The sequence below is a fragment of the Bos taurus genome, chromosome 26 (genome assembly GCF_002263795.3).
Source record: "Bos taurus isolate L1 Dominette 01449 registration number 42190680 breed Hereford chromosome 26, ARS-UCD2.0, whole genome shotgun sequence".
Taxonomy (NCBI): domain Eukaryota; kingdom Metazoa; phylum Chordata; class Mammalia; order Artiodactyla; family Bovidae; genus Bos; species Bos taurus.
In genome coordinates, this window is record NC_037353.1 from 42,920,630 (window position 1) to 42,990,340 (window position 69,711).

At 47.5% G+C, this 69,711-nt stretch overlaps 3 protein-coding genes and 1 long non-coding RNA gene across 6 annotated transcripts; 3 read left to right on the forward strand and 1 right to left on the reverse strand.

Moving 5' to 3' along the window:
- Positions 1-8,973: 8,973 nt before the first annotated feature.
- On the forward strand, positions 8,974-13,428 carry HMX3 (H6 family homeobox 3). Its single transcript, XM_003587910.6, has 2 exons — positions 8,974-9,373; positions 10,040-13,428. Exons 1-2 carry the CDS (start codon positions 8,974-8,976, stop codon positions 10,717-10,719), a joined length of 1,080 nt encoding a protein of 359 aa, XP_003587958.1. The 3' UTR covers positions 10,720-13,428.
- Positions 13,429-15,047: 1,619 nt separating this feature from the next.
- On the forward strand, positions 15,048-23,547 carry HMX2 (H6 family homeobox 2). 2 transcript variants are annotated; one of them, XM_005225851.5, is made up of 3 exons: positions 15,048-15,201; positions 21,130-21,398; positions 22,340-23,547. In XM_005225851.5, the coding sequence occupies exons 2-3, from the start codon at positions 21,131-21,133 to the stop codon at positions 22,894-22,896; spliced, it is 825 nt and encodes a 274-aa protein (XP_005225908.1). In that variant the 5' UTR covers positions 15,048-15,201; position 21,130; the 3' UTR covers positions 22,897-23,547. The 2 variants fall into 2 exon arrangements, with proteins under 2 accessions (XP_005225908.1, NP_001179544.1); NM_001192615.1 differs by lacking the exon at positions 15,048-15,201 and having other exon boundaries at positions 21,131-21,398; positions 22,340-22,896.
- Positions 23,548-27,367: 3,820 nt separating this feature from the next.
- Positions 27,368-39,438, forward strand: BUB3 (BUB3 mitotic checkpoint protein). 2 transcript variants are annotated; one of them, XM_005225855.4, is made up of 8 exons: positions 27,368-27,445; positions 27,990-28,184; positions 29,416-29,485; positions 31,393-31,544; positions 34,060-34,218; positions 35,931-36,108; positions 36,479-36,695; positions 37,681-39,241. In XM_005225855.4, the coding sequence occupies exons 2-8, from the start codon at positions 27,990-27,992 to the stop codon at positions 37,694-37,696; spliced, it is 987 nt and encodes a 328-aa protein (XP_005225912.1). In that variant the 5' UTR covers positions 27,368-27,445; the 3' UTR covers positions 37,697-39,241. The 2 variants fall into 2 exon arrangements, with proteins under 2 accessions (XP_005225912.1, NP_001069645.1); NM_001076177.1 differs by having other exon boundaries at positions 27,398-27,445; positions 38,918-39,438.
- Positions 39,439-61,574: 22,136 nt separating this feature from the next.
- Positions 61,575-68,508, reverse strand: LOC112444493 (uncharacterized). The gene is made up of 2 exons (XR_003032793.2): positions 68,215-68,508; positions 61,575-61,874 (listed from the first exon to the last, which is right to left on the reverse strand). It is a non-coding gene; the product is annotated as an uncharacterized lncRNA (long non-coding RNA).
- Between the last annotated feature and the right edge of the window lie 1,203 nt (positions 68,509-69,711).

The following is a 69,711-nucleotide window of genomic DNA, read 5'->3' on the forward strand; positions in this document are numbered from 1 at the left end:
TCGCATCCTCAAATCAGGCTTTCCTCTTATGTTCTCTCAAGTGGTGTATTTCCCCTATCTAAGCTATATATGCTTTTGTATTTAAGATTTCTGAAATCAGGATATGAAGGACATTTAGCATGTACACTTTTTTTCCGGCTGTGCTGGGTCTTCATGGCAGTGCTTGAGCTTCCATAGTTCCAACTAAGCTCGGGCTTCGTTGCCCTGCAGCACGTGGGATCTTAGTTCCCTGACCAGGGATCGAACCTATGCCCCCTTCACTGGAAAGCAGATTCTTGACTGCTGGACCACCAGGGAAGTGTGTGTACTTTTTGGTTAGCTATTTCTTGCTTTTTCTTTTGCCCAAAAAGCTGTTATTAAATTGATGGTGCATTTCAAGACTGACACTGTCTTAGAATGGCGGAAATTCAGCAATTTATGATCAACTTCCTGGATATTGGAATCTCAAGTATGTTCAGCTCTTCCCTGTCCCTAACTCCAGTGCTGAATTGGTTACCAGGTCCTGTGGCTCTGGCTCCTCGGTGAATCTCAAGTCCAGCCCCTCTCTTCCCTCCCCATGGCCATGTTCCTGGACCTAATATCCTCTTCCCTCAACTACAGCCATAACCTTCTGCCTGGTCTCCCAGATGCTAGACTCTCCCTGCTCCCATCCACCCTCACTCAGAGGGTCGGTGTATCTCCGTGAATTCCAGCTCTGATCCAACAGTGCCTTTGCTCCAGCACTTTCTCTGGCTCCTGACTGCCACAGAATATCCCAACTCCCTAGCCTGGCATTTAGAGTCTCATGACTTGGACCCAACCTGGCTTTATAGCTAACTCTCACTCCCACTGCCCCCTGCCTCACACAGACTATGCCCTACTTACAGCAGGTGGGTCAGCCCCACCCTGCAGGTGCAAGTCTCTGGGTCCTGCACAAACTGTTCCCTCTACCAGGAATACCCTCTCCTCCCCTCCCATCCACAGTTGCCAAAAGCATCTCCATCTAAAAGTTGTTGTAGTTGTTTAGGCGCTCAGTTGTGTCTGATTCTTTTGGAGATCCCATGGACTCTAGCTTGCCAGGGTCCTCTGTCCATGGGATTTCCCAGGCAAGAATACTGGAGTGGGTTGCTATTCCCTTCTCTAGGGGATCTTCCTGACTCAGGGATCAAACCTGCATCTCCTGCATCAGCAGGTAGATCCTTTACCACTGAGCCACCAGAAAGCCCTGGGTCAGCCCACCCTGCAGGTGCAAGTCTCTGGGTCTCCACACAAGCTGTTCCCTCTAACTGGAATATCCTCTCCTCCCTTCCCATCCATGCTTGTTGAAATCCATCTCCATCTTAAAGACCTGGATTCAATGCCATCGGCCTCCCCTCCCAATAACCATGAGACTTTCCAAGACAGATGTTCCTTCCCCTCCTTCCCTGTGCTCTCTCTTCTGAACTCACCTCCACTTGCTCAGATCTCACCTGGTGCTTTCTCTCTATCTCTGTGCTAGCACTGATCCAGTTCCAACTTGACTTTACTCTTTTTGTGGTCCCTGTCTGCCTCCTGCCCTAGATGGTAAGGTCCCCGAGCCAGAGACCACATCTGTCAAGCTTGCACCCCTTTGGGGGGCGGGTGTTGACATAGAGCAGTTGCTTGATACATGTTTGCCAAACTAAATTCATTTTTCAGCATTCTAGTCGCCCCCATGTTGCAGAAAAAGCACACACAGGTAGTGTCAGCGTGCAGACCACACAGATCACAGGGGCCTGCACACTTCAGATGACCAGTTTACCTGATCAATCATTACAGCCCTTTCAGAGCTTTAGAAAATGCTCACATCTTTCAGAGAGGAAGCTTCAGAGCTTTTGTTGCTTTCGGACCTCCTATTTAGGAGAAAATTGGGGCAAACTCGTGTCCTGGGATGACTTCCTTCAGGTTGGCGTTCCAGAAAGAACCAGCCTCATGGAAGGTCAATTATGAACTGCACGTGCGAGAATGTGCCCCTCTTTCAATTCTATCTAATCTACAGGAGTTTTTCAGGGAAGTAAGAAAAGGACATGACAAAATCACAGCACTTTTGAGCTGGATCCATCTAGTGTAACCCTTCACTTTACAGATGAGGAAACAAAGACAATCGAGTTCTAGAGGGGTGACACGGCTCAGTTAAACCACTCAGGTGCCACTGACAACCAGGACTGACTCAAAGCCAGGCTTCAAGCCCTTCGCCTCAGTTGTCGAGTGAATGTTTGTGCCCCCTGGCCCCCCACACCCCTGCCCCCACCCACACCCTGAACTCATACGTCAAAGCCCTAACCTCAGCTGTGATGGATTGGGGGGTGGGGCCTCTGGGAGGTGATGAGGTCGTGAGGAAGGAGCCCTCTTGAATGGAAGCAGTGCAGAGAACGTCTCTCCTTATGCCATGTGATCATATGGGGAGAAGGTGGGCATCAGAAGGCAAGAGAAAGGTCTTACTAGAGCCCTGATCTCAGACTTCCAGCCTCCAGATGTGTGAGCTATTAGGGCAGCAGACAACAGTGTTTTCAAGGCAGTCTGAATCAAGACACTCTGTCACCTCCCTCCTGCCCTCTGTCCACCCACAACCTTTAATCAGCTACCACTTACTGAGCATGGACTAGGCAGACAGACCACGCTGACCACTGCTAATTCAGAACCTCATCTCAGCCTCACAACTGCCCTGAGAAGTGGGCAGGGTCATCACCGTAGCTCAGATGACGAGACCGAGACTTAGGGGTAAATAGCTTGCCAAAATGCACACAGCCCATGAGTCCCCGATTTGGGATCTAAAGCACAGTCTGTCCCATTCTAAACTACTTATTCAGCTGAATCCCTATTCCCCACTCAAGCCCATAATAACCGACAACAAGAGGAGAGAGCTTTCTTTCGTGACCTCTCAGGAGTTCTCTGAACCCCATGTGAAGACCTCGGTTCAGTCTGGCCTGACTCTGCCTTTGAGGGCCTTGTACTAACTTCTAACAGATGGATCTGAGCTGAGTTTTCAGGGAAGGGAAAGGCTGGGCAGATTGGATGAGAAAGAGGAATGCAAGTTGCTCTTTTTTTTTTTTCACCAATATTTTGGCTTTATTTTCTGAAAAGGAATAATAAATATGTCTGATCATAGAGTCATGAGGAAGGTGTGGGAGGTGAGATGGGAAAGGGGTTTTCAAAGTGCAGCACACATATATAAGATTTGGTTAGCAAGGGACATATGTATACCTGTGGCTGATTCATCTCAGTGTTTGGCAGAGGCCAACACAATATTGTAAAGCAATTATCCTCCAATAAAAAAAAAAGACTTGGCTGGGATGGTGGGTGGTTCTCGGTTCACAGGTTCTCCTGTGGGACACTCAGCTCTGACCCTACCCAGACCCTCCCTTTCTTACTGCTATGGACTGAACTGTGTCCCCCCTGATCCCAGCAAATTCATGTGTGGAAACCCAATCCCCATTACAATCATATTTGGAGATGGGGAGGGGAGTAGGTCATGAGACTGGAGCCCTCAAAAAGGGATTAGTACCCTTAGAAGATGAGACATGAAGGACTTCCCTGGTGGTCCAGTGGGTAAGACTCCGAGCTCCCAATACAGGGGGCCTGGGTTCCATCCCAGGTCAGGGAACTAGGAGTTTGCAAGATCTTACGTGCGGCAACTAAGACTCCACACAGCCAAATAGATAAACAAACAAATAAATATGAAACAAGATGAGACATGAGACCTCTCTATGACATGTGGATATATATGGCAAGGAGGCAGCTGTCGGCAAACCAGGAAGCTTGTTCTGATTAGACACCAAATCAGCCAGCGCCTTGATACTGGACTTCCCAGCTTTCTATCCTTCCTTCCTCTGACAAATCCTTCAACTCATTCAAGTGACCTTTCCAGAACTTAAACCTGATCAGATCCTCTTGCTTCCTGTTGAAGAGTCTTCCACTGATTTCCGATTGTTCTGTGCCACCTTCATGGGGCAGAAGAGAACTGATGGTTCCGGGAGAATGGGTCATTCCTCAGGCCCAGAAATAAGGAACACAGACTCCAAGGATGTCCGGGCTGGAAGGGAGGCAGCCAGGACAGCAGTCCTACGTGGACCATGGGGATGGTGAACCGGCTCAGTTCAGGTGACTCTGCTGAAGGCTGAGAGGGCAAGGCTCCCCCATCTTAGTGTGTGAAGAGAGTGTCTCACACACAGGAGACAGAGCCTAAAGTCCCTGTGTCCCTCGCTCCTTGCCCAGCCACCAGCAGAAACAGGAATTGAGTGGGAAGAAGTGAGGGAGCCCCAGGTGAGTCACAGGATCAGCTCCAAGGGACTCACAAGACAGGAGGTTTTGGAAAGTCTGTACCTGTGCCTGGTGGCTGGGAGGTGGACTTTTAAACAATAACTTGATTGGGATACCATTCATGTATCACATGATCCATTCATCTAAAGTATACAGTTCAAGAGGATTTTGTATAGTCAAAGAATTGGGCAACCATAGTCACATCAATTTTAGACCATTTTCATCATGCCCTACAGAAACCCTGTACTCATTAGCAGTCATTCCCCATTTGCCCTCAACCCCCCAGCCCTAGGCAACCACTTTTTCACTTATTGTCTCTATGAAATTGACAGCTGTGCCAACATTTCATATAAATGTAACCATACAATATGTGTTCTTTTTATGTCTGGCTTCTTTCCCTTAGCACAATGCTTTCAAAGGTTCATCCATATTGTAGCATACATCAATATTTCCTTTCATTGATGAATAATATTCCAATGTGTGCATATATCCCATTTTCTCTAATTGTTTCTGGAATGTGGATTTTTTAGGATACGAATCCTTTTGGAACTTGATGAATCCAACACTGATGGGATTTTCTTCTCAGGAAAGGGCTAGCCACTCCAAGGACATTGCATATCATTTTATACAATCAAGCACAGCATAGCTATGACCCATCTCTGAGGCCTGGGCATTTTCTCAGAGTCACAGTCATTGATCCTTTCTTTGGCTGAATTCCTGGCAGCACTGGAACACAAGGGAAAGAACTTTCCAGGAAAGAGGCCAGAGTACATGGAGCCTGGGGCAGTGTCCTCAGGCTAACTGCGGGCTTTTGTCTATTCTGCCTATAGGAACTGTAGGTCAGGAGAGTTGAAGTGTCCCCCTCAGGACCAATGCAAATCCTGGCTATGTTAACAGTGGGAGCCCCTGTGCCTGGGGGCTCTGAAATCTTGGCTAGAAGCCTTAAACAGTCCTTCCCATTCCACAGATAAGCAGGTGGACTATCCCAGGAAGTCGTGTCCGACTCTTTGCGACCCCATGGACTGTAGCCCGCTAGACTCTTCTTTCTCTGGAATTGTCTTGGCAAGAATTGTCTGGAGTGGGTAGCCACTCCCTTCTCCAGGGGATCTTCCTGACCCAGGGATCAAACCTGGGTCTCCTGCATGGCAGGCAGATTCTTTACTATCTTTACCATCTGAGCCACTAGGGAAACCCAGGTTTTGTAAGATGCATTATCCAAAGACTTCAGGTTCTCATTAAACCCTTAAAAAAAAAACCTGCTTTGGGGTACGAACAGACTGTCTGAAGGACCCTAATCAGCTAGGCAAATCGTCTGCAATGGAACCTGAATTCGTTCTTTCACTCAATCACTCAGGCATTAACAAGAGGTTACTGAGCATCACTGGTTGACCAGCTGTGTGCTGAGTCCTGGGAGGAGGAATGAGACAGCCCCACCGCCCTCCACACTTCCAGCAGTTCACATCTAGCCTGCAGACAGCGTGGGAACCTAAGGGGTTAGTTAAAAGCAGGAACATGAAATCTGCCCTAAAACAGGGTCAGGAAAGAAGGGAGGCAGGGGGAGAGACAGGAGAGAGCATTTGCATGGCAATGCTCTTTACCTGCATTGGCAGGTAAAGATCGGCAGAGATCCGCAAGTGTTTCACTCTCTGCTTGTCTCGGAATTCAGAAGAAAAACAAAAGTGCTTTTTTGTTCGCAAGCCAAGACCGGGAAGAGTAAGCCCGCGAGTGTTTTTAAACGCTGTGTGCCCGGACTGTGGTTTCTCACCGGGAGCCAGCAGGTTTGGTTTAGAGGATGTCCCATAGAGGGCGCCGTTTGCCTGACTTTGAATGGAGTTGCGGGCGCAAGTAAACACAGGCTCCACACCGCTCGCCAGAGGGCGAGTGGAGGTCTCTGTTCCCGTCTGGGACCCTATATCCACGAGCTTTCTGGAAGAGACAGGGCGGGGGGAGTGTGTTTTTTTTTTTTTTAAATCTGTGCTCCTGGCTGTTGAAATTCAGCATTCCTGAAATTTAGGGGATGGGCTGGGGGTGCTGACGCCCGAGCATCTCATCTTTCTGGTCAATACGCGCATACACCCGCCCGCGCACCTGCGCGCCCTTGGCAGGGAAGACACCGTGAGAACTTGGGACCAGACAGAGTGAGGTTTCGGCAGCGGCGCCGCAGGGTGCAGGGTCTACTGTTCCGGCGGACTCTTCTCCCGCCAGCCTGCACCCCTTCTCATCTGGGTCTAGTCCCCGACTGCAATTAGCCAAGAGTCCACTTCCACAGCCAGAACTTTTCGGCGAAGTCTGCGGAACTCTTCTTTCTTCTCGGGCGATGAGCAGCTTTCCTGCTCGTTTCAGCTTAAAGACCTCTCCTTCCGTCAGAACTTTGGCCAAGTTCTGCACGCTTCTTCCTGAGACTGGAGCGCTCCCGCAACGCGCGCGCGCGCGCAGAGACACGCAGGGGCCACTCCATCATAGTCTCTGCCTCGTGGCGGGTCGGTGTGGGCGGTGCCCACTGAACCGGTTTAGACATAGACGCCTCCAATTATTTCTGTAATTGGGGAGGAAATGACTTCTGGGTGTCCCGCACTGGTTGGGTGACCTTGGCCCGGTCTCCTCTCCAGGAGCATTTTTCTATCTATAAAACCTGAATATTCAAGTCTTAGAGCTGTAACTGGTTCCAAAGTCAGATTTTTGGATGGAATAGCGTTTTATATTCCAGCAAAGCCCTGTGCAAACTCGAGGAAGTGATGATAATGAGGATAATAATTGTTTATGGAAGCACCATTTACAATGATTCCTGGTTCCCAAAGCAAATCAATACAGGGTTCACTACTGCAGGTGAATATTTGCTGAAAGAAACATTAAATGCGCCCTTTGAGATTTGGTGGGGAAAGGTGGGAAGCCCCGGATCGGAAAATAAAACGTGCCTACTTCTCAACTGGGTGGCTAAAGCAGTCGCGCCAGCCAATGCAGGGCGGCCTTGAGTTAGGTGAGGGCTAGATCTAACGAAAAAAGAAAAAAAAGGACGATAGTAGAAGAAGGGGCCACCAAAAGACCTCGGGTGTATGGAAGCTCATGGAAGGGAGTGACAGTCACTTTCCCACCTTTCTCTGACCAGGGACCCCGAAAGCAATTCTGGTTTATTTGATGGTTCGAGTCTTAAATGCCTGCCTTCCAGCTTTCTTGTGCAATTTGGAGAGTTGATTTTAAAGTCCATGGAGCAGAGGTAACCTTCCGTGCAGCTCAGAAGTCCAGCAGGGTTCTCCAGGGACTTGACGGCAGTCGGGACGTGCTGCGGTGCCGTGCCAAGCCCGTCGCAGAGGAAGGTGCGCCGTTGTGCCTACAGATCGCACTGCCCCCACTGAAGCGTTAGGCGGCTCCAAACGCTGGCGGGAGAGGCTTCCTGGGAGAAAGTGCATTCTCGGGGCAACGGGCTCAGAGTTGATCGTCAAGGTTTGGGCCCCGGCGGCCAGACTAGAGGAACGCCCTGCAGAGCGTCGGTGCCCATCGCCCCGCCGAGTGACGCCCGGGCGTCAGCCGTTTTTCGCGCACACCCGGTGCGTAGAGACGCACAACCGCTCCTGCTCTCGAGGGAAGGCTCTCTCCTCGGTTTCCCAAAGCCAAAGGCCACGGCCACGCGGATTCCTGAGACCGCGGACGCGGTGCAAGGACTTTGAGTCCAGGTCCCTTCCTGTCGACGAGACGGTGGGTGGGGAACCCAAATCCCCGCTTCTTGGCTGCGCCTTTAGCTTGCTTTAGGGAAAATGCTGGACCCCCAAAGGGTAGGCAAGTGCTGAGTTCACCGCAGATCGGAGGTCGCGTCCAGCCTCCTGGGCTGGCGCTGCTTGGCTCTCCAGCTGCGTGGGGGCGGCGGGCCCCTGCCAAACCCCTGGGGGGCGGAGAAGAGGCAGCTGCCAGCGCGGATAACCCCGAGGTGACCCGGGCGGGCCCGGCCCGCCCCTTCCCCCTCCCGCAGGCCAGGCGGCTGGAAGCGGGTCCCCGAGCTGCAGGGGGGAGAGGGAGGCGCGGGCTCCGGGCGCCGCGGCTGTCAGTGCGCTCCGACCCTGGGCGCCGCCGGCTCCGCGTCCCTCGCTCGCCTCCTGCGCTCGCCCGAGCGCTCCGAGTGCCTTTTTAGCAGGAGCCAATATCCTTTTGTGCTAATAGGCTTGTCCTCATTTGCTGCCTAATTGGACTATATAAAGCCAATAACAGGCGGGCTCTTATAGCCCGAAGCCAAAGCGCCAAAATCTGAGGCAAGGCGAGGAGGGGGCGGTGGCGCAGGCGGCTGCAGGGCCCGGCTCGGGCTGCGCCTTCGCCTGCCTAATCCCATTTGCCATTGTACGCGCCCAATCGCCGTATACTCCCCGCATTTAACTTGGATGACATTTTGATTTCATCATTAGCATCCGGCGCCGGATTGACGCAGCCCCAAGCCGGGGACTGCTCTTGCCGCCTCCTCCCCGGGAGCCGCCGCCGCCGAGCCGCCTAGCTCCCTCGGTGCCGCGGCAGGGCCGCTCCCCGCCCCTCGGCACCCCTCCCCCATGCGAGCCCGCCCCGGCCGGGCCCTCACCCCGCCCTCCTGCCGCTGGATTTGCGCCCGGGGCGGCCCCCGACTTTGCGCCCCGTAGTTGAGTTCCGTTTATGGTCTGATTTCCGGCGCCCGTCCGCTCGCCCAGCCGCCCGCCTGTCCCGCTCCCTCCCTCCCGGGGACTCGGAGGAGAGGGGACCATGCCGGAGCCCGGGCCGGACGCCCCCGGCACTGCTAGCGCGCAGCCCCCACCGCCGCCGCCCCCGCCTCCCGCGCCCAAGGAGTCCCCGTTCTCCATCAAGAACCTACTCAACGGAGACCACCATCGGCCGCCCCCTAAGCCGCAGCCGCCCCCACGGACGCTCTTCGCTCCGGCCTCAGCAGCCGCCGCCGCCGCCGCCGCTGCGGCCGCTGCGGCCAAGGGAGCCCTGGAGGGAGCCGCGGGCTTCGCGCTCTCGCAGGTGGGCGACCTGGCTTTCCCCCGCTTTGAGATCCCGGCGCAGAGGTTTGCCCTGCCCGCGCACTACCTGGAGCGCTCCCCGGCCTGGTGGTACCCCTACACCCTGACCCCCGCCGGCAGCCACCTCCCGCGACCTGAAGGTACCGACCTCTCTTTGAACTTTCGTTGTCTTTCCCCACGAGCCTTTCCGCACTGCGTCCCATCGTAGCCCTGGGACCACCTCCTCAACCCCCGACCTGCATTGCAACCCACAAACGCGCTTGTTTGGCCAACTTCCTCCGTCCCCTAACTTGAACTCCTGCCCGCGCGCTCTGTTGCGCTGCCTGGGAATCCAATCCCACTTGGTGAGAAAAGAAGTGGAGTTGGAGCGCAGGCATGGCGCTCCCTAGGAAAAAGGGTCTCGGGCACGAATGGGGAGGAGGCTTCAGGTGGCTGGGACAAGGGGAACCTGGTCTGGATGAAGGGAGTGACCCGGGGGGTGCCTAAGCTGGAGGAGAATTTGTCCGCGGGCCCCGGGTGGGGGAACTGAGGGAAAGAAAGAAACCGGCCATGCCGCCGTCTCCGGGCGGCTCTAGCCTGTCCCCGGGAGAAGGTGGTCGGATGTCTGGCGCGGCGCCCCTCTTCTGGCCCAGCCGGGAAGGAGGCCCTCGGGAATGGTGAGGCCTCGAGGCCTGGGGCCCGGAGGCTGTCGCGGTGTGAGCCTGCGGTCCCCCCAGGCGCCAGGCCTCGCTGAAGGCTGTGTCCTTGTGCGTGCGTGCGTGTGTGTGTGTGTGTGTCTGTGCGTCCGTCTGTCTGTCTCTCTCCAGCCTCGGAGAAGGCCCTGCTGCGAGACTCCTCCCCCGCCTCGGGCACCGACCGCGACTCCCCCGAGCCGTTGCTGAAGGCCGACCCAGACCACAAGGAGCTGGACTCCAAGAGCCCGGACGAGATCATTCTGGAGGAGAGCGATTCGGAGGAAGGCAAGAAGGAGGGCGAGGCGGCGCCGGGCGCGGCCGGGGCCAGCGTGGGGGCGGCGGCGGCGGCAGCGACGCCGGGCACCGAGGACTGGAAGAAGGGCGCCGAGAGCCCGGAGAAGAAGCCCGCGTGCCGCAAGAAGAAGACGCGCACGGTCTTCTCGCGCAGCCAGGTCTTCCAGCTCGAGTCCACCTTCGACATGAAGCGCTACCTGAGCAGCTCGGAGCGCGCCGGCCTGGCCGCGTCCCTGCACCTCACCGAGACGCAGGTCAAGATCTGGTTCCAGAACCGCCGCAACAAGTGGAAGCGGCAGCTGGCGGCCGAGCTGGAGGCGGCCAACCTGAGCCACGCCGCGGCGCAGCGCATCGTGCGCGTGCCCATCCTCTACCACGAGAACTCGGCCGCCGAGGGCGCAGCGGCCGCGGCCGCGGGGGCCCCGGTGCCGGTCAGCCAGCCGCTGCTCACCTTCCCGCACCCGGTGTACTACTCGCACCCGGTGGTCTCGTCCGTGCCGTTGCTCCGGCCCGTCTGAGGCCCGAGAGGGGAGGAGGAGGGAGGCCCGGCCCTCTTCCCAGACCCCGGAGGAGACTGGGCCGGGCAGAGGGCGCCGAGACGTCCAGCGGCCTTCGGGAACCGGGGCTCCGGCGCGCGGCCCCGGCCTCCCCTCCCCCAGTCGGTAGCGTTTTTTTGTAAGTATTTGCAATGCATTTTCGTGCAATTCACCCCTAATGGATTTGAGGCGCTTCCCCTCTTACTTTTGGTTTCGGTTTATATTAAGAGAAAGCAAGAAAGAGACATTTCCAGGTCAAATATTTCGGCTGGAAGCTTTTGTAAAATGTGCGATCCTCTCACCGTCCCCCCACACCCCCAGATTCTCATTGCGCTGTGACTTTTTGGGTTTATTTTTATACAAGGAAAGTAAACGCAAAGCCTGAACCCCCCGTTTATTCATTTTCTAAAGAACTATTTTCAGAAGTCAGGAGAGAGAGAGAGAGAATTCACATTGTACTTTTAGTCTGGATCTCTGGGTGTGGCTGTTCCCCTTCACTCCCAATCAATTATTCCCCAATTTTCAGAATCTGAGCAGCTTATCATAAGAACCCAGACTCAGGCCACTTTTCTGTCTCCTCTCTTCAGCAGAGGTCTGTCGCAGTTCACCTCTTCATCGGTCCCTTTTTGTGGTGGATGAATTCTCTAAGTGTTTAAAGGGAAAGGACAAGATAGCCCACAATCAGACTTCTGATTATTGAAACACCTCCACATCTGGCCTGGTGTGAATGGTCTTATTTATTAGTAGCCTCTGTTTGGGAAATTTCATTTGTTGGTAAATTATTATTAATATTCCTATTGTTACTTTGTTCCCTGTTTTGAGAGAGTGATTTCAATATTAAAAAAAAAAAAAAAACCTATTTTTTATCCTCTCCCCCTACCTTTTTGTTCTGCAGTAACTATTGTAGTTTTGACCTGTGCAATATTGTACAAAATTTCCTGAGAGCCCTGCTTCTTCCTCTGCGGAGAGAAGCAGATGTTTTCAATGTCTAATCCCAGTCAATCGTTTATGAGGAGGAAATTAAGAAGGAGAAAAGGCGGAAGGAAGGAAACAAGGATAGGTTAGCTATGCTCGAAGGAGTAAGCTAGGCATACTGGAGCGCTTTAAGTGAAGGACAATCAATTAGGAGAATTTTAACTTATTTGATAAATGTACAGATTTCTTGTAAAGTTCACCCTCAACTCCTCAGGGCTCCTGGCTCTGCCACCCAATCTTTTTCCTTTCTGTCGGCTACACCTGTTGTTCCGCGGTAGTTTGTCCCTCCCACCCATCACCCTCCCCTCTGCCCGGATTCAGGCCCTTTTTAAGAAAAAGGGGGGGGGGGTCACAAAATATTGTTACACTTCCTGTTGTCGTGAAATGGAATTAAAAAGAAAAGCGAAGCATTTCCTGTGGCCAGAGTGTGTAACTTTGGACGGTTTTCCCCAGAGCAGGTGTCTCCGAACTCTTTTCTGCCTCGCTCTCTGGCTGCCTCTGCAGACTGGCCGAGTCCGACCTCGACGTACACCCCTCTAATCGGGAGGCGGCGGAGACAGAGGCGGCTTTGTTCGCGACCAGAGCTGCGCTCTCTCCCCGGTACCGTCAGCCTCTTGAAACGCCCGTGTGAGCAAGGGAAGAATGCGGGGCGGAAGGGCTGAGGACCTGGTCTTATCTAGTTCGCGAAATCGAGCGCAGCGACAGCCGCGAGCTGAGATCACTGGTTATTTCCGATCGCAGGGCAGCCGCCTCGAATTCCGTTCCCAGGCCGCGGGGTCCTTTATGAGCCGAGAGCTTCTGGGCAGAACATCCCTGGGCACCGTGGGCCCGAGCGGAGTCGGCTCCTGCTGCCTCCGGGATGCGGGCTGGGGAAGGAAGAAGGGGGTGAACTTGGAGTTTAGCCGGGGGTGGGGGCGTGCAGGGGCCGATCGCGACGTCCAGCTGGGAGCGGCCAGGCCGCGAGAGGGCGACCCTAGGGAGGCAAGCCAGCCCTGGAGACCGCGGCTTGAAACTCCGGTATAGGGAGGCCTCCCCAGGCCTGAAGGCACTGTGGCTCCCGGGGCGGTTCGGGTGTGGACACTGTCATAATGTGTCCAGTGCCAGGGAGCAGAGGCCACCCGACTGCGGCGGCGGCGGCGACCGAGAGGACTGTCTCCTCGCAGCAGATCCTTTTATGTGCGCCGCGCCAACGCCTCGCGGACTTGCGGTTTCTTTGGGTCCCTCACCCTGATCCCGGCCGCTTCGGCTGGAAGCGCAGCGCTGACGGTTACCAGGCTCCCGCCGGCCCCGGCATCCACGCTCCGCGTGGACCGCCTGCCGAGCGCCGCGCTCCCGGAGCCGCTCCCGAGCGCGGGTCCCAAGGGCGGAGGCAGGTGCTCGCTTGGGCGCCTCTCGCCTGCGCGGCGCGGCTGCCTGCCTAAGGGCTTGTGGTCTGCACGCCCGGCTCCTGGCAGGGCGTGTTTGAAGCTGGGGAGCCAAGAAAGGGGAGATGAGGAGTCCGGAGACTACGAAGATCCCGGCGAGCACACCGCGGGCGCGGCCGCTGGGGAGCGCCTGCACGCGCCCCCATGCCCTCTCCCAGAGCTTTACAGTTGCTCAAGCCCAATCCACACGATTGATTATACTGTGGCTGAAACGTCGAGTATCGTTTTCTATTGACGGGAAACTGCCTCCAAATAAACTGGCATGCGTATTTATGGCAAGATTTAGCCTGGACCTCAGTGGAAGACAGATCTGCCTTTATTTCCCTCTGGTTTGGGATAAAAACGAGGGCATGTGTCACAAGTGAAAAATAAACAGAAATTCGGGGGCCAAATATGTTGTTCCATGTGTTACCTGCAAACACAGTGATGCCTTTTACTGTTGGCAATACTAACTGCGGGACAGGCCAATAACAGCTCATTAAAAATAATGTTGCAATAGCAAACACGTTCTTAGATTTTACAGCCAGAACACGATGTTATCAACCGCGAAAATACTTCTTTATTTGTGTTTGGATTCTAGAAAATGGTTCTTGACTGACCTGGTCTTTACAAAGTCGAGAAATAACTGGTTCTCCACAGGCACAGTTTATTCTATGTCCCCCCTCCCTTTCCCTCCCTTTGAGGACCCCTGTTGCCCTAGGCCAGAGAGTCCTTCCCAGGAGCCAAGGTGCATGCCCTGGGGGAGGAACGTGGCTGGCCTGTGGCTTGGGACTGGCTGAGATGTGAGCCTAGAAGCCTGCCCAGGCAGCAAACCTCCAACTCGCTCCTGTTGGGTGGGGGATCACAGTATTTCCCAGGATGCAAGAGACAGCACGGAAGCTGCTCCCTAAGCATGAAGTATCCTAGGCTCTACTGCAAGCCTATATAGAGGCCAAGACAGCACTTGGTGAGACTGAACTGGCCTGGGATCATCGGCCCCTTGCCCCCCACCCCCACACAGAATGCTTCTGTAGGTGCTGCCTCTGTGGAAATTGCCAGGAGCTGCTGGAACCCCTCAGCAGAAGGGGTTATGTGGGGCAAGTGAGGGTACCTCCACTCAGCTCCTCCAAGACATCTATCCTGGGAATCCAGAGCTGCTGGTATTCCCTAACCTAGGGCACTGAGCCAATATTCCTGACTTTAGCCCTTCGGATGGTGGAATCCAGCCTTCTCTCGGATCCTAACTTCAGATCCTTTCCCCCATGGGAACCCCCAATTAAGTCAGTGCGATAGCATCGGCTTCCTGGCTTAATAGTTTCTGCACCATCCAAACAGACACACATGCAAACAACATACAGCATACACTCACACTCGTAGGTGATTTAAAACACTCACCCCCACCCCCCGCCACACACACACACACACTTTAGTTAGAGCTCCTGACAGACCCCATATGCAGGGGTTCGCAGGGCGCAACCTGTATATGCATTTCGCATCACATCTGCTTTGTGATCACACAGCATCACAACAGCAGACACAGTCAGGTACACGTTGTTCTGGGTGCCCGGGCAGCTGGTTTTCTCTGATGGCCCCAGGCAAGCTGGGAAGAACCTTGGGGAGAGGATTAGGTAGGGAGCGAGGTGGCACTGCAACCTCTGCTGCAGGAAGCTTGAAATCTTCAGAGCAGAGATGCCTCCTGTTCCCTCCTCACCAGCCACCTGGGACAAACTGTGGACGCTGCCAACATTCTACTGCAGACCCCCACATGCTTATAGGCCAGGACCTCACTCGGAGCCAGGGTCCCACTATGCCGGGCTCTGAGGACCGGCGAGCATCTCTGAGCCCTGGGAGACCAGTGAGCAAGCTCTTGAGCTGTTTCTGTTGGCAACACAGATGTATTTCTTTTATTTGGTAGTAAATAGAGCAGGTGTGTGTACATCAAATAAGAGCAAGACAGATATAAACTGCCCCCTCGCCACTGGACGCTCATTCTGAACCAGGACGTCCTTTGACAGGCCCTGGCACGCCAGAACCCCAGAGCGCGCGCTGGAGGGTAGAGCGGGGAGAAAGAGGAGGAGGCACGCAGGTCGGTGGGATTTGCTTTCTCTTCTGCAAGCGCACGCTGGGGCAGCCTGGGCCCGGGCGATGGGACTGGGGGTCAGAGCAGCGGCGGTCCAGAGGGCTGCGCAGCTTTCGATCCTCGGGGGCTCTGGCAAGAGCTGGCGTCGTTGGGCTGCCTGGGCCCGGGCCAAGCGTTCCTGCTTCTACTGCGCGGGGTACCTGAACTTCCCTAGAGAGGCCCTGCGGGGGCTGGAGACTTATCTGAGAACCTTCCTACCCGCCTCCAGGGCCCCATGTCGCCCCACCCCTTGCGCTTGTCCACGCCCCGGGCCCTGAGATCCATCCCGAAGGTTTCTTCCTCTTAGCGAGCCAAGCGTGGACCGCCAAGCGGCTAGGAAAAGACCCCGCTAGTGGGTCACGGCGACGGGGTCGGGGTGTAAAAGCCGTGAGCCCCATGGAAACCCTCACTTGGTTGGGGGGGGGGGTCCAAAGCACAGCTGAGGAAGCCCCTGGGTTGTCGCTTTCCAGGGCACTTGCACCTGGCCGGGCAGAGGCACTTCTCCGCCCCTCTTCCGGGCTTCCCACCCACTCTCTGCTCGCCCACCCCAGCCCAGCCTGCTGGCCAGTCTCTGCCTTTGGGGTGCGAGCGATCCGTTCGCCTGGCCGCGCGCATCTCGCAGTGTGCACGGCCATGTGTGCACGTGCGCCTGTCTGGGTGCGCGGGGCGAATGGTGACCTTTGGCCTACAGACATTTGGGAGGGTGCTGTGGGCGGGTGGCGGAAGAGGGCAGCAAAGATAACTGGGCGTGCTGTACTCTGGAGCCCCGCCTGGTGCCTCGGACCCAGATACTGAGATCTGGGATGCGCCTGTTCCCGAGGTTGGCGACTCTTGCGGAAGTACCCTGGAGGCTTATTGGGGGTGAGGGGGGAGCTCCAGCTTCTAGGGAATCCTGTCTCAGACAGCAGCGCAGCGGGTGTCCATTTTTCCGCTAGGGATCTTTCCCCACCCTTCTGCCTCCAGGATCCCGTTGCACTTCCACCGTGTGTCCGGGCAGTTTCGGAGACCAGCGACAAGAGATAGTTGGAGGCAGCGGGCCTCCTCGGACAGTTTCCAGGAGATGCCCACTTGTTGTACTCGTCCAGCTCCCTTCCTGGCTGCTGCTCCAGGCGATGCCTCTTCGCAGCGAAAACTGCCCCCCAAATCTCTGTCGCCGGATTCCTAAAGGATCCCTTCTGGTTGCAGTGGACGGAGAGGAAAAAGAGTTGGGGGAGATGTGAGAGCGAAGAGAGCGAGAACGCGCCGAGAGCGCGTTGCTCCCTTCTTTTAGTCTGGAGCTGCGGGGTGGAGTCACCTGGTGTGCCTCACCCGAGCGCTAAAGTCTTAAAGAAAAAGAAAGAATCCCCTTCTCTCGTGAGCTTCGCCGCCCTCGGCCCCCTTGGTGATGGAGTGCACGCATCAGATTTTCATCAAAGTTCTATTAAGTGAAACATAGGTTGCAGGGCACCCTTTGATTGAAACAGTTTAAATTTTAATTGTGTTTTTAATTTGACATATAGTTGCAGAAAGGAATGACACTGCGTCGCCAAGGGGCGGTCGATTTTCTTAATTTCTCCCAGAGGAATTGATGAGTCTATCAGGCCACTAGATTGGAAACCCATTAAAGCTCTCTGGTTAGGCTGTTAATTGGAACTTGATGGATGTGGGGAGGGGGGTGTTGGGACTCGGCTATGCTGATCCAATCTTCATGACTTTCTGTTTTCCAATAAATTACACAATTCATTTTCCAGCCGCAGATTACATAAATTGTACACCTCTGGGGCTCTCTTTTTCAAATAGGGAGCCCTTTTCCCCAAAAGCCTATTGCAAGATGTCATTTGCACCAAAGAACGAACAGCAGAGGCCCTTGAATGAAAATCGAAACATAATCAACGTTTATACTTAGAAAATTTATTGAGATCATTTTCTCTGGTATTTCCTTATTTTAAAGTTTCGACGCGCCATATATCATAATCCACTCGCGCAAAGAGGGGGGGCAGACTGTGTTTAATATTTATCGAAGCTTGATTCCAAGATCAAACTTGTTTATGACTTCATCTGTCATTTCAGAGGGAGCCTTCTTCCACTATTACCCGGCTCAGCCAGCCTATTTCCCGACTGCCGCAGAGCAGAGAGGATCAATTTTTATTAGGCTCCTCGGCAAGTTTGCTCTGGGCCGCTTTAATATTGAGCAGCGGCATAATCTCGAGACCTAAACTTTAAGCGTCCTTTCAGTCTCGGAAAGTTTATCATTCCTTGAAACTCGGTTATGCCTAATTCCCAGGAAAGGGGGAGTGGAAGGGGAAGCGATCCCAAGGATGACGAGGGGCCTGACTCCCGGGGAAGCGGCTGTTAATCTGGTTGAACTAAGGAGGGGCGGAGCTACCCCAAGACTAGGAGGGTGGGGCGGGAGGTGGGACCGAGTTGAAGGATTGCCACGCTCGAGGGCAGAGAGACGGGGTGTCTGTGGGTGGTGGTTCCTGACGCTGAAGGTTCCTGGCCGTGTGGTTTGCAGCTGCGCTCAGCCCAGGAGAGGGCGTCTGGGCCTCTGCCTTCGCCATGAAGTCTCGGGGACCCACCCCCCCAAAAAAAATGCCCCCAAGGAAGGGCGGGGATTCTGTCCTGGCCCTCTGGCCCCTGCAGTGGAACTGCTGTCCGTAACCGTGGGGCAGCGGGAGACCCCGCCCGTGACCGGCTGAAAGGAGAGGAGGCGTGGAGGACCCGTTTGCCCGGTCTCCCCCCACAGCCTCTCCGCTGCAACCTCCCCGCCTTCGGCCTGCGCCACCACCACCACCATTTCCCGGGCCCGGGGCAGTGTGTCTGTGGCGCTGTAGCGCACGTTTGCGGACCGAATGCGTGCCACGGCAGAATCGTTTATGCAGAAGCAAGCCTGAGGTTTACGGTGTTCGCGTCCGAAGCGGTGCCTGGGAGGAGGAGGAGGCTGCGCAGGGGCGCGCGCCTGTGTAGACCAGACAGTCGAAGCGACCGCAAGGAGCGTAGCACCGGGCCGGAAGGCTCCTTCTGATTTCCCTCCCAAACTAGCCCGCGGAAGCGGGTGGTGGTGGCGGCTGGGGGTCGCGAGGCTGCACGGTTTCTTAAGAGTCCTCAAACCAGGCTGCATGGCTCCCCGCCACCGTCCCCCCGCCCCCGAACCTCGCCGGGTCTGGGAGCTGTTTCTCCGGGGCTCATCCCAGAGGCCCCGCCGCTGCCACACCTGGCCACTGCCTTGGCAGAGGCCAACTCCACCCAAACACCCGTCCGGGCGGGCTTGAGATAGCCGGGGTCCTCACAGTCTACCCCGCAGCCACTCACAAGCTCAGCATCAATGCTTGCCCCGCCCCTCGCCCATTCCCAGGGCCGCGTACAGGCAGTGGGACAACCTCGGGCTTCCATCTTGCTTACGCTACTTGGGTTGGTCACTTTTTTTTTCCTCCGGGGCCTCAGTTTCCCCGACTGTACATTGGGCTAAGGATCGGCACCACGGGTTTGCTCTGAGAATTCAAGTGAAGAATTATTAGATGAGCTCAGGATAGTCCAGGTTGCCGGCGTCGAGTATTTGCTAGCTCAGAAGGTTTCAACGAAAGCCTTCCTCCTACCCCAAAGACTGTTTTTTCCCCAGGCTCCGCTCGCCGCGTTGGCCTGTTTCCCGCGGGGTGGGCGAAGCCCGGCCGGGAGACCCGCGAGGAGAGGTCGCAGGCGGGTGCGAGTCTGCTGTTGGTCTCCAGGATGCTCCCTTCTACCCCGCAACCGTGCGGGGGCGCGGGGGCCGGGCTGTGACGTGGCCCGGGAGCTCGCGCCGCGGCCGCGCAGAGGAGGACGCGCAAATTGTATTTCAGCACCGGGTCCTTCCGGGTTAATGAGCTGACACCATGATTAAAGCTGACCATTTGTAATGTGTCTCGACCCCGCCGCCGAGCCCTGAAGAGGTTAATGCGGTGACGGAGGCCGGCACCTGCCCCTCGCCGGCCTCCCTCCCGGGCCGTGGCGCACAGCCTCCGGCCCCCGCCCCCTCGCCTGCCCCTGCCCCCGCTGCGCCGCCGACTCCTAATCAATTAGCCCATTAACGAGCCCTTGGAGGAGTTAAGTAGGGAGAGGTTCTGCCACGGGTAGGGCTGCAGTCGGTAACTCACCGCGGCTAATGATATTATAAGCGCTTTACTCAATAACCCGGGCGCGGCGCGGGCGAGGAGGGAACTGCACCGTCATGGGGGCAGCGTCTGGACATTTGTGGGGACTGATTCAGTCTCCTCTCTCCCTTGGCTGCGTTGGCGGGGGGGGGGGGCGCACCATAGGGTCAGGGCTCCTGGGATCATTTGGCCGAGCCGTACCGGAGGCTGCAGACCTGGGGCTGAGGTCGTCTGACCGCCTTGGAGTCTTGCCTCACCTTGGGTTCCTCCAGGCTTGTGTAGACAACTATGCCCCGAAAAGTTTTGCCTGCGTCGCGTGGGTTCCGCATCTGGTACCAGTTGATCTGGGAATTAAAAGAGCAAGAATCAGGGCTTTGAGGGGGCCGTGCAAACACCTTAGGGAACTATGGTTAACTGAGCGCCTACCGCAAGCTGTACTCAGAATTAGGCACTTTGACCTCATTTAGCTTCTTCGAGGCAATCTTTGCTTTCCCCTAATTTTAAAAATGAGAAAACCAAGGCTCAGAAAGTTTAAGAATCCTGTTCAAGGTCACCTTCCCATTTGAATACCCTTTGCCTAATCCTAAAACCATGGTCCTCATCTCCTTCTCCCCTTTCCTATAGCAGATCGCTTCTATTTTTGCAGCAATTCCCTGACTTCCAATATTTACGTAAAAATGAGAGTCAGGGAAGACAAGGCCGAGCTTTGGGCTATTTACAGAGGTTTACAGGGCACATTTCATTCCTACCTAGGCTATTCTCAAAACAGGTGAAGGGAAGGGGATATTAATGGGTGCGTATCACCTATGAGAACAGTGAGGCTCTGATTGGGACTTCACTTGTCCAAGTTCACCTAGCGTGTAAATGGTAGTGCTGGAATCTGAACCTGGATCTCCTGAAACAAGATCTAGGGCCTCCCCTACCCCCCACAACGATCATGCAGTCTTGCTGGGCCCGTGACAAGGTTGGGGGCTGTGGGGAGGAAGGGCCAAAGTTGTCTGATGCCAGGCCTCCTAGTTAAGCTTCTAGGAAGAGCATCAGTTCCCATGCGCACGCTCCTAAATCCCACGACCCCCAACCTCCCCCGTGGGGCGCAGAGGCCTGCCAGCCCTACCTGCCTGCCTAGGAGAGAAGGGATGAGAGGTTGGGGAGGGTCATGGCGCAGCCTATGAGCCCTTTGAGGGTGTGAGGACCTGCATCGCCTAAAGGAGGCGTGGGGCCATTCCAGTTCTGAGCCCCGAGCTGCCCCTGTCTCTCGAGAGGGCCGGGGTCGGAGCCCTCAGAGATGCCACAGAGGCTAAGAACCTAGCTGTCATCCATCCTGCTTTCGGTCCAGGCTGGTTGGACACAGCAGATGCCCGCTGGGCTCTTCGCGAGCTCGGGGGAGGACAGGGGCTGTGAGAGCCCGGCCTGTGCTTTTTGAAATTTTCCGGGGCCGCTCGGCGGCGCTGCGATTGGCCGCGTCCGGGTAACCTCTATGCAAATGAGGCCGCGCCACCTCCGCGCCGCCAGGGACCCGGCGAGCTGGCGGGCAAGGAAGGGGCATTCGCGCCGGGGCTGGGCGGGCGCACCTGAAGCCGGGCGGGCAGGGACCCCAGCGCAGCTGTCGGGTGCCCGCGTTTCCCCCGCGCGGAGGGGAAGCCTCGCCAGCTTCGCCGCCCCCTCCCCCTAGCTCCCCTCCCCGCCCCCCCCCCCCCCCCCCCCCCCCCGCCTGCCTGCCTGCACCACCTTCCACCCAGATCATTTCTAAAGGGAGTTCTTGGTTTCCTCCGATTTCTTATGAACCCAGGATGGGCAGCAAGGAAGATGCGGGCAAGGGGTGTCCGGCGGCCGGCGGCGTCTCCAGCTTCACCATTCAGTCCATCCTGGGCGGGGGCCCCTCGGAGGCGCCGAGGGAGCCGGCCGCCTGGCCGGCCAGGAAGCGCAGCCTGTCCGTGTCCTCGGAGGAGGAGGAGCCGGACGACGGCTGGAAGGCACCCGCCTGCTTCTGCCCAGACCCGCACGGCCCCAAGGAGCCCGGCTCCAAGCACCACCCCCCCATCCCCTTTCCTTGCCTGGGTAAGGATCGCACGCCGCCGGGTCGGCCTGGAGCAAGCTCTAGGGGTGGGAAACTGTGCCGGGGCTCTCGCGTCGGGCCCCCCGCCCCCGGCCAGAGCCGCGGCCGCGCGGGGTCCGGGGCCGAGGGTGGGGTTGGGGGGAGAGGCGTGCTCCGCGCTGACTCCTCCGCCCCGCGGGTGCTCGGGAAGAAACCGGGAACACAGATGCCGCGCGGCGCGGTTTGGGGGAAGGTTGGGTTGATGGGAGTGTATTTGTGGGTTTGGCACAGGGCCGGCCGCTCTCAAGGCTCTGCAATATCCCCTTTGCACATCGGATACTTTCTGCACACGATGTCTGGAAGTCGGATCTGAGCGGTCCGCCCGTCCGTCTCTACCGCAATCTCCTTCTGCGTCCTTTTCTTCTCTCTCTTCCCCTCTCTTCGACCTCTGCCTCTCTGTCTCCCCTCCTCCTCCTCAGAATGATTAGCACTCCAAGATGATTGACAATGGTGCCTTTCAGAGATGGTTCCTCTTTACAACATCTGACCAAGGGGAGCCCCGTGTCAGTCCTTAGCGTGATTTCCGAACAAATGGCCTGTGAAACGATGCCACCCTATAAAGCTCAGGGAACTCTTCCAGCTCAGTTACTACAAGGCAAAATCTTTTAAAAAGATGCTAATGTTCCCCCTCCAGACCTCCTCCCCCTGTTGCCACACGTCCTTTCAGGAAGCTGGGAGCACAGAGACCCCAGGCTCCAAGTAGTTGGGTCCCTCTCCTGTTGCTTTTCAAAAGCCGGGTGCCGCTTTTTGGGTTTCAGCGAGAGGTCGAGAAAAGTAGGGGCTGAGATCCAGGAAGATGGGAACCAAGGCTGCAGGCGCCAGCCAAGCCCCTGGTCCTGGCAGGAGCTGGGGGTCCATGAGGCTCCCCAATTCCATGGCTCTCTTATCTGTTCTCACTCCCCAGGTACCCCCAAGGGCAGCGGAGGCGCGGGGCCGGCGAGCTCGGAGCGCAAGCCTTTCCTTTCTTCTTCGCACCCGGACTTTAAGGAAGAGAAAGACAGGCTCTTGCCCGCGGGCTCGCCGTCGCCGGGGCCCGAGCGGCCGCGGGACAGCGGCGGCGCCGAGCGGCAGGCGGGCGCGGCCAAGAAGAAGACGCGCACGGTCTTCTCGCGCAGCCAGGTGTACCAGCTCGAATCCACCTTCGACATGAAGCGCTACCTGAGCAGTTCGGAGCGCGCCTGCCTCGCCTCCAGCCTGCAGCTCACCGAGACCCAGGTCAAGACTTGGTTCCAGAACCGCCGCAACAAGTGGAAGCGGCAGCTCTCCGCCGAGCTGGAGGCGGCCAACATGGCGCACGCGTCGGCGCAGACTCTGGTGGGCATGCCGCTGGTGTTCCGGGACAGTTCGCTGCTGCGCGTGCCAGTGCCGCGCTCGCTCGCCTTCCCCGCGCCGCTCTACTACCCGGGCAGCAACCTCTCGGCCTTACCTCTCTACAACCTCTACAACAAGCTCGACTACTGATAGCGGCCCGCCGGCCCCGCGCCGCGCGCCCTCCCGCCCGCTCCCCGCCAGGCTGGCGCGGGCTGCCCCCGCCCCGCCCCTCCCCACTCCGGAGCAGGTGGCGCGTTTCCAGAAATATTACGAAATACACCATGTGTATTCATTATCTCTTATTTATGGCTTTTGCCCTACTTTGGTTTGATTGTTTCTGGTATTTATCGGCATCCCTCCAGCCAGATCATTTGCTCTCTACCCGCCCCCTACCCCCAAACAAACCAATACGTTTTGAAAACCATTTTGGAGGGGACGTTCTAGGGTGGTGGTCGGACAGGGAGTTTCGGTCAGATCGACACTAGCCGGTAGGACAAAAAAAATCAGAAAAAAACCCCACACCAAACCAGATACATTCCTATCCCCGTAAATATACCTGTATATATGTACACGTACACACGGCCGGCCAAGCCAGTCCTTGGGGGCTTTGAACAATGATCTCAACGCCTCTTCATTTCCCTTGTCCCGAGGATGGATAGGGGCGAAAGGCGGATAGATTTCAGATCTGTAAATATTTTTAAAAAGAAAAAATAAAACATTTTAAGCATCGTTGCTAACTTTGGTGCAATTGATTGGCCGCCGTGCTAATGCGCAGGTTTTTGTCGCTTTTCCACGGAGCTGGTTGCAGGCGTGCGTCAGAGGAGGTCTGGCTCTCCCCACGTGGAAGGTGGGGCGGAGGTCAGAGGTTAAGGGTCGGGCGTCGCCGAGATGGCACGTGGCCTGGAGGCGCACCCCATTCCACTAGCGGGTGCCCTAGTCTCCGCGCGTGCGGAGACTCAGCCCGGCCGGAATCCAACTCCCGGGGCGCTGAGAGGGATAGATGCGGGACTGCAGTTGCCAAAGCAGTTGCCTCCTGGAACGAGCTTCTTTCTAGCCCTGGGAGCGGCTTGGGGTTGGCGACAGCATAGGGCTGTGCGACGTGGTCCAGTCAGTGACAGGAGCCTCCTCTCCGAGGGTACAGGGCAGGTGGGGCGGCCCTGCCTGGATCAGGTGTCGAGCCCGGTTTGCTCGTCCCCCAACCTGGCGCGACAAGACTTACAGCCGCTCGCAGTTTCCAAGCCGGTGGCAGGGTTGCGCGTCCGGCGCGGCGCAGGAACAGGGCACAGAGAGGCGGCCCTTCGGCCGAGGAGGGATGAGGCCCGAGACCGGGCAAAGAAAGCTCGGGAGGCAAAGGCTCCTCCCCACACTTTTTGTTGTTGTTGTTCGTGGTTTTGCGTGGTGCGTGGCTAAGTGGCCCGGTGTCGGGCAGGCACGTGGCAGCTGGCACTGAATGGAACCTTGAGCGCTGTCTGCGCGCCCACGGATTTCGGCGCCCCAACACCTGCCGCCGCACCCTGGCTTGGGAGGGCGCGGCATCAAGAGAACAGAGGCGCGCGAGTGTTATGCAAATCGCAGGCTTGCGGTGTTAGACCGCAGCCACCTGTTCCTTGTAAAACGTCGGGAAAAAAAAAAAAAAAATAGCCTGAGCTTTGAGGAGGCTGACCGTTCAGTGTCACGTGAGCCGAGCTCCCGGGTTCTCCGGTCCGAGCTACTCCTTAGCCTCTGCTAAGGTGCCGGGAGTCGCAGCGCGGAGGCCGGATCTCATCCTCTAGAAAGAAAATCTCTACTTGATGGACCGGTCTCTTGGAGTCAAGAGACATGGAAATTATCTGCATTTTGTGAAAGTATGCAGGATATCTGCAATCCGTCTATGTGACCCACAGTATCAGGTCTAAAATACCTGATGTCTTATTCATATTTGAGGTTTCTATTTTTTTCTTTTCACGTTAAATTTCATGAAATTTGCCATCTATTTCAAAATGACACCTGAAGGATGCTACCCAAGAACCCATGTGCCAAAGTTGTTAGGTCAATTGCATTTATTTAATTCCATCTGAGTTCAATATTTACTGAGCCCTAGTAAATAGGGCTGGGAACTATGCTAGATATCGGCCAGTCAGAGAGAGAAAACTAACACTGCATCTTTCTTCTAATATTTTTTGGTACACATATTTCAATGACGTTCTCTCCTTCCAGATAACCCGCTTTAAATTTTTCTTTTCCTCTCAAGTTGCTCTTTGAATATTCTATGCAGATTTAACCAAATTACCTTCAAGGAACTACTTGTAAAGAAATATTTCATCCATATCATTTTGGTCCTCACTTCGATAGATTGTTTTTTAAAAAGAGATGATGGTTTTACCAGTATTAGATCACTATATCTTTCTTGGGCTTACTTCTTTTATAGGAAGTGGTTTTGTGTAGACAGTTAAGGGCAAAGTGGTTTTTGCCCTTAGGATTTTAGGGATGATCCTCTTCGTTTGTCATATAGTGGATACATCACTTTTTTACTAATCCAGAAATTAGGAGTCAAAGGTGATCCAACAGTGTGATTAGTTTCTAGGAATACCTCTTTCTTATAGGTAACTAAGTAGACACACTCACACACACACAGAAACACACACAGCTTTGCATTTGGATTTAAGATGTTGTTCAAGACTCCATTGTGGCCAGATTTCCGATCTCAAGACTATCAATTCATTTGAATAATCAGCAAAATCATCAGCCTCCTTTCAGGCTCTAAACTGGATTTAAAAGATTGACGTTTCTTAAAACTCAAATCGAGTCCGGCTGCAACTGCCTGTCCAGAGGGACCTGAATCATACACACACTGGATAATGAAATACACTTAGATTTTATTAGTGGATAATTCATGCTCAGAATCTTGAACACTAGTAGAATTAAATAAACAACTGGGAGAGGGAACCAAATAAAATTATTTGGAGATAAAATTATTTAGCCAAAATTAGAATGGAGGTAAGGCACTGCACTTTAAAATTCTTAACCTAGCCATTAAGTTGTTGAAAGAGGAGAGAGAGAAAACCAAGTATGAGGACTGGTGAGGATGCTGGGAAAGACTGAGGGCAGGAGGAGAAGGGGACGTCAGAGGATAAGATGGTTGGATGGCATCACCAACTCAATGAACATGAGTTTGAGCAAGCTCCGGGAGTTGGTAATGGACAGGAAAGCCTGGCATGTTGCAGTTCACGGGGCTGCAAAGAGTCGGACACAATTGGGCGACTGAATTGAGAGGGGAAGAATCTGTATTTTGGCAGGAATATCATCACTACTGGGCAGAAGAGTGGTGGTTGTATGTTTACTGTATCACGATTCATAAAAAGAAGTGCATTTGAGTCAGTGTATATGAATGCATGAGGACCAACAACACCTTTTTTCTATCGAGTTGCCTTAGAAATTAAACACTTTAACCTCAACAATTTTCTCCCACTTCATACAAGATTGTATAATAAAGTAAGATTTTTTTCCCACAATACAAAAGGCAGTGAAAAAGATGGTATAGCACGGATTAAATTGAAACATTTCAGCATTCTTTTGATATTCAATAGTAACTGAGTCACAGCATTCTAGTTATTAAGTATTGCTTTTCTTTCATGGAGACCAAAGTATTTCTCATTACAGGAGCAACCTTCTTGATTCTCCTATTTCTGGAGGATTCTAGAAACAGAAAATAGAGCAGAGCCTGTAAGTCTAGAGTGTTGTTGGGGTGTGAGAGAGTGGAATAGAGAGAAGCTTGTGGCTGTCATTTTAAGGTCCTACTTGGACATATGTCTGTAAGAGGCTTTTGAGCTTTAACACACTTAAGAGTGATTATCTGTTTCCCAGTCTGTCCAACCTTCTGGAAAAACAGTTCCTCCAGAGCAAGAACTGATCTGATTAATGCTTTTCCTCACTCTTCTCCTTAGGCCTGGCACGAACTGGGTGCTCAATAAATGTTTGCAGAAAGATGGAATGAAGAGATAAAGCAGAGTATAAGTAAGGATGAGTTTCTCTGAAGTCAGAAGATCTTCGACAATGGGAAATGTGAGCGCCTGCTTCATAGGTGGAAAGTCCAGGAAAATGAGAAAAAAGTGGGGCAAAACATTCGTTAGAGCAAATATTTTCTTCTCCACTTTTGGTTAACTTCACCGGATATGTACGTCCAATGGAAAGGCGACTAATTCAGTCCTATAAAAGTACTGACCAAAATGGAGTTCTTGTGTCCGAGACATGGGGAGGGCTCCAAGAGTCAAATGGAAAGAGCATTTTTCCCGCCTACTATTCAGAGGACAGGATAAGCGTTGGCCACAAGGACTACATTTCCCAGCATGCCCCACACGAACAGGAGAGGGCGTGAGCTCCGCCTTGGCGCGATGCTCTCTGGGAGTTGTAGTTTTCACGCGTCCAGCACCGGCGGGGCGCCTCAGCCTGGTGGCGGAAAGCAGTCACGTGATCGGAAAGGCTGCCGTTTTGCCTTTGTGCCGGAACAGGTTGACTGGGTCGCCCGAGCCCGGGGCCTCGGGATGAACCAATCGGCTGCCTTAGCAGGAGACGTTGGCGTTTGAAATTAGCCAATGACAGGCTTTGGCTGGAGCTTTGTCTCCGCCTACTTCGCTCAACGCGCGAGAGCGGCGGAGGGAAGCGAGGTGGCGGCGAGCGGCGGCGGGCGCGGCGGCTGAGTTGCTTCTGAACGGAGCCCGAGGTAGCGGGGCGAGGTGGCCGGGCGGAGGCACGGGCTTTCCGGGGATGCCCCCGGGGTTCCCTAGCCAGCGGAGCAGTCCGCTGGGAACCGGGTTCACTTCCACGGCTTTTCCTTTTTATTTTAGAAGCACGCGGGGCGGCAGTCCCCGGGGGCGGGGGTGGGGAGAGGCTGGCGTGCAGAAGCCCACGGCGGGGGAGGGTGTGGATCCGGCGAGCCAGGCTGGAGTCAGGGGTGTGGCGGCGCGGGCCCGGCCGGTAGGGAAGCTCAGGAGGGGCGAAGGGGAGGGGTGTCGATGAGGCCCGACCGGCGAGGGCGCGGCGGCCCTGCGCAGGCGCAGAGGGCACGTCGCCGGCCTTTCCCTCGGTCCTGCCCCCCCAGAGAGACCCCCACCCCACCTACTCCGCAGCCCTTCTGCGAGTCGAGCCTCGCGACCCCGGCCCCTTGGGGGACCCGCCCCAGCCCCGTACTGCCCGGCCCTTTCTGCGAGTCGAGCCTCGCGACCCCGGTCTCTTGGGGAGACTCTCACCAGGCCCTTGTTCCCTAGATGACCGGTTCTAACGAGTTCAAACTGAACCAACCCCCCGAGGACGGCATCTCCTCAGTGAAGTTCAGCCCCAACACATCGCAGTTCCTGCTGGTCTCCTCCTGGGACACGTCCGTGCGCCTCTATGATGTGCCGGCCAACTCCATGCGGCTCAAGTACCAGCACACCGGCGCCGTCCTGGACTGCGCCTTCTACGTAGGTGTTCTCCGTTTCAGCTCCTGCATCCTTTTGAGTTTTATGGTGTCCCTCGTGATCAGCGTCCCTTTTGCAGTGTTGGGCGAAGGCTCTTGTCGGTAGAGTCATTTGGACAGCGCCCCTCTCTTTCCACTCCTCCCCCACCCCTACCCCAATAACCTTGAGGTTCCGGTGCTGCTTTGTTTTTGCGTTTTGGCCCTGGGGACTTGACAGACGTCAGGAACTGGGTCTCCCGTTAAGCTTCTGATGGAGTTAACACTGAATTTTTCTGGACAGAATGTACTTGAAACTCACAGCAAGACTAAAATTTGGCCGTCTTACTTATTAAAAGGTTTGTTTGCTAGTAAATGGGAATACGTATTGGCTCTCAGCCAGTGTGGTGAACAGTTCTTAATTTGCTTGCATAGTAGTTTGGGTGACTACTTAGGTCGCTCAGTTTTTTGTTTGTTTACAATGAGTGAGCCCAGCGTACTTCATTCCGAGCATAAACTGAGGAGTTGGCTGGTAGATAGAGGAATTTTTCAATACTTTTTTTTTCCATTTAAAAATTATTAAACGTAAAAGAGTCAACTTTACAAGTAATCGAAGGATGCAATTTAAAACCACAGTTAGATACTGTTTACTCCTAATAAACTCATTGCGATATAAGAAATTATAAGTAATGCTGAGCAGGATGTGATAAGGCTGTCCATACCCTAGTTTTCCTTAATCTTGCTCCTAGAAAACGCTACTAAAAATGCTTATCATGTAGTTGTTTATTGAAATAAAAATGTGAACAATTGTTTGACAATGAGGACATAAGAAAATTGGAAGTTCAGTTATAGTATGGATTATTACGAAATCACTACTGATATTTCTGTGGATTGATTAACCTGAAACTAAAAAGTATCCAGAGTTTGATTTCAAATTTTATTTTAAAATTACATGTTTTTATAAGAAGAAGATTAGAAGAGAGATGGTAAAGTGTTGGCAGTAGTTATCTCTAGGTGATTGGGCTACAGGAAACATTTTCCTTGATAGTATTTTCCAAATTCCATAACCTGTTACACATACGTGCTCAGTCGTGTCCGACTCTTGGCTACTCATGGACTGCCAGCTCTCCAGACTTCTCTGTTCATGAAATTTTCCAGGCAAGAATACTGGAGTGGGTTGCCATTTCCTACTCCAAGGTTAAACACTTTTTTTTAAAGCTTTGTAAGTTCTGAGTGACTTGAAACTTTTTATTTTGTAGGATCCAACACATGCCTGGAGTGGGGGATTAGACCATCAGTTGAAAATGCATGATTTGAACACTGATCAAGGTAACATAGGCACATTTTTACCAGTTTATTGTTTTCCTAGCTAGTGCTTACTTACAAATGTTTATTTAAGAAGAATAGTTCCTGAATTGCTTAGTTCCTGAGTTGCTTAGATAAAAGTAAAAGTGGCTTGAATATAAGACTTTTTTGTTTAAATGATAACCATTAAGTTAGAATCACAAAATATCATGTATGTATTTTAACAGTGTAGCTCATTGTGACCTCCGTCCACAGTATTTACATGAAGAGGCACTTACGTGTTTGACCTTGACCCTGCCCTCAGAAGGGGACTGGATCTTGCAGTGTTCTACCTTGCAGTAGAATTTTTCCAGGATAGTTTCAGAGTTCTCTTTTCAGAAACTAATGTAGTTCAGACTGAAGGAAGACAGGGTTTTAAAAATCTAATATTATAAAATAGCCAATCCTGTCTGGGTACCATAGTAACCCAGCTTGTTTGATTGTTTAGCATAGAACATTCCCATTTATTGAATGAAGGACAGGGTAGCACGTTTTCTTTTAGTTAATTTCTAAGCGATGAAATTTACCCCCATTTTTATCGTGACTTTGGAGTAGAATAGAGATTGGAATGGAACTCAAATACACAGAGCTCTCTAGTAAAGGCTTTTTGTTTATTTGTATGTGCACGTGTTAGACATAGATGTACTTGAAGAACATAGCAAGGCACAGAGATAGGACTCAATGAGGATGAGTTGGACGGTGAGAGAATGGATGGAGGATGGGCGCTATATTTTTTTATCCAGAAAGAAGGATCCAATCAGAAGAGGCTTTTACGTGAAAGCCGTTTTGTCATGTAACTCACAGCTGCGGATGTTCGGTTTTGTTTGCTAGCAGTTTTTTCTAATCAGGAAGTTAGCTTGCAGGTTTAGGTTCTGTTTGTTTGAAAACTCAAGAAAACACCAAAAAGCAAAGATTTTTGATGCTGGAGACCATAATTAAGGGAATTAGCTGCTTATTCTCAGAAGGTCTTTGCTGAATTTTATGAGATACTTTTCTTTCTTGTTTAAATGGAGTGTTTTTAAACAGGTAGTTTTCCTCTTTGAGGATCAGAACCACATACTCTTTGTATTTGTTGTTACCTTAGCATGTGATATTGATTCTGGCACATAGTAGACAGTAGATACTAATTGAATGAATGAATGAGATAACGTGAAAAGTTGAAATTGAAAGGGAAGAAATTGTGTATTAGAAATTTGATGAGCTTCCCTGGTGGTCTAGTGGCTAAGACTCCATGCTCCTAACGCAGGGGGCCTGGGTTCAATCCCTGGTCAGGAAACTAGATCTCACATCCGCAACTAAGACCTGGCATAGCCAAGTAAATATTAAAGAAAGAAATAGAACCACCATGAAAACCAAGTGGTTATTAATCCTGAGCCTCCCTGCTTTCCTCATCCCCAGCTTTCAGGTAATCCTGTTAACCACTTAAATCTGTTTCTTTGAAACATCAGCTTAATGTGATACATTTTATCCAGATCCCTTGGACCAGAGTTCTCCACTCAAGTGTTCATTCAACAGGTATATTTTGAACACTTACCATGTATCAGAACATGCACTGCATACAGTCAGAACTATAGAGTTGAAAGAAGGTTCCTGATTTGAAGGAATCTAGAATCGTGACGAAAATAACTGATAGACTATCATTTTAATGTTGTCTGAAACTCAAGGTAGCTTTTCGTATTACTGTGCCAGTGAATCAAGCTATGCCCTGTAAGATGGACAGAGGTGAATGAGTGACTTTGTAGTCCCGGAGAGGTTTTTCTATGTGTAGATACTTCTGTTGAGTGGGTGGAAGTGGATTCGTTACAGTAGAATGAATGTTTCCTTTTGTTGTTCACCTGAGGAATCTTTAGTAAAGCTAGGTGTTGGTTGTTGCTTTATTTTTATTCCTACAGAAAATCTTGTTGGAACCCATGATGCCCCTATCAGATGTGTTGAATACTGTCCCGAAGTGAATGTGATGGTTACTGGAAGCTGGGATCAGACGGTTAAATTGTGGGATCCCAGAACCCCTTGTAATGCTGGGACCTTCTCTCAGCCTGAAAAGGTAGGCTTTTTATGTTCATGACAGGAATTATGGTTCTTGGGGTGATTTGACTTGATAAGTGATGAAGATAATGTTGAATTTAGAGGTTAAGAGTTGATGAGTCTATTTCACAAACCCAACTAAATATGTAAAGGAAAACTAATCTTCATACTTTGGTCAGCTTTTTCCTGTCAGTTGTCACATTTGTACCGGATAGCACTAGTGATAAACCCACTTCCATGTATTGTAATGCTTTAGATCCTAGGGCTGAGAAGCAACTTTTCAGAGAAGTCATTTAGCAAAGACTGAAACTGAGTTTGACTTCCCCAAGCAGGAAGTGGGATGGAGCATCACTCATTTTCACTTAGGCCTGAGCTTTCTCTTTATTTGACTGTGAGAGGGTGAAATGGGTTATCATTTAAAGTTTAGTGAAAAAGATGTCCTTTATTCGCTGGCTTTTATAATTTATTTATTTTTAATACTGACAGAGGTAGTTGAAGGAAGCTTCTTAAAACTGAAATGTTGTGTATTATTCTAACCTTTTGATCTGTACAATGAAAATGTAATTGAGCATTCTTGATGTATCCTCATCAGACTTTATCAGGTGGTAGTTAATTTTAAAGATTGATTGTTTTAGCAGTTTAAAGGTATCCTTCACTTGAGTCTATTTCCTCAGTGTAAATATACTATTCAGTTCCTGTTAGCTGTCATTATATACTGTAGTGCATCCAAAGAGCCATTATTTTTGTCACATCAGAGTCGAATCTACTCCTGGCAAGACCTTTGTTCAGAATAAAATAATTGCATTGTTTCTAGTTTTGATTTATGGTTGTATGTAACATGTTAAGAGCTGTGATAAATTGCTGACAGAATATCATATAATGGACAGCCACACTGAATCAAGCAGCTTATTGGTTCAGCAAGGTTCATTATGTCACTTTTTTTAATACGGTCTTTGATAAATGTATATACCTAGTCGGTAGCATGACAGTGTTTTTACTTGATTTACGATCAGTGGGGATAGAAAGCACTGTTAGAAGCTTGTGTGTCACCTGGATAGTAAAGATTTAAGATAAAATTCCCATTCTGATTGTACTGCTATAAATTGATCTTTTTCTGGATTCTTTGTTTTTTGAATTCGGCGTTTCATGTGTGTTACGCTAATTTGTTTTTCTGCAAATGTTTTTTGAATAAACAGCAGTAAATCTTACTATATCTCTTATTGAAACACACTTGTATTAAATCTACTGTTTTGAGTCTTTTAAATTCTGTGTTTTTTCCCTTGGTCAAATTAGTTGTTGAATTTTAAGGCTAGATTGTAGAAATTATCAGGTTATTATGTTCTTAAACCCAGTCCCACCACCTCTGCCCACTGCCCTCCCTGGGGGGCGGGAAAGGGGGGACGCTTATGTGGTTAATATGTTAGTGATAACTAACCGTAAGCTTTAATTACTGAATGTTAAAGAGATGTCTTACCATGTAATGAGGCCTCTTCATTTTTTATAGTGATTCTTCAGGTTTTAAAATATTAAATTAGATTAAATTAGTTGCTAATTAATTAAAAGTAATGATCAGAACACAGTTATATACCTGAAGTCTAGATTTTTAAAAAAATGATTTAACATGATCAGGAAAATATATTTTATTACTATTTTCATGAATTTCCTATCTCTGTTTGGTCTCCAGATAATGTATTTGAAAGTAAGTCACCTTAAAGGCTTATTTGCAGGAAATTTTGTGATTTATTATAAGGGGATAATTTGTGAAAGTTGTTTTACTATTGAAGAAAAGGAATTTTAAGGGGTGGGGGGAGCAGTTGTTTTTAGGGGATAAGTGCTTTTAAAATTTTCCATAAACATAACTCTGTCTTGAGTGTTTAGTGTGACATCAAGGCGTAAAAATTTGCTTTGTCATATGCCAGACCACTGACCTTGTCTTTTAATTTTGAGTTCGTATGCCACCAAAAGCAAGTAAGCAGGTAATTAATGTTAACTCGCTCACTCTTCCTGGAAAGGCCTATTTATTAAGTGTGACAGGTGGGAAAATCAAAGAGTTACAACGTGAAATCTGTGTCTAAAAGGTGGTCATAGAAAAATAACTTTGAAAATGATTGTCTTATGAAAAGCCAGAAGCCCACTGAAAGGTATCTTGAGCTGTTTTTATGGTTTTATTGTCTATTGTCTCCTTTTTGAGTATCTTTTACACTTTTATATTGTGATTAAATGAAACGAGGGCTATAAAATTATTTAATAATTTACTTTGTTTTAGTAAGAGAATCGTCTTCAGAAATATTTTTGGAGAGTTAATTAGAATGTGCATTATTATGATACGTGGTTAAGTATTAAGAATATCTTGGGTGTATTATTTTGTGCCAGTTACTTGGTTTGTGTAACTGAAGTATTTAAAATTTTGGTACCTGTGTTTGTGAACCTTCAGCTAACTTTTTTTAATGGTTTTATGATCCGTGGACTTTATTTTGGAGCAAAATGCCATTTGCAGGCATGCATTTTTAGCAAGTTTCGGTGTTTTTTGAAAGGTGTATACCCTGTCGGTGTCGGGAGACCGGCTGATCGTGGGCACTGCAGGCCGCAGAGTGCTGGTGTGGGACTTGCGGAACATGGGCTACGTGCAGCAGCGCCGCGAGTCCAGCCTCAAGTACCAGACGCGCTGCATCCGCGCATTCCCCAACAAGCAGGTACTGACCTTGCCTCCCCCGCCGGCTGTGGGAATTTGAACCTAGTAGAATCCTTTATAATAATTTGGTCACTGCGTTTTACGCATTGCTTTCTTTTTTTTTTTTGGAGTGGTGATTGGAATTTCTCTTAGGTGTATTTTCACAGCCTTTTGTTAAAAGGTAGTGTGTTAACTCAATTTTAGAGAAGGCTTTGATTTTCACAGAGGGTAATAATCTACCAGTAGTTTTCTGATTCCTTGGTGCTCCTCCTCCAGGAAGCTTGACAGGTATACAGTAATCGAAGAGAGTTTTGCAGGTATTTTAATTTACAAACCAGCGAATTCAGGTTTAAATCTGAAAATTTAGAGTTACGGAATTTGCTGTTTGCTCCCCCCCCCCCCCACTTTTTTTCCTTCTTTTTTGTCCCTTTTGTACCCTAATACTAACAGCTTTTTAGCTAGTCTGAGAGCAGAACCTACATTTTTTTTTTTTTTAAAGGAATGCCTCTGAGGTTAGAGGGGAGCTGTGCCTCATATAGTGACTAACTCTTGATGAACAGTGTGGGTCACCTTCCATCATCATTACTAGAAGAGGTGACACTTTATTAGTGCACCCCTGCCCCCAGTCCTGAAAGTTGGAAGGGAAGTTGGTGGTGGGGTCATTTGCTCTGGGAATTTTATAAGAGGAAAGTCATTAAAAACAGCAGATATCTTTGGAATTTTATGGCTGTCCTTCAGAGGTTGTGGAGCTCTAAAGAATTAGGTCCATTACTCTATTCTCTTAGCTCTTTATTTCAAAAGGCTACTACCTCAAATGGTGATCACAATTCTTCTCAGGATATTGTAAATTTCCATTAGAATTGAAGTTATGAAAAACCTTAAATGCGTGGTTCAAATATGGTTGTATTTATGAATATCATGTTTTATATCCAAAATTTTCTGTCGGAGTTTATCTGTAGTTTATAATGGAAGCTTTTTAACTAAAAGTAACATTTTACTGATTCTTTTTTCATTACAGGTGTTAATAGTTTTTTAGGAATAAATCTTTTTCATATCTTGAAAAATTAAAGAAGTAAAATATAGATTTCATATTATCTTCCTTTCTTATCTTCTCTGACCTACTATTTCAAGGCAAGGTGAGGAGAGGTTTGAAATTATAGAGCACTTTTGAGCCTTGCTGAAAATCTGTGTTGTTTGGGTATAAACTTGACTTGCTGTAGTTAAAAGCAAGAGGCAGGATGATAGAGATGGAAGGCTGGTTTTCCAGTTGGTCTGGATTATTGATACACCCTCAGTGAAGAAGATACAGTTCTTAGAGCTGTTAGAAGTGAGGAGACATCAAGCCAAGAAAAATATATTCCAAGTGATGGGATGAATTTGAGTCCCCTTCTGAACAGGACAACAAATAAATTATATTAAAATAATTTAAAAATTCCTGTGAGGTTTGACAGAATACCTAGATGTTTTTGATTGCAATGTGCAGAGTACTGGTAAAGTAAGTGATGGTGGCCTTTTTTGTTTGTTTTTTAATATAACAGATATAAGTGTTTTTAAACTTTTGGAGTGATCTTATCTATATTAGTATTGCTTAAACATTTGTTTAAAATACAGCCGTATTCTCTTTTCATTTTAAAAATAATTATCTTTCTTTAATTTGGGTTGAGTTTGGGAAAGTATATGCCTTGTTTTGGAATCTGGATTCACTAGTTTTGTCTTCTGATTTCCTCTTGCCAGGGTTATGTATTAAGTTCTATCGAAGGTCGAGTGGCAGTTGAGTACTTGGACCCAAGCCCCGAGGTGCAGAAGAAGAAGTATGCCTTCAAGTGTCACAGACTAAAAGAAAACAATATTGAGCAGATTTACCCAGTCAACGCCATTTCCTTTCACAACATCCACAATACTTTTGCCACAGGTAGAGTATGGCATGTTCACTTCTATCTGCTTGTTAATATAATTTTGCTGTTAATTGAATGCTGTATATTTGTACTTGGGCAGGTTTTTTTTTTTTTGGTCATTCTGTGTGGCATGTGGGATCCTAGTTCCCTGACCAAGGATTCTGCCCCCCCTTGCATTGGAAGCGTGGCATATTAACCACTGGACCACCTGGGAAGTGGGCAGAGTTCTTAAAAATTGTGCTTGGTTTTTTATGATATTTAAAGGGAAAAAAAAATCTAGTATAATACTCCCTGGGAAAAATGCAACTTCTGTGATCTTAAAAATTATCAAGATAATGGCTATTTTTGTATCTGCTTTCAAGAACTATTTTTTGAAACCACTTGCAGGTGGTTCTGATGGATTTGTAAATATTTGGGATCCATTTAACAAAAAGCGACTGTGCCAGTTCCATCGGTACCCCACCAGCATCGCCTCACTTGCCTTCAGTAATGATGGGACCACGCTTGCAATAGCATCATCGTATATGTATGAAATGGATGACACGGAACATCCTGAAGATGGTATCTTCATTCGCCAAGTGACAGATGCAGAAACAAAACCCAAGTGAGTATGCTTCACCTGTATTTGAGCCTTTTCTTGCATTCAACCCAGGATTTATTAATTTTTCTAAATTCATGAATAGCATTGTTGATGCCTGTTTGATATTACAGCTGACTCTAGGGCTGGAGTTGATTTTATCTTGTTCTCCCAAGCTTTCAATATCCGTAGGTTGATAGACGTCTGATGGATAAAATTGTGCCTAGTTGTTTTGTAGAGAAGAATGTCAAACTCTCATTCTTCTTGAATAGGCACTATTATTTGAATCTCTGGAGTTATTACTAGCTCATTGCTTCAAAATTAAGTTGAGGAATTCAAGAATAATTTATTTTAGCAAATTCTATTTAAGATATTTAAGAATTTGAACTGCCAAAAATCTTTCCTCTCCACAGAGGTTGTTTCTGTAATATTTACACAGAATGAAATGACCTTCAGGTCTTACTGGAAATTCAGAGTAATATGGCCTTGCTTGGAATACTAGATTTCCTTAGTTTTGAAATTTCTGTAGGTGTCTTTGGCTCTTGGGTGTAACTGTTGACAGGGAAGAACCATTTACATTTTCTCGGTACATGGGGCAGAGCTTTTTACTTGAGCCAGACTTGAGGGAAACCTGATACCTGGACACTTGTTTGACCATAAAATACCAGCCCCCAAGAGTCTTGGTCCTGCTCCTTGTCCCTCTCTCCTCAGGCCCTGGAAGGAAGTCCTCAGTAAATATTTATGGAATAGCTGACTGTTTCCAGGATCCCTGTACTCTTCTGAATTAGAATGGCATAGAGGGCCCTTGCTGAGTTGCTGGAGTCCCTGAGAGAGGGCAGAGTGTGAAGTGTTCAGTACCGGGTGTGCCTTCACAGTTTGTCTTTGGAAAAGGCGTGGCGTGTGAAGCCTGGTGGATAAAGGGCTGGGTTTGCGTTTATCTCTCGCTTCTGTGTCTCTTGTCCTGGCCGGCCGTTTTGATCTCATGCTCTTCTTTTTTCTTTTGAACTTGTAGGTCACCATGTACTTGACAAGATTTCATTTACTTAAGTGCCATGTTGATGATAATAAAACAATTCGTACTCCCCAATGGTGGATATATTACTATTAACAAAGAAGCCAGGGAACATTTTTTAATTTTAATATTATAAGAACCTGAAAATATTGGAAAAGAGGTTTTTTTATTGTTTGTTTTTTTTAAACACTTTCTTTAGCGCATGAGATGGTTTGATGGTTTTTCTGCATTTAAAGGTATTTGGGCAAACAGAAGGGGAGGGCAGCAGCAGCACTTCTGAGAATCAGTTTTGACCTTGATTTTTGTTTCCACTGCGGAAATAAATGTTTGTAAATAAATGTAGGTGATAAAGCCCCCTTTGCATTCTTTCTGGGCCTTAAATGGTAGAGAAGAAGGCTCTTGAGCCATTTGTTTCTCTTGCTGGTTATAGTTGCTAATTCTAAAGCTGCTTCAGACTGCCTCATGAGGAGGTTAATCTACAATTAAACAATATTTCCTCTCGGCCGTCCATTATTTTCTGAAGCAGATGGGTCATCATTTCCTGGGCTGTGAAACAAAGCGAGGTTAAGGTTAGACTCTGGGGAATCAGCTCGTTTTCAATCTTATTAGGGTGCAGGAGGAAAACTAATAAGAAAACCTCCTAACATCATTTTGTGACTGTAAACAATTATTTATTAGCAAACAATTGATCCCAGAAGGGCAAATTGTTTGAGTCAGTAATGAGCTGAGAAAAGACAGAGCATATCTGTGTATTTGGAAAAATAATTGTAACGTAATTGCAGTACATTTAGACAGGCATCTATTTGGACCTGTTTCTATCTCTAAATGAATTTTTGGAAACATTAATGAGGTTTACATATTTCTCTGACATTTATATAGTTCTCATGTCCATTTCAGTTGCCCAGCCGCTGGTGATTAAGGTTAAAAAGAAAAAAATTATAGTGAGAATGAGATTCATTTCAATGTAATGCCCTGAAGCAGAACATGAACTTAGCTTGGCCTATTCTAGGTAGTTCCAAATCGTTTTTTTGTTGTCACACTTTTTGTTTTTTTATTTATATTATTTGCAAATGTATGTATCTGAATGGTACTTGGACCTTTACTGAAATTTGTTTCATCCATGATGTATTTTAAAAAATTTCTTTTGCTACAGAGAGAGGTCTTATTTGTAAGTATTTTAGTGAAAACTTAGTGTAAATCTGAACCCATCTTTTGAAATGTATTTTCTTCATTGCAGGTCCACCTAACCATCTCGTGAAAGTGGTTTCTCTATGGAAAGCTTGTTTTCCTTCTTACCAATACATGATTGTCCCTTAAGGGATGCGTTTTAGTCATTGTGGACACATTGTTTAGTATGTGAATTTCTCTGTTATCTTGGTGTGCCCTTTCCTCCTGACTGTAGGATGAGGAGTCTGTGTGTCCTTGTGCAGTAGTCTGAAGAATTGTTTTTCCCTCAGCAAGCCCAGTTGCTGTGTATGTGCAGCTTGAGGTCTTTCTGTAAAATAACCTAAACCTGTTATTTCCATGCTGTCTAATAAATCAGAGATTCAAAACCCTTAAATGTTGGATGTTTTTAAATGTTGGTAATTAATGTAATTTACTTCGTAAAAAGCCTTCTGTAAAGCAAACCTCCCTTCATCAGGGGGCCGGGTGGGGATGACATTGTACCTTTCGGTCCACACTGCCTTGTTTAATTATGTCTATTTGGATGTACTTTGGGGATTCAGTCTTGAATAAAGTGATCTGTTGGAGTTCTGCCATTTCCCTTGTGCCCTCTTGCTGGATCAGCAGGGCCCTCGAGCGAGCTGTGTGGCTTCACGGGACAGGCCCAGCCTGCAGGCAGCTGCCGGACCCCTTCTGGCCCAACTCTCTCTGGGAGTGCCAGGGCCCCCCTGTGCCTGCAGCTCCCAGCCCCAGTGCTGATGCCGTCAGTGGGTGCACTCACAGCCAAACGACAGACCCGTCTGTACTTATCCATCAAATGCTAAATCAAAGGGAAGCCCTTGGGATGGTGAATAATGTAATAGCTGGAGACTAACTGATGGTATTGGTTCTTTAGTGTGATTATGTGCTTTTTAAAGTCATAACCACTTGGTTGAGGACAGAGCATAAATTTAAAACATGGTTTAACTGAAAGAGAATTAATACAGTTTCATAAAAGGTGACCAAGTTAAAGCAGTGAGGGGCCCTGGTTTTGAGGGCATGGTGTGGCCGAGCTGTTATTGTAGTCTGTCTGTATGTCCTCTCGTCTCTTGCAGCCTAACGTGTCTCACCCTAAGTGTGTCTCCTGCCTCGTCTGCGGACCTCTTCACCAGCTCTTCCTCACAGTTGGCCTGTCTGTCATGGCTGCCTTCCCCTCGAATGGCCCATGTGTAACACCTTAGCATTTTCGTTGGGTTCCCCTGCCCAAATTCTGTTCTGTTTTCAGGTGTGTCTTTTTTTAAAAAGTTCATCTTTCTTTTCTTTCTACTGTTACTATATACCACCGTAAAGGATCCCTCCTGGCCATCTGGGGGTGTGCTGCAGGCTCCAGCCTCTACCCTAAATCCTTCGTCTTCTAGAGGAGTAACTTTCAAACCTTTCGGTTGCAATGCAAGTAAGCATTTGAACCATGATCCAAAACACACAGAGGTCAGTAGTGTGTACAGCGGACGAAGCTGTGGGAAGCATCACTTGTCTTCTGTACATCTGACACATCAGCTCCCTTCCTGCCTGCCTGCCTTTTTTTTCCTTCTTTTTTTAGGAAATGCTGGTTATGGCCCCCTGAATGGATTTTATGACTAATGCCTCGACACCTCTAATTTTAAAAACCATTGTATGCCACATAGAACTTGTTCTTTTTTATCATGCTGTGCTTGAGACCCTCCAGTGCCCCCTGTTGCCCTTCGTTCACTTTGTAATACTGTATGCTTCTTCCAAGGCCTGCAGCTCACCGGGAAGGGACTGCTGAGTGTCAAGTTGCTCTTAGAAGAATGGGGGTGGAGCTGACCTTCCTTGGGGAATTCTGGGGGGTAAATGGGAGTGTTCTGGTGGCTTCAGTGTCTGGTTCTGAGCTCCACCATGTAAAAAAGGTACGTTAGTTGTGAGGGGTACTGCTTTGTTCTGAGGGAAACCCATGAGACAGCCTGTATGTTGAAGCCTTTGAATCTTGACTTTGCTGCTTACATTGCACCGTTGGCCATGTTAATTTCTGAGTAGCAGTTTCCTCATCTGTTAAATGAAGGTAATAACTCATGAGGTTATAAATGAATATATAAAATGTTTATTAGGGCATGCCTAACACAGTCATTGCTTTCTTGGGATGAAAAATATTCAATCTATTGCTCTCAGTTACTAGCTAACTTTTCAGTTTGTTTTTTATAAATGAATGCTCAGATATCTGTGGAATTCCTAGTTCTTAAGTTTGTCAATATACTTATCTTTTAAAAAACATTTATGAACTATTTCCAACATTGAGAAAAACTCAAAAGAGTAACACACCTATAAACCCATCTTCCAGATTTTTAAAGAAGACTTATTTTTAATTGCAAGATAATTGCTTTACAATGTTGTGTTGGTTTTTGCCATTCATCAACATGGATCAGCCATCAATATAATATGTCCCCCCTCTTGAACCTCCCTCCCACCTCCCACACCATTCCCCCCTCTAGGTTGTCATCATCCAGATTTTAAAATGTTAGCATTTTGTCATATTTACTTCTCTTGTTTATTATTTTTTAGAATTTTTATTGGAGTATAGTTGCTTTATAATGTTGTTAGTTTCTTGCTGTATATACAAGCTAGTGAATTATACTTTACATATACTTTGCTATACTCAGTCACCTGTATTACGTATATCCCCTCTTTTTTGGGTTTCCTTCCCATTTATGTCACCACCAAGTGCTGCGTAGAATTCTCTGTGCTATAAGTAAGTTCTCTTATTTATTTTATACACAGTGTATATATGTCAGTCTTAATCTCCCAGTTCATCTCACCTGTGTGTGTGTGTGTGTGTGTGCGTGTGCTTGTATTCAGTTGGCCCCATGGACTTAAGCCCACAAGGCTGCTCTGTCCATGGAATTTTCCAGGCAAGAGTACCGACGTGGCATGACATTTCCTTCTCCAGGGGATCATCCCAACCCAGGTATCAAACCTGTCTTGGGTCTCCTGCGTTGGCAGGCAGATTCTTGACCACTAGCGCCACCTGGGAGGCCCCCATAAATTTGTTCTGTACGTCTGTGACTCTGCAAATAAATTCTACCATTTTTCTAGATTCCACATATAAGTGATATCATACAATATTTGTTTTTCTTCCCTTTGTTTCAAAATAAAACATTGCACATATTTGAAGCCTCATTTGTAACCCCTCTCTCACAAACTTCCCATTTTCCATTCTTAAATGTTATACTCGTTTATACCTTTATGCTCATGAAGCATCCACATACAGGCAAACATTGGCGGAATTGTGGGTTCAGTTCCAGACCACTGCAATAAAGTGAGCAATAAAGGATTCACATGAGTATTTTGGTTTCCCAATGGGTGTACAAGTTATGTTTATACTCTAGTCAAGTGTGCAATAGCATTATGTCTAAAAATACAGCGTGTGTACCTTAGTTAAATATTGCTAAAAATGCTAACCATAATTTGAGCCTTCAGTGAGTTGTAGTTTTTCTCAAAAGTATCATCAAAGATCACTGATCATAGATCACCATAATAAACACTAGTAATGAAAAAGTTTTGAAATACTATGAGAATTACAAAACGCAAATACTGTTGGAAAAATGGCATTGATAGGATTGCCATAAATCATCAATTTGTTAAAAAAAAAAAAGCAGTATCTGTGAAGTGCAATAAAGTAAAGCATGATAAAGCAAAGTCTGCCTGTAAATGTTTTTTAAAATTCGCAGAAATAGTAATACTGTTTTCTGTTTCTGTCCTGGAATGAAGCCACCCCACTTCTGACATCAGATGGTGGTAATAAGGTGAGAGGGAGAGGGCAAGGCTACAGCAGAGTCATCTGTAGGGAAACGCGACGCAGTCGTACGGTGGACGGTGGAGTGGCCAAGCTGACTGCCTCCCTTTGTATTTTTTTTTTGGCCGCACTACAGTGTCATGTGGGATCTTAGTTTTCTGACCAGAGATTGAACCTGAGCCCCCAGCTGTGGAAGCGTGGCGTTTTAACCTCTGGACAGCCAGGGAAGTCCCCGTTGAGTAACCCCCTTTCTTGAACTGTGAGATCAGTTCCTATTAGAAGAGGAATGCCAGTTCTCTGATGTGTTGGGTCTTCAAGGTGAAAGCTGCATAATCTTAACAGAAGATCCATAGGAAAATAGGTGAATGTGTTAACAGAACCCAATGGATTAGGTACATGAAAAATAGAACATCCTTGGTGTCACCCAGAAAATAAACCGTAGGACTCGTTTCATGGTTCTTCTCTCCTGTGACTTCCCCTCCTCAGGCTTTGAAACGTCTCTGGGTAGCCCATCTTTCACTTGGTAGAGTACTTATTTAAACTATTAGGACTAGTTACAGCAGTTTCCTTTAAAAATGGCACCTGGCTACATTGCGGTGGGACTAGCGATAAGAGAAATGAGAGCTGCCAGGCCTGGTGACCACAAATACCAATTGGACCATTGCGTACAAAGGCACTTTTCCCTCAGTCAGTGGTGTGTTGCAACAAGGCTTACATTTTTGAAGGATACCCACAGAACTTGTGGAGTTGTAATGGGCATTGGCTTCTTAATCAGGAAGTATTTTTGTGTCATGATAGAAAGGAATCGGGGGGTAAAGACTGGACTGTGATTTATAAAGAACTGTAATTGGGGGAACACACATGAGTTAGTTAGCTCACTTGTTTACTATAACTCAGGGATTTGGCAGCCAGCGTTCAGAACTTATTTTAAATGAAAAGCAGTTGGTGCTATTTTGCTTTGCTTTGTTTGAATACACCACTGGTGGGATGACTTTTCCAATCACCTGACTTGAGTAGGGAAATGGAAAAAGAAATGCATTCCTTTTACTGAGCAGGGTGTCAGGCTGAAGTAATTGAAGGCTCATTTCCAATGGTGTATTTCATTAACTAATTTCTCAAGAAATATTCGTTCACCTCTGACCATCCTAGCTAACTTTGTGCAGTTAACACAAACCTGAAGAAGCCATACAAATTGTACCCACTGGTTTCAGAAGCATCTAAGTTTGCTTTTCCAAGGTGGTAACGAAGTACCTTTCATCCCTTTATAGGGCTCTGTTACAGGCTATTGCAGTAATTTAAAACCTATGTACCCAGACTCCTGACCTTGTTATAACATCACTTTATAATTCTCAAAATACTTGGCTCTTGAAGATTTTCTTAGCGCCAGCCATGTATTCTTAAAGAGCCCAGATGATTTGTCTTTGGTATTACATTACCTGTATCTGCTTAGCTGGTCAGACCTAACAGTCTTACTGTATTGCCAGACAGAAACCCGTCCTTTTTTTTTTTTTCCGTATTTCACAGCTTAACCAGGCTGTCACTTGTTAGCATTGTCCATATAAAGAAATGCCCTTTTTGGGAACAACAGCAGTGTTCACCTTCAGGCTTTGGGTGTAGAAGCAGCCCTGCAGCTGGGTTCACTGTTGGTTCATCAAGATTGCTGGTGACACTGGAGGAGCATAGCGTTCCGTGTGTGACTGTCAGGAAGGTGGCATGGACTGGAGGGCAAGGGTGTTACCCATGAGGCCCTCAGCGTGTTTGTTGCTCTTAGTTGCTGCTGTTCATCAGGTGAACGTGGACCTGAGTCCCAGCACAGGTCTGCAATTGCAGCGAACGCTGTTGGTTGAGAGCTTGCGTCTTCCTTGCTTACTTTACTTATGTTAAGAGAATGTGCTAGGTTATGTGTTGGGCTTCACCTTTGCTTTTCAATAAGATCTACCATTTGTGCCATTTCGAAACATTCTGTGCTTATGCCTGCCAATTGTTATCCAGAGGATTTTTTTTTTTTTTTTTTGGACTCAAATCTGAAGCTATTGGAGAGTAAAAGAAATCTCACTCATATGGACTTCACTATCAGAATTTTTGACAAATTGACTTAGGAGAAAAAACAAATAAGATCAGAGGGAATATATTTAACTCTTGAAGGGAGACTCCTTTATGGAGATTAGTACCTTGTTAGTAATATTTGATCTGTACATTGAATAGGATTTCTGCCTGGAAACACTAGAATAACCATCTGCATTACTGAGGTTGAGCACACTTACTATTCCTTTTTTATTTTTTTACAGAGGAATAATTATAAATACTTTTTACTAAGAACTTGCTATATATATGTACTATGATAAATGTCTCATGCATTAGAAGCAGCCAATCCTTATGAAAAAGTGAAACAATTTGGGGACAAACCTGTGGATACATACAGAGAAACTAGCGTCTTGGGATTACTTGGGAAACAGTAAGACTAAGCTGAAACTTAAAGTGGGTTATCAAGGCAAAATTTTAATTTGGCTGAGTCAAAATTTCAGAAAAGATTTCTTACTCATTATTGATCCAAAATGAATGCAGCCCAGAAGAGAGGGTTATTCCTGGTTCCTCTTGGTCAGTGTTTAGACCTGTGTTACCAACATCCTGATTGATGTCATCTTTTTAATTTAGTTTCTCCTTGATTGGAGTTTCTTAGTGGAGTGGATGAGAAGAATAAAGATTAGAGAAAGTTAGTTTTAATACTTTGTTGCTTTGAGCAGCTAACAGTAGATTTGCAATAAAAGGAACAAAAGTTCCTGTGAAATATTCTGCTTTTGTGGCAGCTCAGGAGGAGAGCCTGGCAGGGGAGGGCAGTGGGCATGCTGGAAAGATGACGCCCGCGCCAGAGGCTAAGCCTGTGATGCATGTGGTTGGGATTGCCATCACTTTGGGGAGAAGGGGATTCATCTTTCTTTTTATTGGCCCTCCAGAAATATGGATAAAGGTTAGGAACTGGAAACTGAAGAGACCAGTTTGAAACAAGCCTTCTCTGACATATGTCAGAACTTGCTGAACAATGCGTATTCCAACTCCTTGGGCATCCGGGGAACTGAGATCTGAAAAGCTTCATAGGCCTGACCTCTTAACTGAAAGTTGAGGACCTCATAGAAGACGTGGTGTCATGGACATCCAGCCTACTTGCCCAGACCTCCGTCTCCTGACGTCAAGCCCAGGGCGGTTACCCCTTGGTTCTAACGTACTTGTCCGTCACTGCCAATTGCTCGCTGGGAAACACACTGGGAAACTCTCTCACAACAGCTTCATAACCCCTGGGATCAGAAGCCTGTTCCAGGCCGAATGTAGTGAAGGCACACTCTTCAAGGTCTTCTGTTGGCTGCTGCTCTTGGCTAATCGTTCGGATCTACAGTGTAGACCATACAGTCCTTCATTCTCCCTCTGACTCCTTCCTCTTTCCCTCTCTCCTTTCCTTCAATCAATAGGCAGATTATGAAAGCCTTTCGTGCAAAAGTTGATTTAGGAAAATAAGGCCATCGGTGGATTTTGGAAATAGATGCTCAAGGCACCATTGTGCTGTTTGGTTCTGGCGATGCAGGTGGCAGTGGATAACTCAGACCAAGCTTTGGCTCTGGGGTGGCATGCATTATGCCGTAATAATTGGTCTTTTGAGGGTACAGTGAAATAGCACATTTTACTTCCAGTCATTAAAAACACATGCGTTGTGCCAGGCAGTAGTGTGGGATGTGCGCCTGTCCTCACTTCTGGCCCAGCTCACGTTTAAGCAGAACATATCTCTGGAGCTTCAGAAGACAGTGTTTGGGGGCACCACTGGATTGTGGAAAATGCACCTTAGTCAGCTGATCATTTGGATGGTGTGTAGACTTTCTAAGTCTAGTCATTTTGAAGAGGAATATATTAGGAAAATATTATGAGCTTATTTGTTCTCAAGCAAAATTTCTACCCTGAAAGACAACTTCTTGGGAAAGTGTGGAGTAGGGGTAACCGCCTTGGGCTTGACGTCAGGAGACTGAGGTCTGGGCTAGTTGGCTGGATGTCTGGGATCTGTGCGGTACTTGAGTTTCTGGCTCTTCCTGAAAGGCTCTCTTGGGTTCATTATTCCCATGCTGACATAGCCTGACCTGATGTCTCTTTGCCTTCAAAAGGCAAAGGTTCTCAGCTTCTGCAACTGTGGACTCGTATTTCTTGAGTCTTTCAGCAGATGAATTTTGAAATAAAAACAGATGTTTTACCTCTTCCTGCTTAGAGTCCTTCAATAACTTCATCATCATCCCTGTTGAGGGACACTGGATCAATTTGTTTTCCATTATTTCCTTCAATAGTGTTCCCTCTCACAGCAAACAAATGAGAGTGTTACTGATGAGGAAACCAAAGCCTCAAGAGGTTAAGCAACATCCTTCAGGTCACACTGCCAGTACCTGTAGGATCAGGATTCATCCCCAGCCTAACTTGAAACTTACTACACCATTTTGTTTCTCTGGGCCTATATAGTTGAGGATGACGTATTATTTTCCTGTCATTTATTCATTCTTTAAATATTTTCTCATACTAAGATCCAGCTTCTTTGCTAGGTAATGAGTTCACTCAGGGCCAGAACTGTGTCTAGATTTTCATTTTCCCTACAGTGTCTGGACCAGAGTAAGTGTTCAATAGATATATGTATGCTACATGAATGACAGCCAGAAGAGGGGGTATAGTTCATGGTTACCAGGGTTTGCTCGACCCATCTGAGTTTGCAGTTTCCTCCACAGGGCTTCCCTCATGGCTCAGTTGGTAAAGAATCTGCCTGCAATGCAGGAGACCCTGGTCTGATTCCTGGGTCAGGAAGATCTGCTGGAGAAAGGCTGGAGAAGGGATAGGCTACCCACTCCAGTATTCTTGGGCTTCCCTTGTAGCTCAGCTGTTAAAGAATCCACCTGCAATGTGGGAGACCTGGGTTCTACCCCTAGGATGGGAAGATCCCCTGGAGAAGGGAAAGGCTACCCACTCCAGTGTTCTGGCCTGGAGAATTCCATGTACTCTGTAGTCCATGAGGTTGCAAAGAGTCAGACATGACTGAGCGACTTTGACTTCATTTCCACAGGGTATGAGTTCTTTAAACCCAGATGTAACCCTTGATGGAAGTTTTTCTTACTGTATTTGAGGATTTAATGATGGAAGCCATGGGCACTCTCCTTGCTGCCGTTTGAAGAGGCGTGAAGAATATTGAAGTTGATCCATTGGGAAGTCATGCCCAATTATTCCCAACTATTTCCTCAATTTATCTTCAGCTGTACTCTTCCCTCCTCCCTGCTTTTTCCTTCTCTTTCTCTCTCACACGCAAAATCCTTTTGATGTCTTACTCCGAAAGGCCGGTTCCCACCTCCTGCAAGGCCCCTTCCTGCAGTCCCTGCATCGTGTTAGCCTCACCTCTTCCTGTATTCCCCAGGGCATGCTTCCCTGTACTTCAGCTACAGCACTATCAAAGCCCCAGTTATTCCTATTTTCAGAATAAATCTTTTTCATGAGTAGTTTCTTTTCTTTTTTAAAATGTCTTTCTTTTTTTTGGCTGCACCGCATGGCATGCATGATCGTATTTCCCTGACCAGGGATTGAACCCACGTCCCTTGCAGTGGATGCGTGGCGTCCTAACCACTGGACCACCAGGGAAGTCCTGTGAAGTAGAATGCAGTTCAATACGGAACTGAAATGACATTTGTCTCGAGATTCTCCCTAAGTGCCATCGTCCATGTATTAGGTGCTGTGAGGGCCTTTAGAAGTAACATAGCATAGTCCCTAACCCCAAACCTGAAAAAATGAAGAAGATATTTTCAAAATGAATGAGGGAGATGAATGCCCTTGTCTTAGCAGAGGCCAGAGAAGAATGGATATGGATCTTATAAACTGGCTACAGTAATTTTTGCCAGATCATAACTTGAGCTGGATATATTCTTTAGATTTTCACCCCATATTCAAAGCTATGTAAATTTCTTTTCTTTTGGGTGTTTCCGTGTCGGTGTACTTTTAAACATACCTGGTAGTGGCGTTTCTTGGGAGATCATGCTTGAAGACCTTGAGTTACCTTCTAACCATATTTCAATCAAGGCTTTAATCACATCCTCAGCCATTAAATTATTTAACATCTTTTTGAGATTACATTTTTTATTCCTAATTATATGACAAAGATATATACCGTGAAATATTTATCATGTAATTATGATTAAAATGTACAGTCTCCCAAAAGATGTGAATAATAACGTTAAGTATTCTATATTTAATTAAAGGAGCCTGGGTGGACTGTGCTAGGGTGCCTTGGTTAAGCTGAGAACTACATTTCCCAGCATCCCCTTCCCTGCCTGTTTCCGGGTTAGAGTTGGCCCAAAGAGGAACATACAGGGATCTGGAGAGCCATTACTCTTCAGGGTTTTGTTGGCTATCAGGTGAAGAATGGATGGCAGCGCAAGTCTAATGGGTTCCTTGCTGTCTTCTGTATCCAGCATTTCTTTCTGACTCTTGGCTCTGAGGCCCCCCTGGAGACTGAGGCTCACCACTGGATTGCGGGGGGTGGTCTGCAGAGGGATAGGATCTCAGCTACTCAGAGGCTTTTCCCCAGCTTCCCCGTGATGTCCTTTTGGTGGCCAGACATGCCTGCCTTCTCTGATAGATTGCTTGGTGACTGGTGATCCTCCAGCACCCCGCTTCCAGACCTTTACCCATCCTCCTTGGCTCTTCCCACAACTGTGCACATTCAGATTCCTATAATAAAGCCCTGTTCTGTGACTCGCCCCTCCCCCCCCCCCCCCCCCCCCCCCCCCCGCCCCCGCCCAATGATGTCTCTTTTCCCCTGGCTGAATCTGACTGACATGAGTAGGAGAATTAGAAGCAAGTGAGAAGTTTTTTTCAAAAGAGATTTTATTTTTTCAGAGCCTTTTGCTTTTAACATTGTTGTTAAGGGCAAATGTTTAGAGGTGAACGAAGGTGCTAAAACCTTTCTGACTCACTTCTGTGGTCTCTAGAGCCTAATGGGATGTCTTTGTCATGTGAAGATGACCCTGCTGACCCACTAAGCATTTGTAAAAGTGGGTTTGTGCTGATCTAGACAAACGCAGATTTGTGAAAGCTCCTAAAAGAGGACTGACCTGTTTATTTCTGTCCTTCGTCCCTTCCTCCTAGTCTCTCAGTCTCTCTCTCTATCACCTGTATGCTTTTAGGACCAGTGGATGGTTTTTTTTTTTTTTTAGGGGTTCAAGTTTTAGCTAGACTAGGAACGGAACAGATCTTACTTAAACTTACTCAGGAACATACCTTAATGCTGCTAAGATCACTGACCACCAAAGTATTCCCTTTGAGGGTCATTTTTTGTTTCCCTAAACTTCATTCATCTACCACTCCCCCACCCATCCATCAGTCCATTCCTCCATCTATCCATTTGCTCATCCATCCATCCATCCACCTACCTCCTTATCCTAACACTTCCAAATGACCTGATATGGACACAGTGTTGTGTTCAGAAGGGTGGGCTGTGTAGCAGACCTGTTGGGTTCGAGTACAGTTGCTGTAAGTAGCTAACTATGGAATTTGAGGTTGTTATTTGACCTCTGAGCCTCATGTCCTCAGCTGCTTCTGTGGAAATAATAATGTGGTGCCCATTTTATAGGGTTAGTTCAGTTCTGTCGCTCAGTCGTGTCCTACTCTTTGTGACCCCATGGACTGCAGCATGCCAGGCCTCCCTGTCCATCACCAACTCCCAGAGTTTACTCAAACTCATGTCCATTGAGTCGGTGATGCCATCCAACCATCTCATCCTCTGTCATCCCCTTCTCCTCCTGCCTTCAATCTTTCCCAGCATCAGTGTCTTTTCAAATGAGACAGCTCTTCACATCAGGTGGCCCAAGTATTGGAGTTTCAGCTTCAACATCAGTCCTTCCAATGAACACTCAGGACTGATCTCCTTTAGGATGGACTAGTTGGATCTCCTTGCCGTCCAAGGGACTCTCAAGAGTCTTCTCCAACACCACAGTTCAAAAGCATCAATTCTTTGGCTTTCTTTATAGTCCAACTCACATTCATACATGTCTACTGGAAAAACCATAGCCTTGACTAGATGGACCTTTGTTGACAAAGTAATGTCTCTGCTTTTTAATATGCTGCCTTGGTTGGTCATTACTCTCCTGCCAAGGAGTAAGCATCTTTTAATTTCATGGCTGCACTCACTATCTGCAGTGATTTTGGAGCCCCCAAAAATGAAGTCTGCCACTGTTTCCCCATCTATTTGCCATGAAGTGATGGGACCAGATACCATGATCTTAGTTTTCTGAATGTTGAGCTTAAAGCAAACTTTTTCACTCTCCTATTTCACTTTCATCAAGAGGGTCTTTAGTTCTTCTTCACTTTCTGCTATAAGGGTGTGTCATCTTCATATTTGAGGTTATTGATATTTCTCTCAGCAATCTTGATTCCAGTTTGTGCTTCATCCAGCCCAAGCGTTTCTCATGATGTACTCTGCATATATGTTAAATAAGCAGGGTGATGATATACAGCTTTGATGTACTCCTTTTCCTATTTGGAACCAGTCTGTTGTTCCATGTCTGATTCTAACTGTTGCTTCTTGACCTGCATACAGATTTCTCAAGAGGCAGGTCAGGTGGTCTGGTATTCATATCTCTTTTCAGAATTTTCCACAGTTTATTGTGCACACAGTCAAAGGCTTTGGCATAGTCAATAAAGCAGAAATAGATGTTTTTCTGGAACTCTCTTGCCTTTTCAATGATCCAGCGGATGTTGGCAATTTGGTCTCTGGTTCCTCTGCCTTTTCTAAAACCAGCTTGAACATCTGAAAGTTCACAGTTCACATAGTGCTGAAGCCTGGCTTGGAGAATTTTAAGCATTACTTTACTAGCGTGTGAAATGAGTTTAATTGTGTGGTAGTTTGAGCATTCTTTGGCATTGCCTTTGTTAGGAATTGGGATGAAACCTGACCTTTTCCAATCCTGTGGCCACTTTATAGGGTAGTTATAAGGATTAGATGAGATAATGAGTATGAAGTGATTAGCACTATTATATGGCCTATTTCCTGTATTATTAATTGTTGCTATTGAGACAACTTTGTCAACCCTTTATTCAATGCCAACTTTATTGAGACATAATTGATGTATGATTGTTGTAATTAATCAAAGGTGAATTTTTGTCTTTGTCTTCAAGAAGCTTTTGGTTTACAGAGTTGGGAAGGCCAAATGACATGGCCTGAAGCTGAGAGGAAAGAGATAAGAATTAGATATTTTTCTCTGAAGCCTAGAGATATTGGAAGTTGTAGTGAATGAACATTATGTGGATACATACCAAATGTAAATATATTACATAATCATAATAATAATTATTAAAAAGAAAAAAGTCTCTCAAATTATCACTCCCCAACATATCTTCTGCACAGTTACACTTTCAGTCCTGGACCAAAGCCCTGTGAGACAGACCCAAAGCCACAGGACTGTGTGTATAACCCCAGTTCACACTTCCACAGCACATTTAAATGGACTTCATGCTTGACTCGAAGGCAGCTGACTTTCTGGTCGTACCTGGGGTAGTGACCTTGGATTGTTGTCGTCTTGTTGAAGAAAGATGAGTTGGATCACGTGGAATTCACTCGTACTATATGAAAGAGACTGAGGCAATGGTGGTGGGTGGATGGACAGTCCTGCACATTTAGGGAGGGGGAAAGCCACGTCTGGACCATGTGTAAGAAAGTAAGTTGAGGAGGGAACAGAGGTGTGCACTGAGGGGCGGGACCGTGGGACCCCTGAGAAATAGAGACCTTGCTTCCATGGAGACATCTGGCCTGGGGATATTTTTTGCAGTGCTGTGTGGGCTGTGTCTTCTGCATTTCTTACATTAGGTGCATTTCTTGGAGTCTCTGGGATGCGGGTACAGGTTCATTTGTTCTCCTTTGTACTGACTTTGTCCAGTTTATCAAGTTTTATACTCACTTTATAAAGTAAATTGGGAAGCTCCCTTAATTTTTATAGTCTCTGAAATGATTTAAAACAATGATTGTATATTCCTTGAAAGTTTGGTAAAAGCTGCCTAGAAAAATCATCTGCATCTTGTGGGTTTTAAGTGTTAGGGGTGGTAGACAGTCTTCCTTAGCAATTCAATGTGATTTATTTCAGCTATTTCTTTTGAGTCAGTTTTGGTAATTTTGAACATATGTATTTTAGAAACCTATTTATTTCATGTAAATTTTCACATTTATTGTTCATAGTATTTTCTTATGATTTAAAAAAATCTTTACTGTTTATTATTCCTGATATTGATTATTTGTGACTTTTATTAATCAGTTTTGTTCTTTGGTTCTGTTTCATGCTTCTTTAGTGGAACACAAAACTCACTAATTCTTAGTCTTACTTAAAAATAAATGTATATAAATCCCTATATTTACTTTTAGGTACATTCTTCATTGTATCTCACTAGTTTTGATATGAGTTATTTCATACTTGTTTGGTTCCACATACTTAATAATTTTCACTGAGTTTTCCACTTTTACCTCTGAAGTATTGAGATGTACATTTAAAATTCCAAACATGTGGGCTGTTTTTTACTTGATTTACAGCTGAATGACAGCATAGTCAGGAAGAATGGTCTAAATGATACCGATTCTTATGATTTGTTCAGTTTCCCATTGTGACACAAATACATTTTGATATATCTACAAAAATTTTCCTCTATTTGTCAGGTGCATGGTTCAATTTTTATACTTATTACATTGCTAATTTTGTTGTTCAGATCTGTTATGCTCTTATTAAATTTTGAACTGTATTATCTGTCAGTCTTCTGATGTGTTAAGCTCTCCCACTATGTTGATTTGTCAGTTTCTGCTTGTAATTTTGATTTTTCTCATGTATTTTTTTCTTTTGGCTTTATGCATGTTTATATATTTTATGAATTACTATATCTTAAGGCTGTGTTATCAGATATATACAAGTTTACTATGAAGTATGTCTCTTCATCCCTGTGAATACCTTTTGCTTTAAGTATTATCTAATGTATTATTACTCTGTGAGCTTTATTTTAGATAGCATTTGCATTTAGGTACTTTTACATATATGTATATTTTCAGTCTTTCTTGTGAATTTCGTTTATGTCTATTTTAAGTGTCTTATAGTTGGATTAAAAATGCAAATGCAGTCTCATAATTTGTTGTTCAACTGCTCAGTTGTGTCCAGTTCTTTGTGACCCCACGGACTGCTGCAAGCCAGGCTTCCCTGTTCTTCATCATCTCCCAGAGTTTGCTCAAATTCATGTCCATTGAGTTGGGGATGCCATCCAACCATCTCATCCTCTGTTGTCCCCTTCTCCTCCTACTTTCAATCTTTCCCAGCATCAGGGTCTTTTCCAATGAGTCATCTCTTTGCATCAGGTAGCCAAATTCTTGGAGCTTCAGCATCAGTTCTTCCAGTGAATATTCAGGGTTGATTTCCTTTAGGATTGACTGTTTTGATCTCCTTGCTGTCCAAGGGACTCTTAAGAGTCTTCTCCAGCACCACAGTTTGAAGGCATCAATTCTTAAAAAAAAAATCTAATAATATCAGTCTATGATCACTGATACATGTGAATTTATTTCTACAGCTTCTACTGTCTTATTTATTTGCACATTTTTGTTTACTATGCTTTTGTTTTCTCTTTCCTCTTTCTCTGCTCTCTGTTGGATTGATAGTTTTTCATATTCCTCTGTATTCCCGTACCTCACTTCTTGTTTGGAAAAGTTGGTGTGCAGCTCAGTCATGTCCAACTCTTTGTGACCCCATGAACTGTAGCCTGCCAGGCTCCTCTGTCCATGGCATTCTCCAGGCAGGAATACTGAAGTGGGTGGCCGTTTCCTTTTCCAGGGGGTCTTCGTGACCAGGGATTGCACCTGAGCCTCCTGCATTGTGGAAGGAGTCTTCACCATCTGAGCCACAGGGAAGCCCAGAAGTTGGTAGTTGATCTTAAAATTTTAACACTCATAATTAATTATAAAATTTTCTATCACACTCTATTCAGTAGTTCTAGCATCTTCCCATCATCTACAATGGCCTCTCACATGTTACCCACTCACTGAGCACTTCACTCCACTATCTTATAATTGATGTTTATAGTTTTACCCAATTTTAAATTATCAAAGTTTTTTTTTATAGTCTAGCAGTTAACTAAATGTATTAACATATATTATGTATATATATCTTTGTCCAAAGTTGTTTTTCCCTTTTGTTAATTTTTCTTCTTGTTGAAATATATCCTTTTGTTTTATTTTTCCTTAGTAATCCGAAAATATGTATGCATTCTAGATGATGTCTTTATTTTGTCCTCACTCTTGAAGGATAGTTTATCTGGATATAAAATTCTAAGTTGAAAGTTACTTTTCCCTCAGCATCTTTTAAAAACATTTTTGTCATCTGTATTTCCATTTGACAGGTCTGTTGTGAGTCTAACTATTGTTCCTTTACAGAACATCTGTCTTGTTTCCCCCTCTGTTACTCAGGGTTCTCCAGAGAAACAGAACCAATAGTGTGTGTGTGTGTGTGTGTGTGTGTGTGTGTGTACTTGTTTTAATGAATTGGCTCTTGTGGTTTTGATGGTTTGGTGAATCCAAAATCTGATAGGATAGGCTGCAGACTGGAGACTGAGGAAAGAGTTACAGTTCACATCCAAAGGCAGCTTGCTGATGAGCTAGAAAGAGCTGATGTTGCGTATAGAATCTGTGGCACAGCCTCTCCTGCTTGGAGGAGGTCAAACTCCTGTTCTGTTCAGGTGTTCTGCTCATTAGATGAGCCCTACCCACATTATGGAGGGCAATCTGCATTACTCAAAGTTTGCTGATTTAAACATACATTTTATCCCAAAACACCCTCACAGAAATATCCAGAATAATGTTTGACCAAGAATCTGGGCATCATGGCTCAGCCAAGTTGCACATAAAATTAACCATCACATTCTGCAAACTATTGTCTCTTTATCCTTTATATTCTGTAGTTTTCATTGTGATGTTCCTAGGTGTGGATTTTGTATTCCTGCTTGATACTCAAAATGTAGGAATGTTTATTTCTTATTTTGGAGTTTTAATCTGTCTCTTTTTCTCCTCTTATAATTTAGCTGGCATTGCTGTGGTGTCTGGACAGAGGGGTGATCAAAATGTGAGCTTAATGTGTTGTCAGCTAGCGCATGTGGTTTAAACTTTAAAAAAATTTTTTTGTATTACAAATGTCACAAGATAGATGACCTAACAGGAAACCATTAGAAAAACAAAAATAGCAGTTGAAATATTGAGAATGTCCTCATATTGTCTACCATGAAAATAAATGTCTGTTTGCAAGGGGTTGTTTTTGCAAATCTTAGGCCAAGTGGGTCCTCTCTCAGAATTTATTCTGCCAGCACTGCTATTATGATCACCAGGTCAGGAAGAAGAGCCACTCATCTTGGTTGGCTGATGGCAGCATGGTTTTGTTCAGGTCATTTCATGTTTTGGTGTGAAATGGAGATTGTGCCATCCTGACTTACCTCACTGGAAATAACAGCTGTGAAAGCACTTTGAAAAACATTTTGAAGAGCTAAGCCACAGTGAGTAGGATTATTATTAATATTGTTTGTTAATAGTTCTCATGAGAGAGGGTTGTGTGGCCTGTGGAAATGGTTTTAGAAGCAGGGGGAATCTGTGTTCTTATCAATTGTGTGATCTTAGTGGGTAGATCAGTTAATCTGACTCATCTTTAGAAGAAAGAGATAATAGCTGTCACTCCTCAGTCCTTTTACTTTATTCTGTTAGTTTAGGATCAGAGGTCAACATTCCTTTGTCTCATCTGGAAACCTCAGTAGGGCCAAGTTTCATGTTGGAGTTAAATGGTGGACTTGAGACGCCCAGGCACTTGGCCCTTTATCAACCCCCAAAGTGGTTTCTCTTTTCAGAACTTTAGCTATATGAAGCCATTCTCATCCCTGAGAAAACCAACCAGTTGCCTCTCATTATTATTATTTTTTAAATGTTCAGCTCCTCTGCCCCTTTTCTTCATTCATTTTTGGCTGCACCGGTCTTTGTTGCTTACAGGCTTTCCCTAGTTGTGGCGAGCAGGGGCTGCCCTTCGTGTGCACGGGCTTCTCGTTGCAGTGGTTTCTCTTGTTGAGAGCACAAGCTCTAGGCGCACGGGCTTCAGTAGTTGCAGCTCAAAGGCTCAGTAGTTGTGGTGCACAGACCTTGTTGCTCCACGGCTTGTAGAATCTTCCTGGGATCGAACCTGTGTCCCCTTCATTGGCAGGCAGATTCTTATCCATTGTGCCACCAAGGATTCTGCCTTTCATTATTTTTTGATTCCTTGGCTACAGGGCCCTAGAACTTCAAAGAGGTTCGGAGGGACATGTCCACAGGGTCCAGGGAGGCAGATCGGGCCCAGCCATTCCCTATCCAGCACCCGCCCCTCCTTGCCTACCACCTCCATGCCTCCCCAGGGCAGGGGCTTGTGATGAGCATGCTCCCAGTGCTGGTTCTCTGTCCTTTTCTCTTCTTACTGTCATTCACGAGGGCTGCACCAGGAAGGAATGCATGTGGACCATGGAATCTCCAAAAGGACAGAGGATTCTGACGTGGTGTAGGAGCACCATTCCTGCCCAGCTGAGAGGTGACTGTGATTTGTGTGCAAGAACTTGGACTTGGCTACTAGGAACCTGAGCGGGGAGCTCCGTGGCCTTGGGCTGATTTTAGCTTCCTCACTGGCAAAATGGGAGGGGCGTTGCAGTTGTCAATGCTCCAAAGTCCATAGCAGAAGGAATGGTACGTTTTGTTACTCTGATTGTGCCTATCTCAGGAAAGGGGCCGATCCTCACTCTGGGGCAGCTCCTTGATGGGTCCTGGGGCAGAGTCCTCAGCATGATACTGCAGTATCCCTGACTCTGGTTTCTTCTTTAAAGTGGCTTCTCTAGATCCTTCTTTGACTGTTTTCTAAGAATCTCAATTCCTTTCTGAATTCAACTTGCTCTAAAGTCAGGAAACTCTGTACTGTTAAGTCTATTTGTAGGGCAGCAATAGAGATCCTTCCCTGGTGGCTCAGATGGTAAAGAATCTGCCTGCAATGCAGGAGACCTGGGTTTGATCCCTGTGCTGGGAAGATCCCCTGGAGAAGGCAATGGCTACCCACTCCAGCATTCTTGCCTGGAAAATTCCATGGATGGGGGACCCTGGTGGGCTACAGTCCATGGGGTCACAAAGAGGCAAACACGACTGAGCGATGAACACAAAACAACCCACAAATAGAGACACAGACAGAGAGAACAGATTTGTGGACCCAGTGATGGAAGGAGACGGTGGGATGAATTGAGAGAGTAGCTTTGAAACAGGTACATTACCATATGTAAAATAGAGAGACAGTGGGAATTTGCTGTATGATGCAGGGAGATCAACCTGGTGCTCTATGGCAACCTGGAAGGGTGAGGTGGGAAGGAGGTTCAAGAGGGAGGGAACCTGTGTATACCTTTGACTGATTCATGTTGATGTATGGCAGAAATCAACACAACATTGTAAAGCAATTATCCTGCAATTAAAAAGAATAAATTTTAAACAAGAGAAGGTATTGTAAACTGAAAAAAACAACAAAGTCAAGAAACTCAGATGAAGCCACCAGGATCAGTACGTGTTCTTCTTCTAGTTCCCTGTATGAATAAAGGTTATTGTTGCAAGCAGTTGGCATGGTTAGGGACTTCCCTGATAGTCCAGTGAAAGACTGGATTCCACACTCCCAACGCAGGGGCCCGAGTTCTATCCCTGGTCAGCTGACTCAGATTCACATACTGCAAGTAGAAGCCTCTATGCCACAATGAAGGTCTCGTGTGTCACAACTAAGACAGCCAAAATTAATAAATAAACGGTAGAAAACAAAACAGCGTTGGGGTGGTCACTTAAATCCACCGCTTTGATGCTAACGAACATTAAAAGTGAAGGGCATGGGGGAGGGGATCTCAAGCAAATCCAGGAGGCTTTTGAATGGCTGGAAAAATCATTGCATTAAGCCACAATAGACATCAATCTACAGGTATGTTATAGTTTTATGTTTTTAAGAGAACATTGAATAGCTGTAACTGCTTTTGTATTGGAGCAGGAAGGCTGGACCCAAACCTGAAAATCTTTCATCTCTTCTCCCTAATACATCCTCACAAGTACATCACAGTCTTGAGGAAGTACAATTAAAAAGGGGGTAATCCTTTTTTCAAGTCCTCAGCTTTAATTTTCGTGATTACGGTAGATTATGAGTCATTCTGCGTCTCCGTCTCCGGGAGAGACAGCGCCTTCTCTTCAGTCCCTTTCAACAGTTGTTTATGGCAGTTTCAGCCTCTTTCTGCCTCTCGGAGGCTCTTTATTTTTAAAGCAAGGCAGACAAGGCCTAAAATTATTCCATTAAAGAGGGGCAATTTTTGTAATGGGACTTAGAGTGCTTTGCAGAAGTGCAGGCAAGTTTCTTCAATATCCTGAGCATTATTCGCTCATTTAGTTAAATGATGTTTCTAATTCCCTGGTAATTACATGTAATGAGGCACTTTTTCTCTTCTTGATGAGACTTTAGCCTAATATGAGATGGCGTATTTTTTTCTTTTTTTTTTTTTTTCCATGGGGATAATTACCCCTTCCCAGGAAAAGCAGGGTTTGTTGCACAGAATATAGCAAATTATTTTATTTCCTGCCATCTTGACTGCCAGTAAATTATAAAATTAAGTTTCAGTGGCGCATTAGCACCATTTTGGAAAAAGCTCCAGACTATTTTTCTTTTTCTTTTCTTTCTTTTTTTAAAAAATTCATGTACTGCTGTCCACTGGGACTGTAGAGGCTATTATTCACAGAATAGATGTTTTTCTGCCAATTCCTAGTTTTCAGATGTATTGAAGCAGCAACATAGGTTTAATTTTTCTGGCTGATATCCAATGTAGAATGTTCTTGTAAGCGTCTTTGTGTTCACATAATTATCATCACTAAGTTAAGTAATATGTCCCCTCTTTGCTCTTCCCTCCTCCTTTGGATGTCAAATTACCATTTTTTTGTGTAGAGCTTCAGTTAGATGCAAAGTAACTAAATTTGAATCACAGGAAGGTGGTGACACCAACGATTAAAAGGCAAGAAATTCAGAGTTAATATAGTCATTCTACTTAAATCTTCCTGTTGTTAAAAGGCAAATTTGAAGAGAGAAAAATATGAACAGAACATCATTAATTAAGGACAATGTCATGTTGAACTTTGGTTTCCTGTATTCAATTTTTTTACTGACTTTAAGACAAGTGTGTGTGCATGTGTGTGTGTGCATGTGCGTGTGTGCGTGTCTCTCTGCTTCTGCTTTTTTTGGTCTTTGTTTCTGGAGAAGAAAACATGTCTTAGGAAGAAGAAGCAGAATGGGATGGGAAGAGAAAAAGAGAGCCAAGGACTGGGAGTCAGGAGTTGAGTTTTAGGGTGGGCTCTGCACCTAACTCGGAGAAGGCAATGGCACCCCACTCCAGTACTCTTGGCTGGAAAATCCCATGGATGGAGGAGCCTGGTAGGCTGCAGTCCATGGGGTCACTAAGAGTCGGACACGACTGAGCGACTTCACTTTCACTTTTCACTTTCATGCACTGGAGAAGGAAATGGCAACCCACTCCAGTGTTCTTGCCTGGAAAATCCCAGGGATGGGGGAGCCTGGTGGGCTGCCGTCTCTGGGGTCACACAGAGTTGGACACGACTGAAGCGACTTAGCAGCAGCAGCAGCAGCTGCACCTAGCTGGGCTTTCCTGGTGGCTCAGACAGTAAAGAATCTGCCTGCAGTGTGGGAGACCCAGGTTCGATCCCTGGGTTGGGAAGATCCCCTGGAGAAGGGCTTGGCAACCCACTCCAGTATTCTTGCTTGGAGAAGTCCATGGACAGAGGAGCCTGGCGGGCTATGGTCCATAGGGTCACAAAGAGTTAGTCACGACTGGGTGACTTTTTCACTTTCTGCCCTAACTGACTATGTGGTTTGGGCTTGACTGCCTCTTCGGGTCTCAGTTCCCTCTGGAAAATTCATGGGTTCCAGCAGATGAGCTGGTGTTTAGGAACCTGGAAGTTCTTCATTCGATTAGTGAAAGGCTCACGTAGGGGATTGCTCCAAAGCAACCTAGACTTGTGTGTGTGTGTGTGTGTTTTGTGGCTCTTCTCTGCTCCACCACTGTACTTTCTTGATGATGCTAATTCCCACGGGTCCAATTGCCCCAGGGCCATGGCTTGCCAGTGGCCTGGTGGGTCCTATCTGGTGTCCACTAAGTTCCTGCTTCGTGTGTGTCCACTCAAGACAAGTTTTTTACATCAACCAGGATGCTTCAGCCCAGAGGTATTTCCCTTTGGTGAGAAAATGTCTCTGCAACTTCTCGTTGGTGTCCCAGCGTTTTCTCTTTATTGAGGATGACCAAAGACTCTTTATTTGTCCTTTTTGGATAAATGGAATGCACCTGCTTGACATGGGCTGACCTCCTTGTTTGGGGAATGTTCACTAAATTGATGTCTTTCTCACATGTGTATCAGCCTGCAATAAAAACCTCCCGTCTGGAGTTTTTATTTTAAGAAAGTGCTATTTGGGGCACTTCTCTTTCAGGTGTCTGTGTGGCTTGCCTCACTTCCCCTTGGGATCGCCGAGGAGTGCGTGTGCTGCTTTCTGATGGCTGTGCTTGTCTCCTGTGTACTGGATGGCTCCATGCCCAGCCAGGGGCCTGGCGCAGGCCAGCACCTGTGTCCTATGGGACTAAGTACCCCTGTGTCACAGTGAGAAGCGCATTCAACACTGGTGCATAGAGTCCCCACAAAATGTATGCCCACCTAGAACCCGTGAAGGTGAACTTGCTTGGAACTAGGGTCTCTGCAAATACAATCGTCACTGTTGTTATTTTGATTTCATGTTGATCTGCCAACCCCCAGGCTTTGAAAAGGACACATGAACACAGAATCAGTGTTGTAATCTCAGGTTACAACTCTGGAGCTTTTACTGAAAGAAGAAAATTTTATATATAAGAATGAACAACGGTAGAGGAAGCCTACGTGGCATGGGGTAACTGGCCTCTGGCACTGGGAATGCTTCCAGTAGCTCCTGCAAACTTTGAGTTCCTGTTCACCAGAGTGACCACCGACTACTTGCTGAGACATCTTCACGAAGGCGCAGGTGGCCGAGGTTGGAGGCTGAGGGAGCACGCAGAAAGAGAGGGCTGAGCAGTTCCTCTTAGCACTGGAATTCACACAGATTTGAATATTCAGTCCTAAGGGCTATAAATAATGTGAGTTTTCATTGACGGGAAAGCAGTGCTACATTTAGTACAATAATTAGTTATTTGATTACTTTTGCTTTAGCCTGAAGTAGAGGACAATTGACAAATGTGAATACCTCAGAGACTGATGGCGCGCAGTAAACTCACTTTATTTATGACAAAATGCAATTTTATTAATATGAATTGACAGTAATTAATTTGCTAGTGTTGTTAATAATTGCATGTAATTTATGAAATATTCATGCTAGAGCAGGATAAAATAATGCACAGGTCCTCTGGCTTATTTGTTTAAAAGTCTGAATATTTCAAAAAGCCTTTCGAATTCAATGTGTTCATATTACAGTGGCCTGAAATCCCACAAAATAACAACAAGTATTTTAGTTGCATTGTGCCTTTACAGTCCTTATTTTAGCCGTTCTTAACTTGACTTCTAGCCACTTCCAGGGATACTCTGCCTGTACTTCAGGGCACCATGACACTCCTGAAATTAAATAGGAGGGTGTAATTTTTATGAGGGCTTCCCTGGAGGCTCAATGGTAAAGAATCTAACTGCTAATGCAGGAGACACAGGTTTGACCCGTGGGTCTGGAAGATCCCCTGGAGACAGAAATGGCAACCCATTCCAGTATTGTTGCCTGGAGAATCCCATGACAAAGGAGCCTGGTGGGCTATAAACCAGGGATTCAGAAAGAGTCAGACACGACTTCATGACTAAAAAACAACAACAATTTTTTAGGAGCCTCCTCCAAAAGATTAAGTACTTACTACATCATCTATCTATTAAAGGTCCCCAAATAGTTCTTTTGTCCCCATTTCACAGATATGGAAACTGAGGCTAAAGAAGCCTTAAACTCTTGGTAGCCGCACGAGGTCAAGTGGCAGAGGCGAGCTCAGCTGAGGTTCTCTGGCTCCTTCTTCCAGGACCCACAGAGTAAAATCTAATTTTGCTTTTATTCCTTTTTTTTTTTTTCCCTGAATGAAAGTATGGGCTGTTTCCCCCTCCTAATTCAGTTTGGCCCTCTTGTTCCTAGAAAAGGATTGTAATTAGAGAGAATCACAATTGAATTGAGCTAATGCGATCAGCGACATGGGGCTGGAGTCTGTGACCCGGCTCTGTCCAGGCCTTTACTCACCGTCTCGCTTCACAGAGCCCCTCCCACGCTGGGGGCTGCAGCGCGGGGACCCCAGGGCAGCTGTGTTTAGGGGCTGGGAGAGGCAGCTGTTGGGTTCCGGAACATGCGAGCAGGAAGCCCTGGCTCCGTTCTAACTCCGTGGACTGACTGCACCAGCCTGTAGCCCATTCCTGTGTGCAGAAGGGCCCTGCGTCTGGTTCCTGTTGTCGCCGTCTGAAGATTCTGACGCACTTTTGAACAGGGGACCCCACGTTTTCATTTCGCACTGGCCTCAAAAATTATGTAGCTAGTTCTGTGCTCCCTCTGGAACCCTGAGACCAGTCGTTTTGCCCCTCTGAAGCCTCAGCTCTCCATCTGAGAAAGTGAGATGTGCTTTACTCCACAAGGTCCTCGAGGAGTTAAGTGAGAGCATGGGCATGAATCAGCCCAAGGTCGGTGCCAGCATCTGTATTAGAGATCGTCTCCCAGCATCAGCATCTCCTGGCCCTCACTGACCCTGACCGGAGGTGTTTCCAGAAGGTGGGCAGAGGGGGTCTGAGTCCAGTCCAGGGCTCCTCCTGAGCACCTCCCACCCCTACCCCGTCTGAGATCAGAGCCATCAAAACCTGACAAAGACCCAAGTCCATAGATGATTCAGGGTGATAAGTTTGCCCTGCATTCTTGTCTGGGGTCCTTGGAGCTCAGCGCTGAAGATAGCCTAATGGGGGAGGGTCGTTTAGGGTTCAAAAGACCACCTGCAGTCTACCTCTTTTCACTCCGCAGGCATGTGCCCGACTCATTTTGAGAAGAAAAGAAAAATGTTTTCTGCACGAAGTTTTCAACTCTTAGTTTGTTTTTCTACACCTGTGACCTCGGACACATTTTCCTCTCTGAACTCAGTCTTGTCATTTGTAAAATAATAATTTCAGTTACCTCCCGGGGCTGTGAGGGGCATTGGACAAGAAAACTCAGGTGGAACTCTTGGTACAATGGTTGTCAGAAGGACGCACTAAGAGGTTTTCTTTGCCTTCGTTGTCTGATGATTATTAGTTAATAACATTCGTGCAGCCAGCAGGCCTCAGCCCTCTTTGACAGGGTGGATGAAGGGTTAGACTGAGGGCAGAGAAGTCACTCTAGATCTGCCAAGCCCCCCTGGCTGCCCCACTTCCCCCAGTTTCTCCCTCTGTTCATCCCCCATGAATAGGCTGGGGCCAGCTTGTCACCTCTGCTGTCTCCAACCCCCCAAACCTGGGGAGAGATTTCAAATGGGAGCCGGGCGAGTGTACTGCAGGCTCCTTCTTCCTTGAGCCTTGCATTTAACTCCCCAGACAACATTGTTAGGACCTCCCTGAACTAGGATTGTGATCTAAGTGTCTGTGCCCAGAATCCATGTGAAGGTGAGCTCCTTGTGGACACAGAATCCTTGATTTCATTCTGCCCTGGAACTGGTTCCTAGGGAACTTGTGCTGAATAAAAAATGAAACTGAACCTTGAAAGGAAAGGACCTTCTACGTCTAGACAGCAATTTTTTTAAACCATTTTAATCATTTTTAAGTATACAATTCAGCGGCATTAAACAGAGCCATGATTTGGGCCGCTGCCACCACCATGATCCACGTCCAGTACTTTCCCATCATCTGGTGCTGAGACTCTGAACTCATTAAACAATAAGTCCCCGTGCCCCCTGCCCCCAGCTCCCCTGTCCCTGGCACCACTACCCACCCTTCTGTCTCTGAATTTGTCTGTTCTGGGTGCCTTGTCAAAGTGGAGCTATACAACACGTGTCCTCTTGTGTCCAGCTACTTTCACTTAACATGTTTCCAAGCTTCCTCCATGCTGTGGCATGTATCAGCATTTCCTTCCTTCTTAAGGCTGAAAAACAGTCCTGTGCAGGGATAGACTTGGTTTATCCACCCATCAGTCAGTGGGCAGATGGGGCTGCTTGGGTTTTGCCCAGCTTTGGCTAATTGTTAATAGAGCGCTGCTGTGAACACGATGTGAGCATGATCTTTGAACCCCTGCCTCCAGTTCTCCTGGATATATACCTAGGAATGGAATTACTGGGTCATATGATCATTCTGTTTTTGTTTTTGTTCTTTTAGAACTGCCAAACTCTTTTCCATGCAGCTGCACCATTTCACAACCCGGCCGCCCATATGTGAGGGCTGTGTCTCTACATCTTTGCCAGTACCTGTTATTTGAGGTAGTACTTTTAACCACGAGGCAACCATCTCCTGTTCTTCCTGTAAATATACAGGCATCTTGGCTGAAAGCAGACTCCATTCTAAGCGGGGAAGAACTGGTGAAGGGAAGGGGAGAGTCTGGGAGAGATGGTCATTAACGGTTGCTCGGCGACACGGAGGACCGTCCCGCCCTTTAGTAATGAACTGGGCGATCTCTGTGGCTGGACAACTGAGTGCTCCCTCTCCTCTCTGCTTTTCCAGGGACAAGTGCTTTAGGGAAATGGAGAACATAATACAGGGAAGGTGGTGGCCCGGGCTGCCGTGTTTGGTTAATTCTGACCGAAGAATGCAGAGTGAAAGTGTGTCTCTGCCTGACCTGCAGCAAGTAACAAACCGTTCTTTTTTGAGCAGAGGTGTGGGCGAGATGGGGTGGCTGGGCCCACATAGAGGCTCCCATGCATGGTGTGCCAAGGAGCCAGGCATTTCAGATTGTAACTTGAATTGTTTTAGCGAGCCACAAGCCTCATGAGGTCGCTGAGCCGTCCAGCGCCCCCTGCTCCGCCCTTCCAATGGGACCCCAGGGAGGCTACTCTGTGGGGACCATATCCTGTGATTCCAGGCACACAGCAGCTCAGCCCACCAGGCCCTCTCTCTGCAGCCAAAGGCCAACAGCCTGGAGGGGAGATGAGGCTTCCCGGGTTCTCTGGGCTGAGAACTCCTGGATCTGCTAGAGATCCCGACCTGTCCCCACAGAGACCGAGGCCTGGGGAGGGGGCTCGGGTCTGTTGCTGTAGCTGGCCATCTTCCCCGGTGGAGGGCTGAGGACAGCAGGAGTCTCTGTGCCCTGGGGGTCGACCTGCAGGGCAGAACCTGCACGCAGGCATGCTGCGCTGTGGTGGGACTGACAGGGACAGAGGCTGGGTCCTTAAGTGAAGCCCAGTGGAGAGAGAGAGTGCATGGCAATGACCAGTACTTCCCGAACACTCCAGGCTCAGCACCAGTGAAGGGGTGATGGGCCGGACCACCATCTTCTCCTCCTGGGCAGCCAGTGGTGTCTGCAGTTATTTGAGTGCTTACAGTGTGTGTGGCATCGTACCACGTACTTGGCAGGCCCCTCAACCCATGGTGGGGATTCCTAGATCCTCTTTGCAGCATGACTTGGGTGGTGAGTATGATATTTCTCAGTTGCCTGGCTTTGGGAAAGTCAGGTGATCTCTCTGAGCCTCAGTTTCATCATCTGAGAAGTGGGGATAACAGTATTCATGGGGAGAATAAATATGAAAACCCTCTCTGTAAAGGTGAAAACCTGTTTTAGATGTTGACGCTCTAAGGGGTGCAAAATCAGTGTGTTACAAAGTCTTGAAGATGTTGCTGCTGCTGCTGCTGCTAAGTTGCTTCAGTCGTGTCCAACTCTGTGCGACCCCATAGATGGCAGCCCACCAGGCTCCTCCATCCCTGGGATTCTCCAGGCCAGAACACTAGAGTGGGTTGCCATTTCCTTCTCCAGTGCATGAAAGTGAAAAGTGAAAGTGAAGACCCTCAGTCGTGCCCGACTCTTAGCGACCCCATGGACTGCAGCCCACCAGGCTCCTCCATCCATGGGATTTTCTAGGCAAGAGTACTGGAGTGGGGTGCCATTGCCTTCTCCGCTTGAAGATGTTAGGAGATACATTAATGAACAAGGAGAACTTAGAATGTCTTACATGCGCAGGTGCAAATATTGAAGGAGTCCCAGGCAATTAATTCTAAGTCATGCCAGCAGAGTAACCACTGCCCAGCTCGTGGAAACTGAACAGGGATCCCCACTCTGGTCTTTCAGAGACCAAAGTCCTTTTTTTTTAAAAAATAATTGGATCATTAAGATATTTATTTATCTGGCTGCATCGATCTTAGTTGCGGCATTTGGGATCTATGTTGCATCATGCAGGATCTTTGGCTGCAGCACTTGGACGCTCTAGTTGTGGCACGTGGGCTCAGCTGCTCCACGGCATGTGAGATCTTAGTTCTCTGACCAGGGATCGAACCAGCATCCCCTGGACTGCAAAGTGGATTCCCCAAAGCCATGTTTTTAAGCACCACACTGCAGGGCTCCTGTGACTTATGTGAGTCCACAAATCACCCTGTTCAGCAGGCCAGGGAAGAATAATCCCATTAAAAGATGGGAGACTGAGATTGGAGAGAAGACCCGATATGTGGAGAAATTCTAGAGGCGGGAGTTTGAGGACATTTATTTTCAGAAGCTAGGGTCTGGAGTTCCTCAGTTTAGTTCAGTCATTCAGTCTTGTCTGACTCTTTGCGACCCCATGGACGGCAACACGCCAGGCTTCCCTCCTTCAGTTTCTCCCATAGCTTGTTCAAACTCATGTCCATTGTGTTGGTGGTGCCATCTGACCATCTCATCCTCTGTCGTCCCCTTCTCCTCCTACCTTCAATCTTTCCCAGCATCAGCGTCTTTTCTAATAACGAGTTGGCTCTTTGAATCAGGTGGCCAAAGTATTGGAGTTTCAGCTTCAGCATCAGTCCTTCCTATGAATATTCAGGGTTGATTTCCTTTAGGATTGACTAGTTTGCTCTCCTTGCAGTCCAAGGGACTCTCAAGAGTCTTCTCCAACGCCACAGCTCAAAAACATCAATTCTTTGGTGCTCAGCTTTCTTTATGGTCCAACTCTCACATCCATACATGACTACTGGAAAAACCATAGCTTTGACTATATCGACCTTCCTAATTTGTTCATTTATTTAACAAATGTTTATTAAGCAGGTATTAATACTATGTATAAGGAACTGGTCTCGGTGAGCAAAACCAGATACAGTTCCAGCTCTCATGGAGCTTCTAGGCTGTGGATCAGGTGAAGCAAGTAATCTGGGCCCCGGAAGTTTCACTTTAGCTTCAGTGTGGAGAATACACTCAGAGCAAAACAACTCAAAATGGCAAAAAAAAAAAAAAAAAAAAAACCCAGAGAACATATATGTTGAGTAAAATCTTAAATAGATGACTCATTAACTAGACTAACAAAATCAAGAAATGCCCCCACCCGCTTACCTGCACGTGTGCACGTCACCTGCGCGGCCTCATGACCGCACACCTGGGCAGACGGGCCGGATGGAGGACACCGCTGAGCCGCGCGTCTCTGTGCCTGCAGCTGGCCTAGCACCTGTACCTTGTCTTGAGGCGGGCCCTCGAGACATTCCTGCTGGCTAAACGGACACATGAGTGACGGTGCCCTCTTGCCAGACAGGCTGTGAGATCTGAGTCCACCCTCCGTGAGGTGAGAGGTTTCTGAAGGTTCCTGTTTCCAGGGTGTAGTCTCCCGGCTCATCCCTCTAAGCTTGGGGCCTGGTAGGCTGGTCCCTGAAGGGCTGGGCGGTGGAAGTAGGAGGTGCCAGGGGGAGGAACAAGGAAGTCCCTGCTCAATACTGAGAAGTCCAAGGGGAAGGAAGGCCACTTAACACACACCCCTGCACACTCAGCCCCATCCTTCAAGGAGACTCTGAAGGAAAGAGAGTGGAAAGTTAGTATTGAGCCTGTAAGGCTTATGTTTAAAGATATTTTATTTACTTTTTTTTTTAATTTTTAAAACTTTTACTGGCACATAGTTGATTTACAGTGTGTTAGTTTCAGGTGTACAGCAAAGCGATTCCATTACACATATACATATAATCATTCTTTCTCAGATTCTTTTCTCATATAGTTTATCCCAGAGTAGTGAGTGGAGTTCCCTGTGTTATACAATAGGTCCTTGGTGGTCATCTATCTTTTATACAGTGGTATGTGTGTATGTTAGGGACTTGCCCAGTGGCTCAGCAGTAAAGAATTCATCTGCTTTACAGAAGCCCTCGATCCTTGGGTTGGGAAGATCCCCTGGAGGAGGAAACGGCAACCCACTCCAGTATTCTGGCCTGGAACATCCCATGGACAGAGCCTGGTGGGCTACAGTCTGTGGGGTTGCAAAGAGACACGACAGAAGCGACTGAGCATGCACACACGCACGCACGTGTGTGTTAACCTCAAGCTCCTGGTTTATCCCTCCCCTGAGCCTGAAAGATGAAAGACTCAGGGTCCCTGAAAGCGGAGGAAACCTGAGGGTGGGCATGGGGGCTGGGGGTGGGCTCCTTCCCGTGCGCATGTGCCCCTCTCCCTGGAGTTTCCACGGTGTGCACTAATGGGGCTATTTCTCACACTTGCTGCCTCAGAACTGGAGGTGGGCCAGGTGAGTGACTTTAACAGGAGCCTTGGCTTTTCCCGCAGCAATCGGTGAAAAGACATCAGCAGGAGAGAGATTGGTGAGAGAGAGCAGGAGTTTGCCGGGGTGAAGGGTTACTCTTTTACAGCTGGATGGCCTGAGCCGTGAGATACACCCTTCCTGCCGGCTTGCTGCAGCCCGTGCCACTCCGCTTCACCTGACCTGTGATTTGAGATGAGCCAAATCGTAATTCCTCCAGGGTGATGGAGAGAATGAACGTGTCACGAAGCAATTTGGTGCCAAGTGTCTGAAGGCGGATCGGCAGCTAGAGACAGAGGAGCGGGGGAGGGCTGCTG

What these genes read in the sequence shown, in the direction of transcription:
- BUB3 (XM_005225855.4), top strand. Translation starts at nt 27,990, where the DNA reads ATGACCGGTTCTAACGAGTTCAAACTGAACCAACCCCCCGAGGACGGC. An exon ending in CCTTCTCTCAGCCTGAAAAG is followed by an intron (nt 31,545 to 34,059) that starts GTAGGCTTTTTA and finishes GTTTTTTGAAAG; the next exon opens with GTGTATACCCTGTCGGTGTC. An exon ending in CCACAATACTTTTGCCACAG is followed by an intron (nt 36,109 to 36,478) that starts GTAGAGTATGGC and finishes AACCACTTGCAG; the next exon opens with GTGGTTCTGATGGATTTGTA.
- HMX2 (XM_005225851.5), top strand. Translation starts at nt 21,131, where the DNA reads ATGGGCAGCAAGGAAGATGCGGGCAAGGGGTGTCCGGCGGCCGGCGGC. An exon ending in CATCCCCTTTCCTTGCCTGG is followed by an intron (nt 21,399 to 22,339) that starts GTAAGGATCGCA and finishes CTCACTCCCCAG; the next exon opens with GTACCCCCAAGGGCAGCGGA.
- HMX3 (XM_003587910.6), top strand. Translation starts at nt 8,974, where the DNA reads ATGCCGGAGCCCGGGCCGGACGCCCCCGGCACTGCTAGCGCGCAGCCC. An exon ending in CCACCTCCCGCGACCTGAAG is followed by an intron (nt 9,374 to 10,039) that starts GTACCGACCTCT and finishes GTCTCTCTCCAG; the next exon opens with CCTCGGAGAAGGCCCTGCTG.